Source organism: Pan paniscus, chromosome 15 (assembly GCF_029289425.2).
Source record: "Pan paniscus chromosome 15, NHGRI_mPanPan1-v2.0_pri, whole genome shotgun sequence".
Classification (NCBI taxonomy): Eukaryota; Metazoa; Chordata; class Mammalia; order Primates; family Hominidae; genus Pan; species Pan paniscus.
In genome coordinates this window covers 13,737,892-13,809,980 of record NC_073264.2, presented here as the reverse complement: position 1 = coordinate 13,809,980, position 72,089 = coordinate 13,737,892, and the positions used below count along the sequence as shown (strand labels likewise).

The following is a 72,089-nucleotide window of genomic DNA, read 5'->3' as shown; positions in this document are numbered from 1 at the left end:
TAATGCTCAAAATTCTCTTGGGCCCGAGGAAGGGGCTGGTTTTGTTTTTATACCGTGGTCTAAATAGGGGAGGGGGGAGTTTAGCTGAAACAAGTTTTACAGAAGCAGAGCTGGCAAATAGTTAAAAAATTAATTGGTTACAACAGCAGTTACAAAACAAATAAACAGTTCCAGGTGCAGGGGCTTAAACTATCACAAAGAGAGAAATGCAGGGGTTTTGCATGACATTCACCGAGTGCATACCCAGGAGCAGCTGGTGCAACTTGCCTCAATATCTTATCAGTAAGTGCATTCCTGGACCTGCTTTGAGTCAGTTTACACTAGTTATGCAATTAAGGGTGGGAGGTAAAGGGGGCTGCATGCGAAGAAAGAAACTAAAATGGAGTCTGTCCGGCTCTCTCTCCACTAGGAGAGAGTCACTCAGGTTAAAACAAGGTAGGGTATCACAGGACCATGTACAATTCTTCAAACTGCAGCTTCAACTCTCTTTCTTATTGCTCTCTTAAGACAGTATATTTAGATCAGAGTAAATGAAAGTAATGTTATTAGGAGATAAGATTAAAATTGATCCCATTTGTAAAAAGGGAAGTAGATTATTTGTGAACTGTAACACTTTTTTTTAGTGAAGAATCACCTTAAAACTTGGAACCTGGATACAAGATAATTCCTTCATTCTGTAAAAGTTTAGTAGCAAACTATATGCCAGGACTGTGCTAGGTACTAGGGATAGATGGTTGAATATATAGTATAAGATGCCTTGGAGTGTCAGATAGTTTCATATAAATGGCTCATGCAGTATATAGACAGTGTGGTAAAAAGAGACTACTGAGATGCACAGAGGACAGACAATAAAGTGTCTTTGAATGGTAGATAAGTGTGTTTAGACTTTTCACCCAGGGCTGTTGAAGTTTTTGAAGGTCAGTGGTCTCAGAGTTTTGGTGTTTTCAAGCCCTGCTAAGCACTTTGTTTCTAGCTGATGATTGGCCACCATTACTGATCATCTATTGGCTCTTTCTGATTCAGCAATCCCACCACTGAGTATTTATGCAAAGGAAAAGAAATCAATGTATCAGAAAGATAACTGTACTTGTGTATTTGTTGCAACACTATTCACAGTAGCACAGACATAAAATCAAACTAAATGCCCATCAACAAATGATTGGAGAAAGAAAATGTAGAAAATATACACAATGAAATACTATTCAGGCATAAAAAACAATAGAATCATAACTTTTGAAGACACATGGATGGAACTGGAGGCCATTGTTGTAAGTGAAGCAAGCCAGACACAGAGTAAACATCGTATTTTAGCACTCATAAGCGGGTGCTAAAAGATGTGTAGATATTGACGTAGAGAGTGGAATGATAATGGAGACTCAGCAGGGTGAGGGGATGGAAGGGGTGAATAGTGAGAAATTACTTAATGGGTACAATGTGCATTATTCTGGTGATGGATACCAAAAGCCCTGACTTCACCACTATGCCATCCATGCTTACAGCAAAATTGCACTTGGAACCCATAAATTTATACAAAAAAAGTCTTAGACCTCTCTCTCTTCTCTCATAAGCCTCAGAGCTCAATGATCCCCTTGGATCTCCTCAGCCTGCTGAGTTGTGATTTTCCTACCTAAGGTGATTTTGGGCAGAGACAAGGGAGTGTTTCAGGAAGATGTTCTCAGGCACACGCTTCTAAAGAAACATTGGAGACTCTTCTACTGGCCTTTATCTAGTCACTGCTTTAAGCAAGGAATAAAACATCTGTGGCTAAAATTTGTAAAACTGTGTTTCCCACCCACCCTTCAGACCTGACAGAAGAGTTTTTAGGATTTTAAGGGAATAGCTTTTTCCTGACCCAAAAGGGCACAGTAGTGCAAAGGCCAATGTCACGTAGGTACCGTTTCCCTATCTGTAAAATAACTTTCAGATACGATTCCTACACCTGGAATCAGTACAGTGTTTTGACTGAGGTATTAGAAAAACTTATGAGTTCATTATCATTTGAACATATGACTAATGTGAAATTTAGGCAGAATTTTATTTGAAAGGATTATTTATGTAATTTTTGATTAAATGATTTATATTGCAGTTATTTCAAACAATAAAAATCAGGTCATTGTGTTGTACGCTAGAAATACTTACAATAACACATGGTCTTGATTATCTCACATGATGAATTGAAGATTAAAGCAAAATAATTTATCTTAGGGAATTCTGTGACAGTTTCTCTTTCTCTTTGCTTTAATAATGACTTCAAACTCTTGTACATATATGGAGAACTCCTGACTAAAGATTTTTTTTTTGTCTATTGTGCTATGTTTCTGTAACTTTTTAAGATCCAGAGGAATGTACAATTAGTCTCAGTTGGCCAACTAAATGTTATGGAGTCAGCTTCTGCATTATGTGCTGAGCATTGAAGGAATGGTGGAGACAAGGCTGCTACCCTCACGGAGTCTGCTGAGAAAACCTGATGGAGTGTGGCAGGGAACATGCTGGGAGCATCCCAGGATGCCAAAAGTGCACACGGATGGAACACCTGCCTTAGAACAGGGGAGGGTCAGACAAGGAGAAGTGTCAGGAAAAACAAGGAAAGTTTAAAATGCAGGAATAGAAACACACTTGAGAAATCCATGGGGAATGAAAAGAGAATGGCTGAGCAGCAGCAGATTGCCAAAAAGGAAATCAAGAAGGAGCAGCCAAAGAGGTTGATGGAGAACCAGGAGAAAGAAGGTGACACTGAAGCCAAGGGAAGGAAAGTGTTTCAACATTTCTGGGAAACAATGACATGCTCTGTCTTAACCTTGCTGTTTTATGAGTCATATAGCCACATTCCCGGTTCTGAGAAGTCCAGCACTAAAGATGTTTCTTTTAATTTGCTTAACCCAACATTTGCCAGAATAATCTGGGCTCAGTGTGAGTGTGTGTGCGTGTGTGTGTCTGTGTGTTCTACTAATATCTCACTGAGGCTAGTGCTGTACACAACATAAATTTTAAAACACTGGTTTTATCCATCTTTTTGTTCAGCTGCAGCAACATTTACAAAGGTCAACTTTGATCATGTGTCTTCATTACTAAAGGAAACAAAACAAACTAATGAATAAAGCCCACCTGGCAGTTGCTCCTCACTACCTGTACGTCGGAGCCCACCTGGCTTGGCCTGGGTGCCCTGTGCTGACCTGGCCGTGCTGTCTTCTGCCTGCTGCTTTGCCTCCCCTTTCCTCCTGGAGAAGGTAGAGATGCTCTGAGCTTTGGCCTGTCTGGAACATGTGTCCTTCCCCTCATGTGGCCCATGTTTTCCTGAGTCCACTTTAATCTCGTTTAAGGGTATAGAACTTTCCTTAAAGCTTTTGGTCAGGTCTCACTCTCTATGCTGTTTTCCTGCCCCTTCTACAATGTACATACTTTACTGATACATTAATTATGCTATACCAGCCCAGGTTTTTACTTCTATATCATTTTATATCATCATCATTTTTCTTAGAGCTTAGTTCATTTATTTATTCAGTCTTTCCAAAATATAATTGTATGTCATATAATTTCATATTTATTTTCATTGGTGTTTATGTATCTTTTCTGTAAAAATGGAGGCTTTCTAAATAGATCTTCATTAATGTTGAAATAACAAGGTTTCATGTCTTGGTCTCAGCCAAAAGGAGTTCCCCACATTACCAGGAGGGAAATAAACACTTGCATTGTTGCATTAGATATTCTTACAGAGAAACAGAACCATGTGTAATGGAAAATTGCTAACTTTGCCTCAGGGAGACCAGGTTGATTCACTGAGAAAGTCTGAATTGGTTTAGAAAGTATAGTTCTGAGTTTTCTAGAAGGACAAAAGTTAGAGTAGGGCATAAGAAGTAATGCCCATATCAAAAAATTAGAAATATCTCAAATTAACCACCTAACATCACAACTGAAAGAATTAGAGAAGCAAGAAGAACTCAACCACAAAGCTTATAGAAGACAAGAAATAACTAAAATCAGAGCTGAATTGAAGGAAATTGAGACATGAAAAACTGTACAAAAGATCACTTAATCAAGGTTTTTTGAAAAAATTAATAAGATAGGGCACTAGCTAGACTAATAAAGAAGAAAAGAGAGAAGATTCAAATAAACAAAATTAGTAATGATGAAGGGAATGTTACCACTGACCCCAGAGAAATAAAAATAACAACCAGCAACTACTACGAGCACCTCTATACACACAAACTAGAAACCCTAGAAGAGATTAATAAATTCCTGGACACATATACTCTCTCAAGACTGAACCAGGAAGAAATTCAGTCTCTGAGCAGACCAATTATGAGCTCAAAAAATTGAATCCATAATAAATAGCCTATCAACCCCCCCCAAAAAAACCCAGGACCTGATAGATTAATAAATTTTAACAGATGTACAAAGAAGAGCCAGCACCAGTCCTACTGAAACTATTTCAAGAAATAGAGGAGGAGGGACTCTTCCCCAACTTGTTCTACGAGGCCAGAATCATTCTGATACCAAAGTCTGGCAGTGACACAACAAAAGAAGAAAACTTCAGGCCAGTATCCTTGATGAACATCCATTCAATAATCCACAACAAAATACTTGCAAACTGAATCTAGCAACACATCAAAAGTCTAATTCACCATAGTGAAGTAAGCTTCTTCCCTGGATTGGAAGGTTGGTCCATCATGGGCAAATCAATAAAACGTGATTCGTAACATAAATTAAACTAAAGATAAGAACCACGTGATTGTCTCAACAGATGCAGAAAAGGCTTTCAGTAAAATTCAACAAAGCTTCATGTTAAAAATTCGCAATAAATGAGGTATCAAAGGAACATACCTCAAAATAATAAAGGCCACCTATGACAAACTCACAACCAACATTATACTAAATGGGCAAAATCTGGAAGCATCCTCCTTGAAACCCGCACAAGACAAGGATGCCCTCTCTCACCACTCCTATTTAACATAGTATTAGAAGTCCTTTCTGGAGCAATCTGACAAGAGAAAGAAATAAAGTGTATTTAAATAGAAAGAGAAGTCCAACTACCTCTGTTTGCAGACAACATAATTCTCTATCTAAACCCTATAGTTGTGACCCAAAAACTCCTTAAGCTGATAAACAACTTCCACAAAGTTTCAGGACACAAAATCAATGTACGAAATTTGCTAGCATTCCTATACACCAAGAAGAACCAAACTAACAGCCAAATCAGAGAGGCAATTTTATTCACAATTTCCACGAAAAGAATAAAGTACATACGAATACAGCTAAGCAGGGAGGTGAAAAATCTCTACAATGAAAATTACAAAACACTGCTCAAAGAAGTCAGAGAAGACACAGATAAATGAAAAATCATTCCATGTTAATGGAGAGAAAGAATTAATATCATTTAAATGGTTGTACTGCTCAAGGCTATTCCTATTAAACTACCAATGACATGCTTCATGGAAGTAGAAAAAAGCTATTCAAAAATTCATATAGAACTAAGAAAGAACCTAAGTAGCCAAGGCAATCCTAAGCAAAAAGAACAAAGCTTGAGGCATCACATTACCCGACTTCAAACTATACTACAGCCCTATAGTAACCAAAACAGCAAGGTACCAGTGCAAAAACAGACACATACACCAGTGGAACAGAATAGAGAGGTTAGAATTAAGACCACATACCTACAACTATCTAATCTTTGACTAAGCTGGCAAAAACAAGCAATGGGGAAAAGATTCCCTATTCAATAAATGGTGCTGGGATAACTGGCTAGCGATATGCAGAAGATTGAAGTTGGACTTCTTCCTTATACCATACACAAAAATCACTGAAGATGGATTAAATACTTAAATGTAAAACCCAAAACTATAAAAGCCCTGGAAGACAATATAGACAGTACCATCCTGGACATAGAAAGAGGCAAAGATTTCATGATAAAGACATCAAAAACAACTATTGACAAGTGGGATCTAATTAAACTTAAAAGCTTCTGCTCAGCAAAAGAAATTATCAAGAGAGTGAACAGACAACATATAGAATGAGGAAAAAATATTTACAAACTATGTATCTGACAAAGATCTAATATTCAATATAAGGAACTTGAATTTACAAGAGAAAAACAAAAAAACCTATTAAAAAGTGGCCAAAGCCCTGACTTCTGAATGGCACTTCTAGACCCAGCCAGGGACTGAGGGATCTCACTGCCTTAAAGGAAAGAACACAGGTCTGTCTGGCTTTGCCAACTGCTAATTGTAGAGGCCAAAGGCCTTGAGTGAACATAGGCAGTCGTCAGAAAGTGCATGCAGCAGGACTTGAGCAAGACCCATGCTGTGCTAGCTTCAGGTCTGATCCAGAGCATCATAGTGGTGGTGGCCAGGGGTGCTTGTGTCTTTCTTCTCCCAGCTTTAGGTGGCTTAGAACAGAGAGAAAGACTCTGTATCTTTGAGAGAAAATAAGGGTAGGGAAAAAGTCTCTGGCTAGTAATCCAGAAAATTCTCCTGGATCTTGTTGAAGGCTGTCAGGGTGGTACTTCTGTGAGTCTGGAAGAATTACAGCATTATTGGGTATAAGGTGCCCCATAAAGCAGATATGGCTTAGATCACAACACCCAACTCTTTTCAAATATGTGAAAGCCTTCCTAAGAAAGACAGCTACAAATAAACCCAGACAATGAAGACTACAATAAATACTCACCTTTTCTCTCTTTAAATTTTATTTTTTAAACCTCTCATATGGTGCTGCATGCCCAAGATTTTAATGTCCAGACATCGAAGAACATCTACTAGCATCAACACCATCCAGGAAAACATGACCTCACCAAGTGAACTAAATAAGGCACTGGGGACAAATCCTGGAGAAAAAGAGATATGTGATGTTTCAGACAGAGAATTCAAAATAGCTGTATTTAAAAAAAAAAAGCTGAAAGAAATTTAAGATAACAAAGTAAAGAAATTCCAAATTTTATCAGCTAAACTCAACAAAGAGTTTGAAATAGTTACAGCAAATTAAGCAGAAATTCTGAGTGTAAAATGCAATTGGCATGCTGAAGAATGCATTAGAGCCATGTAATAGCAGAATGGATCAAGCAGAAGAAATAGTGAGCTTGAAGACAGGCTCTTTGAAAATACATATAAGAGACAAAAGAAAAAGAATAAAAACAACAAATCATGCCGACAGGATCTAGAAAATAGCCTCACAAAGACAGATCTAAGAGTTATTGGTTTTAAAGAAGATGTAGAGAAAGAGGCAGGGGTAGAAAAATTTATTGAAAGGGATAATAACAGAGAACTTTCCAAACCTAGAGGAAGATACCCATATCCATCTGCAAAAATGTTATAGAACATTAAGCAGATTTAACCCAAAAAAGACTACTTCAAAGCATTCAATAGTCTTCCAAAAGTCAAAGATAAAGAAAAGTTCTTAAGGAAGAAAGAGAAAAGAAACAAATAACATACTGGGGAGCTCCAACACCTCTGGCAGCAGACTTTACAGTGGAAACTCTACTGGCCAGGAGAGAGAAGCAATAAATATTTAAAGTACTAAAGGAAAGAAACGTTTACCTTAGAATAGAATATACAGTGAAAATGTTCTTCAAATAAAAAGAAGAAATACTGACTTTTTCAGACAAACAAAAGCTGAAGTATTTTATGAATACCATACCTGTCCTAAAGGAATGCTAAAGGGAGTACTTCAATCAGGAAGAAAAGGACATTAATGAGTAACAAATGATCACCTAAAGGTAAAAAAAAAAATCCTCATTGCTAATAGGATACAAAACAAAACAGAATATTATAACACTATAGCTGTGTGGTGTGCAAACTACTCTTATTCAAAGTAGGAATACTAAAGAATATCCAATCAAAAGTAATAGCTACAACAACATTTCAAGACATAGCACAATAAAATATAAATAGAAACAACAAAAAGTTAAAAAGTTAAGGGATGAGCACGACCAGTCCTGAGCCGGCAGATGTGGTGGAAGCCCCGGAGCTCGGGAGCTCGCGGAAGGACTGGAGCGTGGGCGGAAAGGAGGCCGCCCCGAGAGCTGGAAGCCTGCGCAGGGGACAGAGGCCTCCGGCACCCCCCAGCAACAGCAGGGCGGTGCCACATTAGTCCTGCGCCAGGCCTGGCCGCCGGTGACGGCGGGACTCTCTGGGAGGCCGGCGGTCCTCGGGTGTAGAGGGAGACAGCTGCCCGGGGGCACGGGCGAGCGCCTCTGGGGGTCCCGGATCCGAGACCCGCGGCCCCGGGGTGGCGGTGACGCCTGGAGTCGTGCGGGCGTGGCTGGGCCGGGCTCTTGGGGCAGCCAGGCGCGGTTACTGGCGTCTAGGCCACACCACCCTGAATGCGCCGGCTCGCCTCTGATCTGCTGAAGCTAAGCAGGGTCGGGACTGATTAGTACTTGGATGGGATTCCGCCTGGTAATAGCGGGTACCGTAGGCTTTTGGCTTCCCGCTCCCTCCCTCTTTCCCCTTTTTGTCTCCGTGCTTCCCAACCGCCCCCCTCCAACCGCCTCTGCTCCCCCCCCCACCGCCTCTGCTCCCCCTTGGCCGACCCCGCGCCCCAGCCGAAGCCCAGGACCTCCTCCTGAAGATCCGCCACTGCAGCACCACCAGGCAGCAGCATCCCACCTCTTCCGACTCGCGGCAGACCCACCCAACCCGGGCGGGAGGGGACCGACCCTGAGGGCGCAGGCGCGGGTTCCCTGAGGTCCCGGGTGTCTTCACGATCCCCGGACTCCCAGGCAATTGTATTCACTCATTCAGCGTCACGCAACCGTCCAAGCTGGTGGAAGGGGCGAGCAGGGGCAGCGGGTGCCACAGACCCCAGCCAAGATCTCCGCTCCAGAACCCGAGGGCTGCTTTCCCCAGAGGAAGGACATTTTCTTCGCCAGCCACGAGGAAATCCGTCCCTGTGCACCCTGTTTCCCAGTGCCACCGACTTCGTGTAAACTCCAGTCTGGAGGACAGGAGAGAGACCCAGGCCTCGCCCCGTGGACACGCTGGGCGCCACGGCTCCCGCCAGACACGCGAGCACACTCTACAAATCTCTGGGCCCACCGCGCCAAGGAGACAGAAAGAAGCAAACAAAGGAAGGACCTTATGAAACGCACCCCCAAAGCAACCAACCAATCCAAGAAAAAAAAACACGTCTCAGGGCTCCATTGGTTTTCCTGGGTGGGGGGCCCTGACCCCCTGTTCTAGCCCGGCCCAAGCACCCTCCACCCCACCCCGGCCTGCTGAAAGGTGCCCTGTCTACCTGAGCAGAGCCTCCCTCTCCAAGGCTCTGTCACTGTCGCTCCACAACTCCCTCACCCTCTCCCTTTCTCTGCTTCCCCCTCCACCTCGCGCTCTACTGTGGCGCTCTCTCTTCCCCCCTCTCTCTCTCCTCCCCCCTTTTCTGTCTCTCTCTATCGCTGTCTCTCTCTCTCCCTCTGGTTCTATTTCTCCATCGCTGTCTCCCTTGCTCTCCTTCTGTAGCAGGAGGAGCTGCAGACAAAACCCCTCAGACACGGAGTTGTAGAAAGAAGGGCTTTATTCAGCTGGGAGCATGGGCAGACTCACATCTCCAAAAACCGAGCTCTCCGAGTGAGCAATTCCTGTCCCTCTTAAGGGCTTACAACTCTAAGGGGGTCCGCGTGAGGAGGTTGTGATGGATTGAGGAAGCAAAGGGTACGTGACTGGGGGCTGCATGCACAGGTAATTAGATCAGAACAAAACAGGACAGGGATTTTCACAGTGCTTTTCTGTGAAAATAGATAACATAACCGAGTAGGTCAGGGGTCGATCTTTAACTACCAGGCCCGGGGTGTGGCGCGGGGCTGTCTGCCTGTGGATTTCATTTCTGCCTTTTAGATTTTACTTCTTCTTTCTTTGGAGGCAGAAATTGGGCATAACACAATATGAGGGGTGGTCTCCCTTCAAGCGCTCTGTGTCTGTGTCTTTGTGTGTCTGTGTGTGTGTGCCCGGGTGTGGTGTGTGTGTGTGTCTGCGTGCATGTACCCGTGTGCATCCGTGTGTGTGTCAGGGTGGGTTTGCTCGTGGTAGTGGTGGGGTGTGTCTGGGTGTCCGTCAGCCCCTTTTTCCCGGGATGAGGCTGCCGGGGCTCTAGTGCCAGGGCGGGGCAAAGCAGAGACTTCCTGCCCCTTTGTCCATGGCGGGTCCTCGTCAGAACAAGCGTCGATGGTGTGAGCATTGTGAGAAAAAGGGCCTGTGGGGCTGGGCCGGCTGTTTGCCCCTGGGCAGCCCTGGTGGCTCTGGGTGTGTGGGGCAAGAGGGGGCCTTGCAGGAGGGGCGGCGAGGAATCCAAAATAATTTTTCCGCAGCAAGGCGGAGGACCGGAGGGGACCCCAGGACCGTGGGCCCTGGGCCCTGACGCCTCGGAGCACACCCCGTCCTGAGCGGGCCCCAGGTGTTGGAAGCTCGGGAGCTCGAGAGCCTGGGGAAGGCCTGGAGTCTCAGCGAGAGGGTGGCCGCCTGGAGAGTCCAGAGCCCTGGCAGTGGATCGAGGCCTCTGGCGCCTGGGCTGTCTCGCGCATGATCTGGCCGCCAGCGACATCGGGACGCTCTGGGAGGTCGGTGGAAAGCTGGAAAGCGCAGCGCGGCGACTGGTGGTGCTTGGACGTAGAGGGGGAGAGCAGCCCGGCCACAGGCAAGCGGCTTCGGGGTGCCTGATCCCAGCCTCGCGGTCCCCGGGTTGGTGGTGATGCCTGGAATCAGGCGGGCTTAGCTGGACTGGGCTTTTGGGCCAGCCAGGCGCCACTGCCATTGTCTACGGCCACACCACCCGGAAAACGAGAGAGACCCAAGCCGCGGCCCATGGGCACGCTCAGCGCCACTGCTCCTGCCACAGTGAGGGGCGCACTCTACAACTTTCAGGGCCCACAGCACCAAGAGGACAGGGAGGAACCAACAAAGGAATGACGCTACGAAAAGCACCCCCAAAGCAACCAACAAATCCAAGTAAAAACACGTCTCAGGGCTCTGTTGGTTTTCCCGCGTGGGCGGCCCTGCCCCCCTGTTCCAACCCAGCCCAGGCACCCTCCACCCTACCCTGGCCAAAGGGTCCCCTGTCTACCAGATAGAGCCTACCTCTCCAAGGCTCTGTTGCTCTCCCTCTCTAGCTCCCTCATCCTTTCCCTTTCTCTACTTCCCTCTCCACCTTGCTCTCTCTCTCAATCTCCCCGGTTCCTCTCTGTCTCTCTCTCCATCGCTGTTTCTCTCCTTCTGTTTCTATCTCTCCATCCCTCCATCCCTCTGTCCCTTGCTCTCCTTCAAGCTGTCTGTGTCTTTGTGTGTCTGTGTGTGTGCTTGTGTTCCCGCGCGTGCGCCCGTGTGTGTCTGTGTGTTTGGGAGTGGGTTTGCTACTGATTGTGGTGGGGTGTGTCTGGATGTCCATCAGTACCTTTGTCCCAGGATCAGGCTGCCAACTCTATTGCCAGCGCCTGGGTGTCACAGTTGCCGTGATAGTCTCACACACGCAGGTATGTTCATCTCGTTCATTTTCACGTAGACAACGAGAGCGAAACCACAGAGAAAAGAAACATCCCGTGCATCACGGCCTGACGATGGATTCCTGTTTCCTGCAAAATAGGGAGTCTCCAATATAGCCTGTTTGAAAACTGGAAAGGAGAGCACCGACACGATGCTGGTCTTCCACGCATTCCTGGAAGTTTCTGGGGCCCCACAGAGCTCGGGAAACAAACAGTCAACATGGTCACGCTTTCGGGGGGCAGAAACTTGAGCAACAGGCACCTTTACAGAGGGCAAAGAAACGTGGAATCCAGAATCACGCTTCAGTTGGCCTGGGTGTGACTCCTGTGTGGATGGGACTATCCGCCTCGAGCTCTGTTGCAGGGCTCAACGTGGGGATATGTCATCTGTGAACCATGTGGATGAAAAACAGACAACCACCTGAGTCTCGGCTCATTGCTCTCTGGGGAATTCGCTCATTCCTTCGGAAACAGAATTGGTCTGAATTGCTCCGGGATGAAGTAACCCAGGCTGGAGATCCAGAGGGCCGCTGAGCGCCCCGCCGGCCAAAGGGGCTGTGGGCCCAGCACTCAGCCCGTACTGGGCACCCAATATTTTCCCAGAGTTCTGGGTCTTGTTGGTTCCGGAGGCAGAAGACCGTTTTTCTCTCTGCCTTCCGTTGTCTGTTTCTTGCTCCTTTTGTCCCTCGGTCCATCCTTCCCTCTGTTCTTCCCTCCCTCCCCCGGTTTTTTCCTCCCTTTCTCCCTCCCTCTTTCTCTCCCTTCCGGGGTCCCTCCTTCCACCCATCCTTGCCTAGCTCCATCCTTCCATCTCACTCTGTCTCCGTTCCTGTCCTCATCTCTGCCTGCCTTCCCTCTTGCCTGGAAAGGGCAGCACCCTGGTTTGCGCGAGGTCTCCGGTCTTTATTTAGTTGCAAGGCGCTCCATGGTGCTGGCGAGGAGGCTGGCGGGACCCGGGTTGGCAAGTGATGGTGAGCGAAGAGGCGGAGGAGTCGAGACGCAGAAAGGAGAACTGGCCTGGTATCTGGCCCGGCCCAGTGTTTCACGGACTGTGGTCTCCGCCAACCCGACTGAAGAACGCGGGGGGAAAAGGGATGAGAGCTCCGCCTGGGCTAGTTAGCAAACCTAGGCTGCTGCCTGGAAACCCGCGCATGCGCAGTAGACAGCCCACCTCCCTGTACCTGGACCGGCCCTGGGATCCCCGGGATGCTCAGGAATTCTTTCTTGTCATTGTTGACAGCCCTCCTCTGTGTGGAGTCTCTCGCTGGACCTGGAACTCAGGGATCCTAGGCAGGTCAGCTGGAAGGGAAGACACACCTCTCCATACCAAGCCTGACGTTCACCGTGAAAGAGAGGCTGCCGCCCTGCCCCCACCCCGCCCCAAACCCGCCCCAACCTGCTCCTCCAGCAGAGCCCTGTGTTCTTCCTGGCTGAGGAGTGGTTCCAGCAAAGCAGGCTCTTCCACGTCCTTCAGCTCCCCCAGTGGCGCCGGATCTAGGAAAGGTTGTGCCTTTTGCTGAAACTCTGGGGTTGACAGGAGCTCATCTAACAGGCTGGAGGTGAGTGCAGACGAGAGCCCCGGCTCCTGGAGCGGTTGAGAGGTGCCTGGTTGGCTGGCATCTGTGCTTGACGCGGAGGCCTCCGGGGTCGCGAGCTCCGGAGGTGAAGGTGTCCCGTCTTCGGGTTCCCATGCCGCCCTGGCGACCTGGGGCTCCAGCCCCACCACGGACTCCGGTGGGACGTGGGTGGCGCAAGCACACCTTGCCCCTGTGACTCAGCTTGAGGGGCCCCAAGCTGTCCCATTGAGCACGCACCCAGCAGGCCGTCGCACTGCGGGTTCTGGTCTTCCTGTCATTTGTTGGGGTTCGGAGGCCACCAGGGAGTCTGAGGATGGGAGAGCCCCAGTTTCGGAGGAGCCAGGGCAGCGAACACAAAGCCCCGCATGCCCGGGCAGGTTGGGAGAGTCCTTCTGCCTGCGCAGCCTGGCTGGGCTGGAGCAGGGGGATGGCCCTTGCTGCCTGGCTCATGGAAGCCCCCTGTGGGAGAGCCCCAGGAGCGCAGGGCATGTGGGGTGCGGGAAGCGCCGTTCCCCATGCCCCGGTGTAGGTGAACTCGATAGAGGAGGGAGGAGGGTGACACCCACCAGGGGTGCTAATTAGTAACCACAGTGGCCTCAAAGAACTCAAATGAAAGGAAGACTTGCACGTCTCTCACTGTAAGTCCAGAGCTAGAAATGATTAAGCTTAGTGAAGATGTAGAATTTTCATAGCTAGAGAGAAGTCAACGCTTGGCTTCAAAACTTCAAAGGATGGGCTGAGTCTCTTTGAGGACCACTGCAGCTGGTGACTTCAAGTTACAGCCAGTGCTCATTGACCACTCTGAAAATCTCAGGGCCCTTAAGAATTGTGCAAAATCTATTCTTTCTGTGCTCTAGAAATGGAACATCACTGTCTGGGTGACAGCACATCTGTTAATAGCATGGTTTACTGAATATTTTAATCCCACTATTGAGACCTACTGCTCAGAAAAAAAAAAAAACCCGATTCCTTTAAAAAGATTGTTGCTTGGCCAGGCATAGTGGCTCATACCTGTAATCCCTGCACTTTGGGAGGCCGAGGATCACCTGAGGTCAGGAGTTCAAGACCAGCCTGGCCAAAATGATGAAACCCCATCTCTAATAAAAATACAAAAAAAATAGCCGAGCACGGTGGTAGTACCTGTAATTTCAGCTACTCGGGAGGCTGAGGCAGAAGAATGGCTTGAACCCTGGAGGCGGAGGTTGCAGTGAGCCGAGACCACACCACTGCACTCCAGCCTGGGCAACAAGAGCGAAACTACGTCAAAAAAAAAATAAAGAAAGAAAAAGAAAAAATAAAATTAAAGAAAAGGAAAAAGGAAAAAAAAGATTGCTGCCTATTGACAATTCACCTAGCTACCCAGAAGCTTAGATGGAGATGTACTTGGAAATTAATGTTATTTTCATGGCTGCTAGTACAATATTTACCTTCAGCCTGTGGATCGAGTGGTTTTGACTTTCAAGTGTTTTTATTAATTAATAAATGCATTTTGTAAAGGTATAGCTGTCATAGATAGTGATTTCTTTGATGAATCTGGATAAACTGAATTGAAAACCTTTTGGAAAGGATTCACCATTAATCCTTTCATGATATTTGAACCTCCTCCCATGAATCACAAATGTCCTTAATAGCAATCCTTACATGCCATTAAGGACATTTGTGATTGATGGGAGGAGGTTGAAATATTAACATTAACAGGAGTTTGGAAGAAGTTGATTCCAGCCCTTATGGATGACTTTGAGGGCTCAGGATGTCAGTGGAGGAAGTCCCTGCAGATGTGGTAGACATCACAAGACAACTAGAATTAGAATTAGGGCCTTAAGGTGAGATGAAATTGCTATAAACTCATGATGAAATTTGAACAAATAGGGAGTTGCTTCTTATGGACGAGCAAAGAAAATATTTTCTTGAGATGGAATATAATCCAGGTGGAGATGCTAGCAACATTGTTGAAATGACAACAAAGGATTTAGAATATTCCATAAACCTAGTTGATAAAGCAGCAGCGGGGTTTGAGAGGGTTTACTCCAATTTTGAAAGAAGTTCTACTGTTGATAAAATGCTGTCAAACAGCATCACATGCTACAGGGAAATCTTTTGTGAAAGGAACAAACTTCATTGTTTTAAAAAATTGACACAGGCAACCAACCTTCAGCAGCCCCCACACTGATTAGCCAGCAGTCATCAATATAGAGGCAAGACCCTCACCAGCAAAAAGATTATGACTTGGTAAGGCTCAGATATTCATTAGCATTTTTTAGCACTGATGTATTTTAACTTAAGGTATGTACACAGTTTTTTAGACATGCTATTAATTACTAATTAATAATTATTAAATACTCATTACACTACAATATAGTTTAAGCATAACTTTTATAAGCACTGGGAAATAAAATGTTTATGCAACTAACTTGATTGTAACATTTGCCTTATTGAAGTGGTCTGGAACAAAACCCACACTATCTCTGAGGTGTGCTTGTAGGTTTTTGTTTGTAACATTTGCCTTATTGCAGTTGTCTGGAACCAAACCCACAATATCTCTGAGTATGCTTCTAGGTTTTTGGTTTTTCTTTGTTTTGAGATGGGGTTTCACTCTGTCGCCTAGGCCAGAGTGCAGTGGCATGATCATAGCTCACTGCAGCCTCAAACTGCTGGGTCAAGTGATTTTTCTACCACAGCCTCCTGAGTAGCTGGGACTACAGGCATGCAGCACTATGCCTGGCTATTTTTTTTTATATATTTTTTTTCGTAGAGACGGGATCTCACTATGTTGCCCACCTGGTCTTGAACTCTGGGGCTCAAGCAATCCAGCCACTTCAGCCTCCCAAAATGCAGCCATTACAGGCTTGAGCAACGGCACCCAGCTTGTCTGCAGTTCTTAAAACAAAAATGGCCAGTGTGGTGTCTGACGCCTGTAATCCCAGCACTTTGGGAGGCCAAGGCAGGTGAATCACAAGGTCAGGAGTTTGAGACCAGCCTGGCCAAGATGGTGAACGCAGTCTCTACTAAAAATACAAAAATTAGCCAGGCGCAGTGGCGGGCACCTGTAGTACCAGCTACTCGGGAGGCTGAGGCAGGAGACTCGCTTGAACCCGGGAGGTGGAGGTTGCAGTAAGCCGAGATCGTGCCACTGCACTCCTGCCTTGCAACAGAGCAAGACTCCATCCAAAAAAAAAAAAAAACAAAAAACAAAAAAAAAAACAACGTAATTTCAAAGATTAAAAGTTAAGATAGATTTTTACAAATGTATATATCTACCATTATAGTATCATACAGAATGGTTTTACTGCCGTGAAGATTCTCTGTGCTCTGTGTATCTATCTCTTCCTTCCCCGTGGTCCATGGCAACCACTGATCTTTCTACTGTTCCCATAGTTTCACCGTTTCCAGAACGTCATATAATTGGAATCGAACAGTACATAGACTTTTCGGATTGGCTTCTTCTTTTAGCAATATGCATTTAAGTTTCCTCCATGTATTTTTTTGTGGCTTGATAGTTCATCTCCTGTTAGCAGTGAATAATATCCCGTTGTCTTTATACTTTTGTGAAGACTCAGAACGTACAACGTGAAGAGTAAACGTGAATGTGCCCTGTAAGCTTTGAGTGATAATGAAGGGTCAAGGTAGGTTCCTGGTTGTCACAGGTGTGCTCCTGTGAGGCAGGAAGCTGTAGTGGGGAGGCTGTGTGTGGGGAAAGGGACATATGGGAAGTCTGTACTCGCTGCTCCATTTAGCTGTGAACCTGCACTTCTCTAAAAAATAAAATTAGTTAAAATTAAAAGCAAAAAATTAGAAAAATTAAAACATTACAATGTGTCATATAGTTTTCAAATCACAAGACCGAAAAAGACATAATAAAATAAACTATAGAAAACAACAAGGATAGGAATAAAACATCAGTGATAAAAGGTAGAAGACAGAAACGTGGAGCCAAACACATTAATTTATTTTAATCATTAGTTATACTCATTTATACTAATTTGTATTGATTTAACATATTAATTCTGACTGAATGGCATTAAAGGAGGTCTGAGGAATTTGCATGTCACATTCTGGATGAGAGGACTCAATAATATTAACTCTTTAGTTTGTTGTAAATCATTTAAAAATACGCTCAAATTCCAATAAAAATTCCAAGAAAAATATTTTCGAAAATCCATATATTGAACACACACATACAATGAGAGCCATTATTATAAAATTTACTGTATGATATTTAAGATTATTATCACTATTCAAAATTAAACAAATTTGAAATGGCACAAAAATAAACACATTAATGAAAGAGAATTAAAAACACAGAAATTGAGTGTAATTTTATCTAGTAACAGGGTAACATTTTAAACCCACAAAACAGAGCGATTGTTCCATTTGTGATATTAAAATATTGGGTAATGATTTGAGAATATAAAATGATAGAATTGAATCATTGTCCCACACCTTACATAAAAGTTAATTCCAGCATTAAATGTAAAAAAAAAAAAAAAAAAAAAAAAGAGAGAGAGGAAAAAGAAAATTAAATGTGTGTGTGTTTTATGACCTTGAGAATGAATGTCTTCTAAAATCAAAATTTCAAACAGAAACCATATAAAAAGGAATAAACCTAACTTACCTAAAATGTAAATTCTTAAACATTTCAACACCAGGTAAAAAGCACAAAACAAACTGGGGAAACTTTTACAGCAATTATGTTACATGAAAGTTAAAATCCTTATGACATATACAATGTATAAAACAGTATGATTACTGCTATTATTAATAGCATTATGATTACCTGGTCTTCCCACACACCAGTCCTCTTCAGGTTCCCTGTGGTGAAGCAGAGCCCTCCCTCTCTGGCCACAGTGAGGGATCCAGCAGGAACCTGTGCCTAAACCCACAGAGGGTGTGAGCCAAGCCAGGTCATCACATTCCCTCCTGCGAAATGACGCAGATACCCACTCACGACAGAAATCTGGTCCCTCTCTGGAAAAGTTGTGTAATAATTATTGCAGAAACTTGTTTCTTATTTTCCCAGACACATGGAGAAAGCTGGTCTGGAAGACTGATGTCCACATGCTAAGAGAAGCAGTCACTTATAACACACACACTGCACACACCACACCACGTGCACACGCACACACACCCCACACACAGACACCACACAAACAGCACACACACCATGTGCACACACACCATGTGCACACACACCATGTGCACAAGCACACACACCCCACAGAAACCAAACAGCACACACACCATGTGCACATGCACACACACCCCCACACCCACTGCACACACCACACACACCACACCTACAGCACACACACCATGTGCACATGGATACATCCCATACAGACACCACACAAACTGCACACACTACACACACACCACATCTACAGCACACACACCATGTGCACATGCATACAACCCATACAGACACCACACACACTGCACACACACCATGTGCACACACACTACACATAGACACCACACACACTGCACACACCACACTATGTGCACACACCCCTCACACACCACACACACTGCACACACACCATGTGCACACACACACCAGACACCACACACACTGCACACACACCATATGCACATGCACACACTGCACACACACAACACACTGCACATACACCATGTGCACACACACCCCACACACATACACCACACACAGTACACACACCATGTGCACATGCACACACCCCACACAGACACCACTGCACACACACCATGTGCATATGCACACCCCAGACATCACACACACTACACACTCCATGTGCACACATGCACCCCAGACACCACACACACTGCACACACACACCATGTGCACACACACACCCCATACACCACACACACACCACACACGCCATGTGCACATGCACACCCTAGACACCACACACTGCACACAGCAGACACCACACTACACACACGCCATGTGCACACGCACACACCCACATACACACACACACTGCACACACGTCATGTGCACACGCACAACACCCCACATGCAGAAGCCACACACTGCACACACCATGTACGCACACACACACACCATGCACGTGCACACACACACCCCAGACACCACACTGCACACACAACCAAGACACCACACGCACTGCACACACACCCCACACACACTGCACACACACCATTTGCACACGTACACACACACCACACACTGCACACACACCATGTACACATGCACACACCCCACACAGACACCACCCACACACTGGCACCACCCACACTGCACACAGCACACCATGTATACACACACACTGCACACACACCATGTACACATGCACACACACCATGTACACATGCACACACACCCTGCACACAGACACCACTCATTGCACACACCACAGCATGTGCACACTCACACACACCCTAGACATCACAGACACCACACACTGCACACACATGTATACACGCACACACCACACACACACACCATGTGCACTTGCACACACACCCCAGACACCCCAGACACCACACTGCACCCACACCATGTATACATGCACACACCCCACACACTGTACACACACCATGTGCACACATGCACACCTCTGACACCACACACACTGCATACACACCATGTGCACACACACACCCCCACAGACATCACACACACCACACAGTATGTGCACATGTGCACACACCCCCACACCACACACATGAATCTACTACACATACACCACACACATACAGCACCACACACATCACACACCCCATACATACTCCCCACACACACCACACACCCCACACATACTCCCCACACACTGCACACATACATACAGCGCCACACACATAGAGCAAACACATACCTCACATACATACACCACACCACACACACATTCTACAAACACATCAAGCACACATCAAACACTACACACACTGCGCACACACAGCACCATACACACACAAAACACACACATCACATACACCACACACATATCACATGCATACCACACCATAGTACACATAAACACCAAACACACATACACCACGAACACAGCACATATACACACCAGGCACCACCCACATACTACACACAGTATACACACATAACACCCACAATACACTCCACACACACATATACATACCCCATGTACCTACTACACACACAGACCACACACACATATCATGCATACACCTGCACACACCTCACAGAATACATACAATCCTCACTTTTAGAAATTAATTTGGCTTTTAAGGAGCCTGGATAGTAAAATATTTTATTGGCGTTTGAGTGTGCCAAGAAAATGCGTATAAATACACATGCATAACTATGAGGGCACAAGCAGCACTTTCGAAATCACAACATTAGATTAAACCGTGTAAATTTTTTATTGTTTTTAAAGAGGCAACTCTTTCTCATTTTACTAGAAACTATTTACCAGAGTAAACTAATGAGATTCTTCCTGAGGTCAAAAGACTTTCTGGAAAAACTTCTCCTTGATGAAATTGCACTTAAAACATCATTTCCATCGTGAAGTATTTCTTTAAGATGTTCTTTGTCCTTTTCCTGTCATGTGGAATCGTCAATTCAAATTTTAAAAGTGACTTTGAGATGTTTTTCATCCATTATTTTAAAAATGTTGAAGGGCTTTTTAATTCTGCCTTCAACAGAGATCGACACACTCTGATTATGATGTAAAACTGAACACGTTACCCTGACAGGCTTTCTCTTCTGCAGTGCCGCTACCATCATTATTAATAATGATTGAATGCTTTTACTCCATGCACAATCTATATTCCCTGCTTTATAAAGAATAGAAATCTAATTCTCACTATGAAGGCAGATAAAAGTAATCCCTTCAATCTACAGATGACTGAATCATTTACCAAAGCACACAGACTTTAAATAGAATTTATCAAATGTGTCTATATTTCTATGCATAATTCATATAAAGAACATGTAGTTTAAATCATTGCACATTTTATGCTTTTAATCATTTGTGATGGTCATTAGTATTTTTATCACATTTCCCCAAAGGTAGGCTAATTACTATTATTATTTTCAGCTAGAAATATAAAATGTATTTTCTATTTTTGATGACTTTGAAACATAACCCTTGGAATATAATATCTGTGTATAATATCTGTGGAAAGCATGAAATTAATATTCAAACAGTATGCATTTTTTCCAGAATGAAAATTTCCTCTACAATAACATTCATCCTTTTTTCCTGGTGGACACATAAAAGTCAACATTTCTAACATTGCTGGACGTTATTTACATTAAACTTGCCTCAGCTTCAGGTGTTGCAGAAACTGGGCAAGAGGCCACAAGGTACACAATACACACACACACAAAAAACTTGTATTACTATACTTACCTAAGTGTCTAAAGAGGTGGATAAATATATTAGATTGCTCCAGAACAAGGATTTTTATGGGGCCTATTGGAAAGTATGACTGCAGTTTGAGTGAGATGCCTGTAAGAGATTCAATTTGGCCACTATTTATTGAGTATCCAATTTTAAAAGTACTGACAGAAGGCTCATGAGATAGAAATTTTCACCTAAGTCTATTGGAAATGTGCTACTAGATGCCGTAGTAAAGAGTGGTGTAGTTGTAAAACACATCTGATATCTAAACCTTTGTTTGTTTGTTTTTTACCTGAAATCCTTATGGGGGTGATTGTGTATGTCAATTTGAATCTTTCCAACAACAAGATAAATAAATAAATAGCCAGCCTACCTCGATAAATTAGTTCACCTTTTCGGCAGTGCTTCTCCTCCTTTGACAGCCACAAGATTCACCCGGGGATCTCCTTAAAATGCAAAACCATAGACCACACTTTGACTAGCTTGGATAAGGGGCCAGAGCATTGAAATGAGTGTGTAGGTGACTGTGCTAAGATTCTGCTGCTCATTTGGGCACTGGCTCACCATATAAACAAAGCTTAGGACCTCTAGTCCTTGCTGGAAAAGAAATACACATACATAGGATGTGACTACGGATATGGAATATCTGTTGTGTTCTGGACATTGTGCTAGACAACAGAGATAAGAAGTCAAACAATCCCTTGTCTCTATCTGAAAAGAGCTTCCTACACAGTGGCTTCTGAGGTCTTTGAAACTAGATTCACTTTCAGATTTGATTATTTTATGATTTGATATTTTCGTTGAACTCCATGATATAATAAAGTTTTCCAGAACCTGCTATAACAATTGACTTTTCTTTCAGCATTATGAAGCCACTGGGGCATATAAGTAGTTCATTTATGTTTGTATTTAACCAGACAGGAATAAGTTGAGCTACTTTTCTGGCCATCTTCGTTTAGAGCTGTTTTTTTTTAGTTATTTTTGTTTGTTTGTTTTTGAAATGGGTCTCACTCTGTCACCTAGGCTGAAATGCAGTGGCGTGATCAGAGCTCACTACAGCCTCTACCTTCTAGGCTCAAGCAATCCTCTCACCTCAGCCTCCTGAAAAGCCGTGACCACAGGCTCATACCACCATACCCAGCTAATTAAAAATATATTTTTTTGTACAGACAGGGTTTTTCCATGTTTCCTAGACTTGTCTCCAACTCCTGAGCTCAAGCAATCTGCCTGCCTCAGCCTCCTAAACTGTAGAGCTGTGTTTTTAGTCTTTTTTGAGCTGTTTTACGATGCAGTTTTGAATTGATAAGTTTGGATTCATTCTGATATTTGCAGATTTAACATCCTACTTCACAAGATGCTCACAGCCTTGATCCATTACAGCCGCTGCCTCATCCATCTCTGCTCATAGCCTTGATCCATTACAGTAGCCACCTTGTCCATCTCTGCTCATAGCCTAAACTAATAGAAGCCAACATGAGTCCAGAACACACATTTTATAAGAGCATAAGAAATTTAAAAATAGCAAAGTATATCATGAAGTTTTTAATAGATACGCGTGGCTAAAATTTATTCTTAATCAATATATTCTATAAGCTGGGAGAAAATATTAAACACATGAAAAGTAAGGAACTTGGGCTGGACGCGGTGACTCACGCCTGTAATCCCAGCACTTTGGGAGGTTGAGGTGGGCGGATCACAAAGTCAAGAGATCAAGACCATCCTGGCTAACACGGTGAAACCCCATCTCTACTAAAAATACAAAAAATTAGCCAGGCATGGTGGCGGGCGCCTGTAGTCCCAGCTACTCGGGAGGCTGAGGCAGGAGAATGCTGTCAACCTGGGAGGCAGAGCTTGCAGTGAACCAAGATCGCACCAGTGCACTCCAGCCTGGGCGACAGAGCAAGACTGTCTCAAAAAAAAAAAAAAAAAAAGAAAGAAAAGTAAGGAACTTTTATCATTAATATATAACTAATATGACGAGAATGTGATTTATGTTTTTATCTTTACAAGATTTAGGAACATTTAGTGCAAAGAGGAAGAATTTATAATCATAGGGAGCATGTATGATACTGGAGGGAGCCTTTTGACAAGGGGGAAATGGCATCACGAGATATGCTACGGTCATAGCTATGTGGGAGCACAGCTAGCTATGATCTCCTTCATCAAACCCACTGGGCAGTGTTCAGTTACCAACCTTGAGATAGAGCTCACCCACCCAGGACAGAAGAGAATATATACACTGCAGTCAGAAGCCACTGAGTAGGAAGCTTCTTTCAGATAGAGGCAAGGGATATTTGACTTTTTATCTCTAGTGTCTAGTACAATGTCCAGAACACAACAGATATTCCATATGCACAGTCACATCCTTTGTATCTGTATTTCTTTTCCAGCAGGGACTGGAGGTCCTAAGCTTCATTAATGTGGTGAGCCAGTGCCCACATGAAGAATAGCATCTTAGCACTGTCACCAGGACATCCATTTAAATGCTCCTATCTTAGCTAGTCAAAGTGTGGTCTATGAGTTTGCATTTTAATAAGATCCACGGGTGAATCTTGTGCATGTTACAGAGGAAGCATTGTCCTACATCATATGTGACAGGCTCTCATACTCACCATCATCACGGGAATCTTGTACATGTTACAGGGAAGCACTGTCCTACATCATATGTGAAAGGCTCATAGTCACCATCATCATGGAAATCTTGCGCATGTTACAGGGAAGCACTGTCCTACATCGTATGTGACAGGCTTTCATAGTCATCGTCATCACGGGAATCTTGCACATGTTACAGGGAAGCACTGGGGTCCTACATCATATGTGATAGGCTCTCATAGTCACCATCACCATGGGAAGCTCCATTTAGAGCATTTTAACTATATGGGCTCTGAAATCAGATGACTTAGGTTTAGACTTCCTTCTACTTCTTCCTAAGCAGAGAACTCTGGGGTGAAAACTTTACGAGGCCCAGTTTTATCATGTCCAAATTGGAGGTATAGGGAAATTGTAGCATTTTGCATGGAATATTGTTTTAAGTATAAAATGAAATAGTACATAGGAAGCTTCTGCCATACCTTAACTGCACAATAAATATTAGTTAATATTAACTTATTTACTCCTAAGAAGAGGTCTATAAATTTGTACACAATTTTTTTTTGTGGCTACTCAAATTTTCATAATTAATCTAGATTTAAAATCAAGGAATATTCTTACTTGTAGTTGGCAATCAATATGACATGCCAAAATTATATGTAAGTATTTTATTGTTGGTGGGAATATAAGAAATTTACCATCAAAAGAGAGACGATAATCTATGCTTGCAGACTCCAGAAAGCTGTCTCTCACATAAGAATTTGCAATTTCTGGGGGAAAAGAAAAAGTTGATTGTACAAATAAAGATTATTATGGAGTCTTCTCTATGGCAACATCAAAAATGAAAGCTGATTCTCATCTTCCTAACAATCTGCAAAGACGAGTGAAACACAACCTACTGAGCATCAAGTTAAAGAAGGAGAGAATTTGAGTGGCACAGGAGGAAATCATGTCACCGCTAGCGAAATCAATATGACCAGTGCTCCTCTGCCCTCCTCCAAGGCTAAGGATGGGTTAAATATCAGTGGCTGACCTCAGGTAATGGAAGGAGCAAAAAAGCTATAAAAATGCATGCATTACATAATTAAGAGGGTGGGAAGGGATTTTTTTAAAAAGGCAATTCCTACTTGGGTTCCTTCCTGTTCACCCCATTGGTGAAGAAGCTAGTCTTGCCCTAGAATTCTGGGAATGGCTGCAGACAAAACAAACACTGAGAAGAGGAAATTCCCAGTAATTTACTCATCACACATACTCAGCCCAGCGGGGGATGACACTGCATTTATGCAGGTCTACCCAGGGTTGCACTTCGGAACAGAGGGTGTGGGAGGCAGGCTTGGTAGAAATCAGAGGGTGGGGTAACGGCTGGTTCCTTCAGGGATGTGCTTGACTAATTCAGAGTTTTGCAGTCTGGTGGGGGCATGAAAGCCATTAGGCTGAGGACATGGTGGGGTGCTGCATGAAATTTTAGGTGTCACAATAAAATTGACACGATGCTTTAACATCAGACATTAATTTTCATGATGACTAATATTTTGAGAGGCTGAGAGAAAGCTGCTAAGACATTGTAATAAGTGCTTAGGGACATGAGAGATTAGGAAGGCCACAGTTATGAGTAATGTAATGCGGAAGCCGATGCAAATCTACTGCCCCCATTTATTTAGCAGGAGGCAGGAAAAGTAATCTGGGGTCTCTGGCAGCACAAGTGTGTTCATAAATATTTGGGTGATGTCATGCATTCCCCATGCATTGGTTTAGAGATCTGGGGTCTCTGGCAGCACAAGAGTGTTCATAAATATTTGGGTGATGTCATGCATTCCCCATGCATTGGTTTAGAGATCTGGGGTCTCTGGCAGCACAAGAGTGTTCATAAATATTTGGGTGATGTCATGCATCCCCCATGCATTGGTTTTCATGTCTCCAGTGAGTTGTTGGGCAAGTCTGATATTACTGATCCACACACAGCAGGCAGCTTCCTGCACGGAGCTACCTCCACCCTTTGGACAGTCCAGGACTGAATGGTTGTCAAAAATGTGAACTCCTTGATGTCCAGTAAAGGCAACTGAGGGAACTGTGTAGCATTGGTGTAAAAAGTCCACTTTCCTATGAAGTATTAACTTAAGAGTAATCAAAGCCTGTGGCAACAGTGGAACCCAGCAGGGCATCCACTCGCTGCTTTGTAACTTAAATAGGAATTCTTTGAGGAGCTCAGTCTATCTCTCAACTAAAGCAGCTGCCTGCAGCCTATAGGGGCGGTGGAAGCCCTACTGGACACTTTCACAAGCCTAGCACTGTGTTTTCTGATGAAATGTTGTCTTGGCCACCATCAGTAGTGTCTGGAACTCTGCAGGGGATAAGGAGTGTCCCTGTGAGATCCGTACTGTGTCCTTGGTTAAAAAAAACGGCATCTGTTACCTTGATTGTATTCTGAGTATCCATGAGGCAAGAAGTTTCTTTAATTCAATGGGGAGGGAAGGTGGACAATCCTTGGCAATTGCCAAAAATTTGTAAAAATGTACAAATGGGGCTAATTGTTGGCCCAGCATCAGTGCTGAGATGACCACTTCAAGTTTGGCCAGTTGTGCTGAGGCTTGGGTGTCATCCTTTATCAGGGACATCCTAGCTAATGGAGGGAAGGCAGCAGCATCCCACTGAGCTCCATCACATCAGATGATGGCATCCATTCAGAAGGTGGATGAACTTCACTGCTGGTCACTCAGTCGATCCCAAGGGGCCTCGGAGACGGGTGACTTCCAGCAACACAGCCTGAGGATGAAGGAGGCCAGTGTTTCCTGCAGATGAGAATGGCAGGGGGTCCAGATTTGACTCCATTCTGAGGCAAGGAAGTCTCTGCAGCTGTGCCAACGCTGTGGGGTGCTGCTTCCCAAGGCCTGATGGCCAGATGGGCATGAAGGCTCGTGGACATGGATGCAGAGCCCTCTGTTTCCAGAGGGTCCAGTATGTGGTCAGCAATCACTGCCCTGATGCTGTACAGAGCAGGGTCAAAAGGGGTAGGTTTATCTTTTACATCAGAAGCCCATGGACTACTATGGCCACCATATGCAACCCAGATACTTCAGGAGGCATGGGAACAGGTTGCTAAAGCATCCACATTGTGTTCTCTGAAGGAATTCATAGGAGCACCTGTTAATTTAAATTCGGACAGATTCCACACTTGTTGGAGGAGGCTTCATTCAAGGTGGGTCAGTTTGCCAATGACAGCATCAGTGGGATTAAGTAAGATTTGTAAATAAGAAATATGTTGTCACCTGAACCCCAAGTAAAGAAATAAAGGGCTGGGCACAGTGGCTCACACCTGTAATCCCAGAACTTTGGGAGGCTGAGGCAAGAGGATCGCTTCAGCCCAGGAGTTTGAGATCAGCCTGGGTAACATAGTGAGACCTTTTCTCTACAAAAAAATAAACAAAATTAGCTGAGTGTCATGGCACACACCTGCAGTCCTAGCTACTTGGAAGGCCGAGATGGGAGAACTGCTTGAGCTCAGGAGGTCGAGGCTGCAGTGAGCTGAAACCGTGCCACTTCATACCAGCCTGGGTAACAGAGCAAGACTGTGCCTCCAAAAAACAAAACACAAATTAAAGAATATTAGGCTTGTATTAACATTGTGGACGCTGAGAGGATGAATAACTATTTTTTGAAAGTCTCAGGAATAGGGCAGCCCCATATTTACCAAGGAATTTTCAGGAATTGAAGCAAAGTGGCAGGGCCTTGCACTACTGTGTTGGGAAACATCCATTCCCTTTGTGTAAGCCTCCTTGTATCTGTGTGTCCTTAGTGGGTAAAGCGAATTTTCTCTGAGAATGATGTCATCAGTATAATGTCACACCTGTGCTCCTGTAGACAGGTGGTTGCAGTGAGATCTTGTCTGTGAAGATTGCATGCAATGACAAGGCTGCCGAGGCACTCCGTGGGTCACCTGGTCCCTTCAGAGATGAAGGCAGGCTATGACTGAGACTCTGTTAAAATAGGCACAAAAAGAACATGGTAGCCAAATCTGTAACAACAAAATATTTATCAGTTGCATGAATATATATAGGTTTATTGTAAGGAATTGGCTCATGTGGTTATGGAGGCTAAGAAGTCCCAAGACCTTCAGTCAGCAAGCTGGAGAACCAGGACTGCCAATGTTGGAGTTCCAGTCCAAGCCTAAAGTCCTGAGAACCAGGAAAGCTGATGACATAAGTTACAGTCCACGTCTGACTTCAAAGGCGAGAGAAGATCTACGTCTCAGCTCTGAAATCAAAGAGAGTGAATTCTCTCTCCCTCTACCCTTGTGTTTTATTTGGGTTTTAGTGGACTGGATGAGGCCCACTCACACTGGGGAGGGCAACTACTTTACTAAGTCTACATATTCAAATGTTCATCTCATCAAGAAACACCCTCACAGACACATCCAGAGTGTTTAACCAAATATCTAGGCAACCCAACTTGGCAAATAAAATTAACCATCATAAGGCGAAAGATGTATACAATCTGAAGAGAAACCAGGGATGCAGGATGGTTAAACATCTGCAAGTCAATAAATGTGATACACAATATAAACAGAATTTTTAAAAAAATCACATGATCATCTCAATACATGCAGAAAAAGGATTTGACAAAATCCAGCATCCCTTTATGCCTAAAACCCTCAGCAAAATTGACATAGAAAAAGCATTTGACAAAATCCAGAATCCCTTTATGATTAAAACCCTCAGCAAAATCAACATCAAAGGGACATACCTTAAGGTAATAAAAGCCATATATGACAAACACACAGCCAACATTATATGGAATGGGGAAAAGTTGAAACACTCCCCCTGAGAACTGGAAGAAGACAATGATGCCAACTTTCACCACTTCTATTCAACACAGTACTAGAAGTCCTCACCAGAGCAATCAGATAAGAGAAATAAAGTGCATCCAAATCGGTAAAGAGGAAGTTGAACTGTCACTCTTTGCTGATGACATGATCATGTACCCAGAAAAGCCTAAAGACTCATCCCAAAAGCTACTAGAACTGGTAAATGAATTCAGCAAAGTTTCGGGATAAAAAATTAATGTACACAAGTCAGTGGCTCTGCTATACAGTAATAGTGAACAAGCTGAGAATTAAATAAAAAACTCACCCCCTTTTACAATAGCTGCAATAAAAACCTTAGGAATATTATAATTCCTATAATTATAATAGTATATTCCTATAATTGTCAATTGCATGCAATCTTTGCAGACAAAATCTTAATTATATCTGGAATACTTAACCAAAGAGACAAAAGACCTCTACAAGGAAAACTACAAAACACTGCTGATAGAAATCATAGATACAAACAAATGGAAACATACCCCATGCTCAAGGATGGGTAAAATCAATATTGTGAAAATACCATACTGCCAAAAGCAATCTACAAACTCAATGCAATCCCCATTAAAGTACCAACATCAGTCTTCACAGAACTACAAAAATTCACATGGAACTAAAAAAGACATAGAAGGGACATACCTTAAGGTAGTAAAAGCCTAGAACCAAAAAAGAGTCTGTATAGCCAAAACAAGACCAAGCAAAAAGAACAAATCTAGAAGCCGACTTCAAACTATACTAGAAGGCCATAGTCACCAAAACAACATGGTACTGATATAAAAATAGCCATATAGATCAATGGAACATAATAGAGAACCCAGAAATAAAGCTAAATACTTACAGTCATCTAATCTTCAACAAAACAAACAAAAACATAAAGCAGAGAAAGAATAGCATTTAACAAATGGTGCTGAGATAAATGGAAAGCCACACATAGAAGAATGGAAGTGGATGCTCATTTCTCACCCTATTCAAAAATCAACTCAAGATGGATCAAGGACTTAAATCTAATACCTGAAACCATAAAAATTCTAGAAGACGACATTGGAAAAACTCTTCTAGACACTGGCTTAGGCAAAGAGATCATGACCAATAACCCAAAAAGCAAATGCAACTAAAACAAAGATAAATAGATGAGACTTAATTAAACTAAAAGGCTTCTGCACAGTAACAGAAATAATCAGCATAGTAAACAGGTAACCTACAGAGTGGGAGAAAATCTTTGCAATCTGTACTTCTGATTAAAGGACTAATACCCAGAATCTGCAAGGAACCCAAACAAACCAGCAAGAAAAACATCCCATCAAAAAGTGGGCTAAGGACATGAACAGACAATTCTCAAAAGAAGATAAGCAACTGGCCAACAAACACATGAAAAAATGCTCAACATAACTAATTATCAGGGAAATGCAAATCAAAACCACAATACAATATGATACCCCTTCACTCCTGCAAGAATGGTCATAATCAAAAAATCAAAAACTATAGATATTGGCATGGATGTGGTAAAAAGGGAACACTTTTGCACTTTTTGGAGGGAATGTAAGCTAGTACAACAGCTATGGAAAACAGTGAGGAGATTTCCAAAGAAGTAAAAGCAGATCTATCATTTGATCCAGTAATTCCACTCCTGGGTACCACTCAGAGGAAAATAAGTCATTATATGAAAAAGATACTTGCACACGTATGTTTATAGCAGCACAATATGCAATTAGAAGAATTTGAAACCAGCCTAAATGCCCATCAATCAGTAAGTGGAGAAAGAAAATGTGGTATAAATATTTACCACATGGATTACTACTCAGCCATAAGATAGAATGAAATAATGCATTCACAGCAACCTGGATGAAACTGGACACCATTATTCTAAGTGAAGCAACTTAGGAATGGAAAACCAAACATTGTATGTTCTTATTCATAAGTGAGAGCTAAGCTATGAGGATGCAAACGCATAAGAATGATACAATGGTCTTCGTGGACTCAGGGAAAGGCTGGGAGTGGTGGAGTGGGTGTGGTGAGGGATACAACACTACACATTGGGTACAGTGTACACTGCTTGGGTGATGGGTGCACCACAAATCTCAGAAATCGCCACTAAAGAACATATTCCTGTAAGCAAACACCACCTGTTTCCCAAAAACCTATTGAAATAAAAAAAAAAACACCATTATATTCCCCAAAAACCTATTGAAATAAAAAAAAATTAACCACAATATTAGGCATTGGGTACGAGGGCCTTAATGGATGGGAGCACTGCAGTCACATTACAGTAATCCACTGTGAAATGCCATTTATTATTTGCAGGTTTAAGAACAGGCCAAATTCTACTGCTAAACATTGAAGCAATGAGGATTATCACCCCTTCACTAATTAATTAGGTCTTATATAATAAGTTTTATTTATTTGAAGTCATGTTGTAATTTATGTTGGACCATATTTCCTAATTTATCAAGATGGGGAGGCTAGGTACGATAGCTCACACCTGTAATCCCAGCACTTTGGGAGGCCGAGGCAGGAGGATTGCTTGAGGCCCGAAGTTAGAGACCAGCCTAGGCAACATAGCAAGACTTCACTTTTTTAATTGGCTGTGTTGGTGCATGCCTGTAATCCCAGCTACTTGTAAGGCTAAAATGGAAGGACTGCTTGAGCCCAGGAGTTCAAGGCAGCAGTGAGCTATGATTGTGCCACTGCACTTCATTCAGCCTGGGTAATGGAGCAAGACCCCATCTCTAAAAAAAATGAAAAATTAAAAATAAATCAAATTAAAAAAAACAGGAGAGGGAGTTCTGTAAGGTTACATTTGGTGAAGTCAATGCGTAAGTGCAAATGATTTAATATCAATTTGTTTCTCATTAGGTCAGAGCATCCATGTCCCCTATGGACAAAGACTTCTATGACTACGGGAAATTTAGTCAAGGTAACAAATGTGAGGCATAAATATGTGTCCTCTATTCTATATGCAGTTACTCTGCTAGGATTAGGGGATGCAATGTTTAAATTTAGTGAAATCTCAGGTATAAACAAAGTTTGAGCTCCAGTATTAAGTTTGTGAAAGTATGCCAATTGGCAGATTTCAGCAGATGTTAAAATTGATTCGAATATGTGCTAGAGAGTTACAAATACCAATCAGCACCCTTTTATCTTTGGACTGTATAAGTTGTTTTAGAAAATAGAACATTTTCAATTAGGTCAGATGATAGACTTCCGTTTTAATTTAAATTTTGTTTTTGTGCGTATCCAAGTTCCTTCCCTTCCTTCCTTCCCTCCATCCCTCCTTCCTTCCACCTTTCCTTCCTTCCTTCCCTCTTTCCTTCCTTTTCTTCCTTCCCTCCTTCCTTCCCTCTCTTCCTTCCCTCTCTCCTTCCTTCTTTCCTTCCTTCCTTCCTGCCCTCCTTCCCTCTCTCCTTCTTTCCTTCATTCCTTCCCTCTCTCGTTCCTTCCATCCCTATCTCCCTCCCTCCCTACTTCCTTCCTTCCTCTCTCCTTCCTTCCCTCCTTTCTTCCCTCTCTCCTTCCTTCCCTTTCTCCTTCCTTCCCTCTCCCTCATTTTTTTGCCACTGGATATTGGGAAGGTTGTTCTCTTTCCCGCTCATATTTATAATTTCTTTCTTTGAAACAGCCCCAAATCAGTATCTTCAGAGTTAAGGTCCTCCTTGTGAGCAGATTGTGTGGTTTAAGAACCCTAGACTTAAGTCAGGTTTGGATTTCTCCCTTCTCTGTGCCTTAGGGGTACCGCATGTGTCTTTTCCTATAACCCTGAGAATTAGATCTTTGTTGCGGCAGAACCATAAGTCACAGAGCGATGCAGCACAACCAGCCCACAATTCAGGGGTCAGTGGATTGAAATCATCTTCTGCTACGGCCCCATCTGGTTCTTCCAGGACTTCCCTCACCCATTTTTTTCCTTTTACGGTGTTGAAACTTTAGTGGTATACACATTGCCTCATAATCAGTCAAAACTCCCCTTATCCCACATCATGGATTAAAGAGAACATTGCCAGGAGCCCTTCACTGTCTGGAAGGACTTTATTTGATAGGTCCTTTTTCCATGGTTTAGAATAAAAGAGCTAATAACTAGAAATATCTCCCTCATAATAGGCTCTACAGCAAATTCTACTTTAAAGGCTGTTGTTCGTGTCTTTAACTGTGGCTGCCCTTAATGTTTTGATCATCCACAGACAATTGTTGTCTCATTTTGGTCCTCTTTAAATGATGGTTTTATAATCAGCTATAAAATTTAACAGATGCCCTTAAATGCAGGATTCTGATTAATAACGCTGGAGATTGTGACATTAGAATAGAGGGAAAACTTTCAAATTGAAGAGTGAATGGTGTTTGGTCTACTTTGGACTGTATTTTTATAAATATGTTATTAGTATGTGTTCCAACATTATTGGAAACTTCTATAGAAATGTAATCCCCAGTTTCGGAGATGGGGCCTGCTGGGAGGTGGCTGGTCCATGGGAGCAGTTTCCAGTGGTTCCCAGTGTCAGAGACGGGGCCTGCTGGAAGGTGGCTGGTCCATGGGAGCAGCCTCCAGTGGTTCCCACTCTCAGAGATGGGGCCTGCTGGGAGGTGGCTGGTCCATGGGAGCAGTTTCTAATGGTTAAGCATAATCCCTCTAGCGCTGCTCTTGTGATAGAGTTCTCATGAGATCTTGTTGTTTAAAGTGTGTAGGACCTTCCCCCTCTCTCTCTTCCTCCTGCTCTTGCTTTCCCTTCCACCATGATTGTTAAGTTTCCTGAGGCCTCCCCAGAAGCTGAGCAGATGTCAGCATCATGCTTGCTGTACAGGCTGCGGAACAGTACTCTTGTTTTCTTTTTATTTTTTTAAATTATATTTTAAGTTCCAGGATACATGTGCAGGACATGCAGGTTTGTTACGTAGGTAAACGTGCATTATGATGATTTGCTGTACCTATCAACCCACCGCCTAGGTGCCTAGGTATTAAGCCCCACATGCGTTAGCTATTTATCCTGATGCTTTCCCTCCCCATCCCCACTGACAGGCCCCAGTGTGTGTTGTTCCCCTTCCTGTGTCCAGGTGTTCTCATTATTCAGCTCCCACTCATGAGTGAGAACATGTGGTGTTTGGTCTTCTGTTCCTGTATTAGTTTGCTGAAGGTGATGGTTTCCAGATTCATTCATGTCCCTGCAAAAGACATGATCTCATTCCTTTTTATGGCTGCATAGTATTCCATGGCGTGTATGTACCACATTTTCTTTATCCAGTCTATCATTGATGGGCATTTGGATTGATTCCATGTTTTTGCAAATGGGAATAGTGCTGCTATAAACATATGCGTGCATGCATCTTTATAATAGAATGATTTATAGTCCTTTGGATATATATCCAGTAATGGGATTTCTGGGTCAAATGGTATTTCTGGTTCTAGATCCTTGCAGAATCACCAAACTGTCTTCCACAATGATTGAACTAATTAACATTCTTACCAAGAGTGTAAAAGTGTTTATTTCTCCACAGCCTTGCCAGCATCTGTTGTTTCTTGACTTCTTTTTTTTTTATATTATACTTTAAGCTTTAGAGTACATGTGCACAACGTGCAGGTTTGTTACATATGTATACATGTGCCATGCTGGTGTCCTGCACCCATTAACTCGTCATTTAGCATCAGGTATATCTCCTAATGCTATCCCTCCTCACTCCCGCCACCACACAACAGTCCCCAGTGTGTGATGTTTCCCTTCCTGTGTCCATGTGTTCTCATTGTTGAATTCCCACCTATGAGTGAGAACATGCAGTGTTTGGTTTTTTGTCCTTGTGATAGTTTGCTGAGAATGATGGTTTCCAGTTTCATCCATGTCCCTACAAAGGACATGAACTCTTCATTTTTTATCCTGCATAGTATTCCATGGTGTATATGTGCCACATTTTCTTAATCCAGTCTATCATTGTTGGACGTTTGGGTTGGTTCCAAGTCTTTGCTATTGTGAATAACGCCACAATAAACATACATGTGCATGTGTCTTTATAGCAGCATGATTTATAGGCCTTTGGGTATACACCCAGTAATGGGATGGCTGGGTCAAATGGTATTTCTAGTTCTAGATCCCTGAGTAATCACCACACTGACTTCCACAATGGTTGAGCTAGTTCACAGTCCCACCAACAGTGTAAAAGTGTTCCTATTTCTCCACATCCTCTCCAGCACCTGTTGTTTCCTGACTTTTCAATGATTGCCATTTTAACGGGTGTGAGATGATATCTCATTGTGGTTTTGATTTGCATTTCTCTGATGGCCAGTGATGATGAGCATTTTTTCATGTGTTTTTTGGCTGCATAAATGTCTTCTTTTGAGAAATGTCTGTTCATTTTCTTTGCCCACTTTTTGATGGGGTTGTTTGTCTTTTTTTTTTTTTTTGTCAATTTGTTTGAGTTCATTGTAGATTCTGGATATTAGCCCTTTGTCAAATGAGTAGGTTGTGAAAATTTTCTCCCATTCTGCAGGTTGCCTGTTCATTCTGATGGTAGTTTCTTTTGCTGTGCAGAAGCTCTTTAGTTTAATTAGATCCCATTTCTCAATTTTGGCTTTTGTTGCCATTGCTTTTGGAGTTTTAGACATGAAGTCCTTGCCCATGCCTATGTCCTGAATGGTATTGCCTAGGTTTTCTTCTAGGGTTTTTATGGTTTTAGGTCTAACATGTAAGTCTTTAATCCGTCTTGAATTAATTTTTGTATAAGGTGTAAGGAAGGGATCCAGTTTCAGCTTTCTACATATGGCTAGCTAGTTTTCCCAGCACCATTTATTAAGTAGGGAATCCTTTCCCCATTGCTTGTTTTTGTCAGCTTTGTCAAAGATCAGATAGTTGTAGATATGAGGCATTTTTTCTTAGGGCTCTGTTCTGTTCCATTGATCAATATATCTGTTTTGGTACCAGTACCATGCTGTTTTGGTTACTGTAGCCTTGTAGTATAGTTTGAAGTCAGGTAGCGTGATGCCTCCGGCTTTGTTCTTTTGGGTTAGGATTGACTTGGTGATGCGGGCTCTTTTTTGGTTCCATATGAACTTTAGTTTTTTTCCAATTTTGTGAAGAAAGTCATTGTTATCTTGATGGGGATGGCATTGAATCTGTAAATTACCTTGGGCAGTATGGCCATTTTCACGATATTGATTCTTCCTACCCATGAGCATGGAATGTTCTTCCATTTGTTTGTATCCTCTTTTATTTCACTGAGCAATGGTTTGCAGTTCTCCTTGAAGAGGTCCTTCACCTCCCTTGTATGTTGGATTCCTAGGTATTTTATTCTCTTTGAAGCAATTTTGAATGGGAGTTCCCTCATGATTTGGCTCTCTGTTTGTCTGTTATTGGTGTATAAGAACGTTTGTGATTTTTGTACATTGATTTTGTATCCTGAGACTTTGCTGAAGTTGCTTATCAGCTTAAGGAGATTTTGGGCTGAGACAATGGGGTTTTCTAGATATACAATCATGTCATCTGCAAACAGGGATAATTTGACTTCCTCTTTTCCTAATTGAATACCCTTTATTCCCTTCTCCTGCCTGATTGCCCTGGCCAGAACTTCCAACACTATGTTGAATATGAGTGGTGAGAGAGGGCATCCCAGTCTTGTGCCAGTTTTCACAGGGAAAGCTTCCAGTTTTTGTCCATTCAGTATGATATTTGCTGTGGGTTTGCCATAGATAGCTCTTATTATTATGAGATATGTCCCATCAATACCTAATTTATTGAGTTTTTAGCATGAAGTGTTGTTGAATTTTGTCAAAGGCCTTTTCTGCATCTATTGAGATAATCATGTGGTTTTTGTCTTTGGTTTTGTTTTTATGCTGGATTACATTTATTGATTTGCGTATGTTGAACCAGTCTTGCATCTCAGGGATGAAGCCCACTTGATCATGGTGGATAAGCTTTTTGATGTGCTGCTGGATTTGGTTTGCCAGTATTTTATTGAGGAGTTTTGCATCAATGTTCATCAAGGATATTGGTCTAAAATTCTCTTTTTTGGTTGTGTCTCTGCCAGGCTTTGCTATCAGGATGATGCTGGCCCCATAAGATGAGTTAGGGAGGATTCTCTCTTTTTCTATTGATTGCAGTAGTTTCAGAAGGAATGGTACCATCTCCTCCTTGTACCTCTGATAGAATTTGGCTGTGAATCCATCTGGTCCTGGACTTTTTTTGGATGGTAAGCTATTGATTACTGCCACAATTTCAGAGCCTGTTATTGTTCTATTCAGAGATTCAACTTCTTTCTTGTTTAGTCTTGGGAGGATGTATGTGTTGAGGAATTTATCCATTTCTTCCAGATTTTCTAGTTTATTTGCGTAGAGGTGTTTGTAGTATTCTCTGATGGCAGTTTGTATTTCTGTAGGATTGGTGGTGATATCCCCTTTATCATTTTTTATTGCACCTATTTGATTCTTCTCTCTTTTCTTCTTTATTAGTCTTGCTAGCGGTCTATCGATTTTGTTGATGTTTTCAAAAAACCAGCTCCTGGATTCATTAATTTTTTGAAGGGTTTTTTTGTGTCTCTATTTCCTTCAGTTCTTCTCTATTTTAGTTATTTCTTGCCTTCTGCTAGCTTTTGAATGTGTTTCCTCTTGCTTTTCTAGTTCTTTTAATTGTGATGTTAGGGTGCCAATTTTGGATCTTTCTTGCTTTCTCTTGTGGACATTTAGTGCTATAAATTCCCCTCTACACACGGCTTTGAATGTGTCCCAGAGATTCTGTTATGTTGTGTATTTGTTTTTTTTAAGGCAGAGTCTTGGTCTGTTGCCCAGGCTGGAGTACAGTGGCTCGATCTCAGTTCACTGCAACCTCCAACTCCCAGGTTCAAGCAATTCTCCTGCCTCAGCCTCCTGATTAGCTGGGAGTACAGGTGCCTGCCACCACACCCAGCTAATTTTTGTATTTTTAGTAGAGATGAGGTTTCACCATGTTGGCCAGGCTTGTCTCAAACTCCTGACTTCAAGTGATCCACCCGCCTCAGCCTCCCAAAGTGCTGGGATTACAGGTGTGAGCCACCGTGCCCTGCCTGTTTCTTGTATTTGATGATGAAAATCTGTTATTGACAGTAAGAGGATGGGGGCTCAGCTTAACAACAGGGTGTTAGAAAAGCAGCAGTGATATTTTGGTTCTCAAAACAATTTGATGTCTTATTCCTTTTTTTGAACATAGGTTTTGCTAAAAAAGGCCAGCCATTTTGAAACTTGATTTTATTGTCGTGTTCTCATTTTGAAATTCATATTTTTGTCTGTATGAATTGGCAGCTGTATGTGGGAAATTTCAGTTTTGCATATTTTCAGATTATTTTCATTTTTACATCAGAGATTTTGAACAGATGCTATACAAAAGTATTCATTTATTTATTCAACAAAATTTAGTTCTGGTTATTTTGCAAGCACTTAGTGAACTTCATGGTGTACGTGCCTCAGATACTTTTGTGAATGTAATGGCAATATCAAAAACTTTGCCCTTATGCACCTTATAAACCTTTAATTTCAAGGCATGTTGATGAGTGAGCATCTGCTATAACATAATTTCATTGTCATTTAATTAACCATTATTTGGGTATACCTTATATTAAAGCTGATTATTAAAAACTGGAAGACATTTAACACATCTTCATCTTGTCTTTTTCCTTAACATATATAGATCAAGGGAGTCACTGAGAATCAATTTTAGGGATAGTTACAAAATCTTAACTTTGCAACTATAACTTTGTCCTCAATGTAATAACTGGAAAAAATAATTTACGTTTCAAAGGCTTTACTCTTTGTATTTTTTTGAAAAGGAGCCTTCACCGAGATTCTTTAAAAATTCTTGCTCTGTCCTACAGTAGAGACTAATGGACTCATGGATATGGTCCTGTAATGGATCTGTACCACCTCAGTTCTCTGATTGTCGCCCTCCTGTGGTGAAAATTAAAGCTTATTTTCATTTCATGTCTAGGATGTAGTATGTTCTTGTTGGGAGAAAATGATGTTTCTTGAGAAATAAGTGCCTTCAGTATCACTGTGTGTCACTTAATAAATATGACTAATATCTACTTTTACCAATTGCTGCAATTTGATCCTTAAACAGCCATCTTTAAATTATACTTTTTCTTTGGTTAAATAAATTATAATAGACATTAATTATTTTACATTATTTTCTTATGTGGACAGCCATTCTTAGAACTAAAACTTTCAGATGTTTATATTACAAGTACAATTATTATTTATTATTATTAATGTCAGTGGCCAAATGTAATCAACTCTCTTCCTTTTACTTCCTTTTTTGAATCAAACTGTTACACTTATACAAGCAAGAGCAACTATTCTATATCTCGATCACTGCAGTGCCTAGAAGATACAACAGCATAATTTACAAATCCAAATTTCCAGGAAGTCTCTGCACATACCTCTAGTACAAAAGATGCTTCAGAGACTAGAGGGTCAGAGGGCAAAGAGAGGAAATATTCAACTCCCAGTTCAGGTCAAAAGGGAAGAAAACCTGGTATTGAAAGAAATCCAAGAATGACTGTGTCTGCCACTCGCTCCTTTCTGTAAAGTATTCATGGTGTTTTACTTAAAATATTTGCTCTTATGATGGTCAATAATATTAACAGTTAGGCTTTGTAAAATAATTTATGCTTTACTTATAATTAATGGATCATTCTAAGTTATTATATGTTTAGTTGCTATAGTAAGATGATGTGAAAGATTTGTTACCTGTTAAATGTTTCTGGGATCTTTATTATGATCTGTGCTTCCAAAGTTGAGCTGTAATTTTATTGTTTATACAAATGTAGAATAAAGCTTAAGTATGGGGAGAAAAATAAAAGCTAGAGTTTTCCTTTCAGCTATAGAACAGTCACTTATTTCTATAAATGTTCTTTATGTAGCTTTCCTAGTTCCATATTTAAAAAGATAAATATGGGGATCTACACAGGTCTCATTAAATAATAGTTCTTGATTAATAATGAATTTATTATAAAGCTTGAAGTTTAAACTAGAATTTTGCTCAGCCTACATATCTTTTATGGTCAGGCTGCTATAATTATGTAATACCCAGTTAAATTTCAATTTCAGATAAACAAGGAATAATATTTTAGTATAAGCATGTCCCAAATATTGCATGGGATATACTTACACTGAAAAAAGTATTTGTTTATCTGAAATTTCAAATTAACTGGGCATGTGATATTTTCTGTGGCAACCTGTTTTACAGAGAACAGAGTAAGTCAGCTGAATTTTAGAATACTTAACCCTAACCTGGTGTTCTAACTCTTTCCTTTTTGTAATTATTATTATTATTTGGAGTCAGGGTCATGCTCCATCACCCAGGCTGGAGTGCAGTGGCACAATCACAGTGCCCTGCAGCCTTGAGCTTCTGGGCCCAAGTGATTCTGTCACCTCTGCTTTTGCCTCCCAAGTAGCTAGTACCACAGGTACGTGGGCCCAGCTAATTTTTTTTTTTCTCATAGAGACAGGGTCTCAGGCTGGTCTGGAACTCCTGGGCTCAAGCAATCCTCCCACCTCTACCTTCACTTCCCAAATAGCTGAGACCACAGGCACATGCCACCACCATAACCAGCTTATTTTTTATCAGGTTGGTGCAAGAGTAATTGCGGGTTTTGCCATTGAAAGTAATGGCAAAACCCGCAATTACTTTTTACATCACCCTATTAATTTTTTGTGAAGACAGGGTCTTGCCCTGTTGTCTAGGCTGGTTTCCAGCTCCTGGGCTCGAGTGACCCTCTTGCCTTGGCCTCTAAAAGTTCTGGGATTACCGATGGGAGCCACTGCACCAAGCTACTTTGTATAATTTTTAACATAAACAAATATTTTGAGAAATAGAAATGTTAAAACCATTGGAGGAAAAATTATTGTAAAGTATACAATAGAAAAAAAAATCAAACAAAATACAACAAACAAAAAATTATCAAAATTTTCAGAGGAACAAAACAAAATCTAGTTTTACAATCTTCAGAATTCAATCCCATTATATCAAACATATAAAGAAACATATTCAAAGAAAAAGGCAATCAATAGAGACTGACATCAAGATGACCCAGATGTTGGAATTAGTGTGGATTTTTAAAGTAGTTATTGTAATTCTTACTGAAATCAAAACCCAAAAAACCCTTAAAATAAATCAATAGGAAATCACAGCAGAGAAGAAGAAACTACAATAATAACAAAGGCTCAAGTGGAAATTCTAGAAGTGAGAAAGTTTTCAAAATTAAAAAATAATAATCAGTTGTGTTCAGGAGCAGCTTGGAGGTGGTAAAGAGTCAATGAACCTTAAAATACAACTGAAATGATTCAATCTGAAAAATGTGAGCAGTCATAGGTTGGGGTGAGGGAGCTTTTCCTTTGGTTAGTACTTTTAGGTAATCTTGGTTTTGATAAGGTTGCTACACTGATCCGTCAGGGGCATGCTAAGCCAGAGTTTATCTTGGTTTCAGTAGTGCTTTAAATAAAACTCATGATATCCTTGTGTACAAGATGGAAGAAGAGTGGACCAGATGACAATATTTAGATGCAGTCATTCTTAACCTCTGTTGCTCTCCCAGTGGTCTAGCTGGGGTTTGTATAAAGTGGAATGGGAGGAATAGGGAAGGAGCCCCCACCTACCCTCTCCCCTTGTCCACTTGTCCTCCACTAGTGGATAAAGTCCACAGGAACAGGCAAGTTATTTTAAATCTGTAACTTCTGTTGTCAAGATCTGTAATCAGTTCTGCTCGCTGGACTGGGGACAGGAACCAAGGGAACATGAGGGTGAACGGGTTGACATGGAGTCCAGGAACACACTGTGCCTACAGGCAGAATGTTGTTCCAGGAAAGCCAGTCAGCAGGCAGATGGTCTCAGATACCAAGCTAGTGTTGGGAAGCAAGATTCAGTCTCTTGAAGGTGGTGTTCCTCATTCTGTGGTTTGTATCAATTGCTTCAGAATGACCTGGAGTACTTGTTAAAATGCAAAGTTTGAGCCCAATCCTAGACCTCCTAAGCCTGCATCTCTACGGATGGGTCTCAGTAGTTGATATTGGAAATGTGCATGTCCCTAGGAGATGCTTATGCATATAGATTTGAACTGTTGTGTTTTAGGGTTAGGGAGCTGGCAAAAGCAAGGAATAGACCAAGCCCTTGGGTGGGAAGGCTCCATAACCTTGGCACTGTTAGCATTCTGAGCGGAACAGGATTCTGCCACATGCTTCTCAACATCCCTAGCCTCTACTCTCTAACACCGTATTCCAGTTGTGAAAACAAAAATGTCCCATGGGAGGCAAAATAGTCACCAGTTGGGAACTGGAACCACTGCTTTGTGGGATCAGAGTGGTTACTTTGTTCCCAATCCAAGGATCAGAACACACGATGAGAGAAAGTCCAGCTATTGGAACTGGAGTGCCAAGTTGGAGCTAGACCTACAACAAAAGCTCCAAAAGCTCCTTTACAGAGCTGATCCCATGCCTCAGCTACCTAGCTTGTACAGATGCCATGTAACTCTAGATTTGGTGACAGAAGGAATTTAAAGGCTAGAACTAGATAGGGTCTTTCAGGTTAGGCCAGCACACAATGTGGAATTTTGACATCATCCAGATGCTTGAACCAACCTCAGTCCTGAGGCAGAATTTCCTGTGGCATCTGATACACAGCCTGGATTTGGAGCACTCACTGGGATTAGAGGCCACGGGAATATTGTGTTTAGGAACTCTGAAAGAGACAGGCTTCAACAAAGCAGACCTAAGCAACACGTAGCATCTGAACTTCTTTATCAGCTTCCATTCCAGCCCATGAGGACAAAAGCATCACATACATATCCACTGTGGCAAACCTGTCCTCAGTAGGGAGTTTCCCCAGTACTACTCTCCTCTCTGTTCTGAGCCTACTTGCTCCTTTGTAATGTTTCCACTTTCTGTCCCACTCCCTAATAGATGATTTGTCCTCTTTGTCCAGCCCCCTAGTTCTGATATTTGGATTGTCTGTGATCTGGGTAGTACTTAGGAGGTAGAATCAAAGCCTTGTTGATTGGATTGGGAGTTTCTAACTTCCTATTAAAGGCACTGATTAAGCATCTATTGTATAAAGTAAAGTAAGATTATGATCCAGTAAGAAAGATTCCACAAGTAGAGCAGGAAGAATTGGTTTCTAGTACACTTCATGCTTCAGGACTGGAAATCCAGAAAAAAATTCTGTGGTACGTTAAGTGTTTACTGTAAGTTTCATTTCCATGTGAAAAACTGTAGTTAGCTAAAAAGTACATCCATGAAGAATCCTGATTAAACTTGTTTAATCCTGGTTAAACTAGCTACTAGCTAAACAATAAGTTCACAACAACTCAATAACTCTGTAAAAGCATTTCCTCTGAATATTTTATTTAGAAAAAAACACAAAAAGATAAGGCAGAAACAAAAATCCCAGTCATTTGCAGTATCTGTCGGCTTTCAATTTGGTTCTCTTGTTTAAATAAAGAAAAATAGTAAAATTAATCTATGTAAAACATGTCATGTATATTCAACTGCTACTAAATATAAAAAGCTTTAAAACTGCGTGTTCAATTTTGGTTAGTGTATTACCACAACACTTATATTAATTATGTATACTTTTAAATTTGGTTTCTATAAAAAATGGATTCTAATCTTATAAAAGTTATTTCCTAATATTCAATAAATGTTGCCTAAGGGCTTTTTCATTCCAAATAGCAATTTTAATTATTCCAGAATTTAAGGGTGCTCTAAATTTCCATTTAACAGGGTGAGAATGCTGTATTATTACAAGTGAAAAAAGTTACAGGACATAGAGCTTATTCCGTTTTAGACTCCACAACCTGATTATATTTTATATCCTCTTCTTGATTTCTTACAACTAGATACATATTCATTTGCTCAGCTGGAAAAAATTCTTAACATTATTTACTGACTTTAGGTATGAACTCTACCAGCTAGTTAACAGGAAATATGTAATTAAACATTGCCTTCATCAAGTAATGTAAAAAAAGGGTAAGAGTAACTTTCCAACATAGGACTTGAATGAGCAGCTGGTGATTATCAAAATCTGGCACTTAATTGATTTATACTTGTACCCTCACAGCTAAACGTCTCTACCTGTTTTTCTATGTTGTAAATCTAGGACATCACTTATCTACATAGGAAGAGTAATAAATATTAATAATGTGCTATGATAAACATCCTGCACTCTTCCAAATCTTACAATAAAACTGCTTCAATTTCACTTGTTTAGCTTTTATACTCAGTTTTTTAGTTGATCTATGCTTATTTTAAGGAACCTGAACTACTCTAACAGAATCCACATAATTTTTATATTAGTCAAACTGCTTCTTTCTAACTCTGGTTCTAAAAGTTATAAAAAGATAATGATAAATTTATCAAGTAGATACAGTCAAACCTGAATTTCTTAAAGTATATACTTAGAATTGGTTATAATTTTTAGATATTCTTTCTTGACAGTCTTTTCCCAAACTCATGATGTCCTCTCTAGGTAATATTACCACACTCATAAATTAGAAATAAAGACAAAAATTTGAAAACTACAGTAATTTAAGAGAACGTAGGTTTTCTATATGCCATTTCTATTGGCTACTGAAAATAGTGGAAATAAGTAAATAGCTACCTGTCCAGAAGCGTCTCATGCAAAAATCCATCTTTCTGAGCCTTTTTAAGAATTTTACTGTCTTCTTTACTTATTTTAAGTTTGTGGTCTTGGAAGCTCTGAAATTTCTTTCTGCAAAGAAAATGTCTTCATTGAAAAATACCTCAAACTCTGATTATACATATTTACTATTAAATTTATAAATACTGTTAATTTCTTTTTCACTTATTAAAAAAGTTTAATTGTAGGCCAGGCGCAGTGGCTCATGCCTGCAATCCCAGCACTTTGGGAGGCCAAGGCAGGCAGATCACTCGAGGTCAGGAGTTCGAGAACAGCCTGGTCAACATGGTGAAACCCCGTCTCTACTAAAAATACAAAAATTAGCAGAGTGTAGCGGTGCGTGCCTGTAGTCCCAGCTACTCGGGAGGCTGAGGCAGTAGAATCACATGAACCTGGGAGGCGGAGGTTGTGATGAGCCGAGATCGTGGAACTGCACTCCAGTCTGGGGGACAGAGCGAGACTCCGTCTTGGGGGAGAAAAAAAAAGTCTAATTATATTTTTTAAATAAGCTGGAGCTTTTGAACAACAAAGATGATCTTCGTGACCTCTCAAGAGGAGGGCCACTCATTGACTGGGTAGCAGAAGGCCCCACTTCTATTAGGGCATGCTGTCTGGAGTCCCATGTCCTGGTCATAGCACAGCCTTTGACAGGCATTACGCCCATTCTATGAATGAATAGAGAGATTGACTAACCTGAGTGACTAGCTTTGGGAGCTGGTAGGATGATTAGGAAAACTGAACCCTCAAGAAAAGAAAAGCATTTAGCTCAGTGCTCTGTCCCAGAGGCTACATTGTGTTGCCTCTTCTTGACCATCAGTTTTCATTTTTTCAGACAGGGTCTTGCTCTGTCACCCAGGCTGGAATGCTGTGGTGATCAGAGCTCACTGCAGCCTTGAACTCCTGGGCTCAAACAATCCTCCTGTCTCAGCCTCCCGGGTAGCTGGGCCTACAGGCGTGCCTCACCATCCCCAGCTAATTAGGTAATTTATTTTGAAAGCACTTTGAGAAGCACTTCACTGTCAAATCTGTAGGTCTAAAAGGAAAAGCATACATACACATAACTGATTTCACCTTGTTTTACATTTCATTTGTCTTCTTCTGGAATGTCATCTTTTTTCTTGGTTTCTCTTTCAGCACAGGATCTAATCTAGATATTTGAAAAGAGAATCCAATGGGTTATATGTTTATCTTCCATCTTCCCCACTTTACGTATCACATAAGAACATTCGAGATGATTTCTTATGCAGAAGAAAAAATTAACTGAGCAACTATATTCAGAAAAAGACAGGTTCTGGCTATGTGTTTTTACTTCATATATATAATCTATATGAGTAAGTGCTATCACATGCTTCCTCCAGAGCCCTTGTGTCAGAAACACTACAGACAAAATTATTTCAGAAACATTTTACACATCAGATCCTGTTAGGCAGTAAAGCAATCATTAACTAATTTAATTTTGTCCTCCAAGTCAATACACTAGGATCAAATTATCCCTAGTAGACAAGTGTTCATTTGATCAGATTGAAAGCTTAATAGCTATTTTAGATTGCACAGACTATTACCAAAGTATTAAAACGTTTAACATTACACAACTTGTTTTTAATTAATTGGAACCCACCTATTTTACTAGCTTCTTATATCCTCCTAAGTTTGGATAGATGCTTACTATCACATGTCATAAGTTAATTGATCTGCATTCAACAATTAGGATCGCCCACAGAACAGGCAATTGGCAATGGTAAGGACTCATGTCTCCTAAGGGATCTCTGTGGCCAGAGTCCAGTTCCAGGGCTGCTTAGAAAGTGATGACAAATAACATGTTTGTGCCAATGACATCTTTGTGACAGTTTTGATTAGAGGGGTCCCAGACCTGAAAACATTCCCTGCTAGGGCCTGTAGCACAATGCTACCTTTAGTAAGAGGGATCTGTGTTCTGGTAGATAAGGCAAGGTCATAAAGGTGAAGGGCTGACAGAGATTAGGAGGGCCTGCAATTAAATGGTACGAAAAGAGTCCTAAATAATCACTGTTCAGAGCTTCCAAGTACTTGACTAACCAAAGAGATCCAGAAAACTTTGTATTTCATCTGAAAATTGCTTTAAATAGTGAAAAACTCAATCTTTGTGTAAGTATCATTGTATCTTTGTATAAGTGCAAAGCACTGCACATATATTTGCAATTGTTGCCTTCAATAACACTTTTGTGATGATATCCAAATGAAAAATAATTTAAACATGATACAATAAAATATAAATAAATACAATTAAATGTAAGTCACAAACCAATCTGCATTTCCTCAGTGACCTGTTTCCTGAGAAGCAATGTGCTATGAAACACTGAGACTGGCCTCTGGAGTCAGCTGGGCCTGGTTACACATCCTCTCTTACCACACCTTGAATTCACTGTGATTTCCATGAACTGACTGACAAAAACCACGAGGATGTAAGGAGGTTCAGAGGCTGTCTTACTGTCTGTAAGGCTGAGCTCACATCCACCTCACAGGAGCATTATGGAAATTCAAGTCTACAACGCATGTGCCGGATGCATGCAACGAAAAAATATAACACTTCACTTCTTTAACTGTAAGAAAATTCCTACATTTTAGATTGAAATTGTTTGAGCTTTAGATTTGAAATTATCTGAAATCAAGACTATTCTAAAAAGAAAATCAAACATATGACCGGAAATCTAACATGAAGCACATACAGAGAATTGATAGATGCTTTTAAATTACACTGGTAGTAGAGAAAAATGTAACATAAATTTTTATGCTCTGATTATAAGAACGAAGGGCATTTTAGAAAAGGCATTTGCCCCCTCTCTGAGAGCCTTCCACTCTGGCCCCCACAATGCCTGACAGAGCAAATCTGGGTCAGACTGGATGCAACCTATGATTCCCAACAGAGACAAAGCAGATTCAGGATGCTCAGTACTGCGATGGAATGCCAAGACACAGAAAAACCATGTGTCAAGAAGGGGGGAATTATTCTTTAGACACATCCTGGTATATGTTTATCATTAAAGATCAGTGGCTTTTGTGAGTCTAAAAAATTAAGCCTTAAATGTTTTCATCAAATTCCAGTTAACTACCTGATTTATCTAGATTATATTAACAGTATTATTTAGAATTTCACCTTGATATGAAGATGTCTGTGTAACTTTTACAATGATGTAAAACAAAGAGTACGATTAGGGAGGGCACAGGCCACTGGTGCAATGCATAACGCGTCTGACTACAGATGAGGGAATTTAGCCTGGAATAAGGAATTTTTATTTCCAGCTTAGTGATGCACACAAATTTTAAAAATAAAATAAAAATCATGTTTTATGTGATTCATGTTTCTCCTAATGCAAAGAAGATGGGTACTATTAATAAAAATATTTTTAAAATGTAAGGGCTAAGGCCCCAGAAGTTCTGCTATGATTTTTTACGTTTCATAGAGTGATTATCATCACAGAAGCTCAAGCATTACATAAATACAAACGTGTATACCCCGACCTGGTAATTCTGCTTCTGGAAATTTATCTTCAGGTCCACCCGCACATCTACAAATTGATGCATATTCAATGTTATGTACTGCAGCAGTGTTTATAAGAGCAAAAGACTGGAAACAGCCTAAATTTCCATCTACAAAAGACTAAATAAATAAAGGTACATCCCTAAAATGGAATATTATGTGGCTGTTAAAAAAGAGAGAGAGAGAAAGAGAGGAGAAGCAAGAAAAAGAGAAAACTTTCTACATTCAAACTAATAGTAGAAAACTCTCCAAGATACAATTTTAAGGAAAAAAATATCAAAGTCGAGAAGACTATAGAGGAGACTGCCTTTAGTGTAAGACAGTTGAAAATTATAAATATATTCATATGTTTATAAAGAAATTTTAGGAGGCTATAAAAAAACAAAACAAAGGGAAAGAGGAACAGGAGCTGGGACACAGGTGAGTAAGATGCATAGCAGGCATATGTCTTCATCTTCGTATGCTTTTATTTAAAAATGTTGGACCACATGTACATGTTATCTATTTTAAAAATTAGATTTTAAAATACAAGCAAGAAAACAAGGAAATGAAAGCATAAAAAGAGCATGTGGAACTACCAGAAAAAGATACTAATCCATGGAGATAATGGCAAGGTAGCTCCTAGATACACTGATTTCTCTACCACATTGTATAAACAAGCCATCAACTATGGGATTTATAATTAAAAATGAGTCTATTTGAAATACCACATTATAAAAAGCTATTAAGTAAATCTTTAAAGTGACAGTAAATGATGACTTAACATTTTAAAGAGATACAGTCACATCGCATGTGTGAATGCAGTCATCTGTATAAAATGTCATCATTACCTTGATCATTTCTTCTTCTGCTGTTTTACTTTTTGCTTCTATGTCCCCTGCTTCATTGCATCTAATAAAGCAGCTATTTGAGGCCAACAAAGCCATTTTCCCCTAAGTGCAACAAAATAACGAAATAGCCATGAGGATACTTCTTGTAGAAGAAACATTAAGTGTTTAGACTGAATTAATTTTTCCTCCCTGATTTAAAAATCAGAGAAAAAAACTTAGAGAAAAACCTGAAAAATATAATACAAGAACATATAGAAAAGGAAATCAAAATCACCTTTCATTTTGCTATTCGAAGATTACCACAATAAATATTTGTAGTGTATCTTCCTAGTAGGACTAAATTCTAATTACATGAGGTAGGATTGCTTCCTTTCTAAAAGATCTAATGAAGATAAAACTGATTTAGTTCTGTTTGAAAAATTAACTTTAAAGACAAGAACATAATTATGAATGCATACTTTATTCAAATATTAGCATTTTAAGTAAAATTTATTTTCTTCACAATTAGAAAACATGAAAAGGCATATACAATGCCTTTGGTGTTTTGAATTTAAGAATCAATGTCTGAGGGACTTTTGTGTGTGAAAATAAATATTCATATACATTTTCATTTGTTTAATGTTTGATGTATTACACTGCTTTCTATTAAACAAAACTTTAAAAATTGATTTTCTTGTGTATCTAAATCTGGGTTATAAATTTGGTTAGCTTAACTCCCGTAACAAATATATTGTTTATTTATAACTTGTATTTGGTTGATTCTTTTGGAAAACTTGGAATACAATAACATTTAGACAAAATATTTATAAATACAATGATTACAAAATATGTTAACCTTATATCACATCCAGTTAAAAACGTGCTGATAACATGGATTTAATTTCTTAGTTAAGTCACAAGAGCTGGGTGGTCTCTCATCTCGATGGCTCCCGGTGAGCCCTGGAACATGGCGGTGTGGTCCAAGGTGATTTAAACCTGTGCCACAGATTATTCAGCTGAGTCCTTTTTGCAATAGAGTTTTAAGACCCTCTTTCATTTAAATTTAAATTTTTGAAACTTAGTGTCCTTCCTAAAAATAAAATGAAATGAACTTTCCTAAAGTATGGTATTATTAGTACTATCTAAGTCATCATCCTGGCCTTATGAAATATTGGCATTTTCTACTGGTGTAACTTTTATTAGAAGCATCTCATCATAACTAGTAGGATCATCTCAAAGGGGTTGCAACACATTAGCAGGTAATGAAATAAATGTAGTGTTTCCTGAACAGTACTGGGTGGGTGGGGGGGAAAAAGAATACACACAGACACACAGAGGAAGGGGTAAAAGAGAATAAGAAATATCAAGATGCATAACACATGGATAAGTAAGTATTGTTAAGTACAACTCTTGCTTCAGTTACACATATGTGTGTGCTGGGCTGCATTGTAAAAATGCATTTCTCAATGGATTGGGTCAAAATAGTTTTCAAGTCACTGACTTATGATTTTATCCTAGGGGATGAGGAAATTAGTGTAAGTGATTACCTCTTTCTGGTGGGATGTTTGTTTAATCTGTCATTTTAGAAAACACTGCTGAGTTCCTATTTTCAGTTCATTATTGTATACTACCAAAGCTGCTACTCAAAGGCTGAGCTTATCTTCTATTTGCTTGTTCTGCGTGGTGCCCATTGGTCCTTACTGTTTTTGATACAGTTATCTACTTTTTAAAGACAGTTTAGCACTCACATATTTTTGTTCAATATTTACTTCTCACATAGAAAAAGGAAATTATGTATTCTGTATCAACAAAGATTTAACAAAACATCCATATACTACAACTGTCTACTTACTAAAATTAAGAATTAGTATATTATCTTTTTTCTTCTTATATTAAACTATCTTTTCATACACTATTTTAAGCTTATGAACTGAAAATCTTTTAGAGATAATTTACTTCAATGAACTCTAATTATTTAGATTTTATACGCAAATTGTCACAACTTGGTCTTAGCTAGCTCCACTGTTTGCTTACAGTCTGTAATGTTTCTGAAAGCATCCATGATTTCTGCTACAAAGAAGATACTTAGGAACTATTCTGTTTTCCTACTCTGTGACCTAAAATTGACTGGTTCTTCAATGGAAATGAGATATATATCTAGGCACTAAGGGTATACAGAAATAATTGTGGGCAAAAGTACTAATGCTATTTTTGTTGCACTACATTTTGAAATCTCTTTAAGGCTCTATGTTCTGATTTATTCCAATTTAATGTATTATACTATTGCATCCTACTTTTTCTTTTTAAATATATTATGATTGACTGTTACAGACTTTCTGTTAAACTGACAGGAAGTTTTTATAAACAATAACAGCACTTACATTTTGAAAGACTGGTTCCCATTGTTCTCTTGGTCCAATTGCATCTGAACGCCCAACAACAAGTTCATCTGAATTTATACCAAGATATTTTCCATAGCCAGATTTCAGGGCAATTCTGTACATTAATAAGATAGATAAAAGTTAAAAACTGAGAGAAAATTAATTATAGGACATCAAAACAGGACATGTGTATGTGGGTGTGTACATATCTAAAATTTCAGACTGGACATATTCCAAGTGTTCAAAAGATGCATGTGGCTGAGTGGTGACTCACTCCTGTAATCTCTGTGCTTTGGGAAGGCAATGGGAGGATTGCTTGAGGCAAGAAGTTCAAGATCAGCCTGGACAACTTAGTGAGACCCCATCTCTACAAAAAATTTAAAAAGTTAGCTGGGCATGGTGGTGTGAGCATGTAATACCAGCTACTTGGGAGGCTGATGCAGGAGGAGTGCTTGAGCCCAGAAATTTGAGGTTATAGTGAGCTATGATCACACCACTGCCCTCCAGCCTGGGTGACAGAGTGAGAATCTGTGCCTTCAAAAAAAAGAAAAAAAAAAAAGCTACATGTGACTAGTTGTTGCCATATTGGACAGTGAAGTTTTAAATTTAGTTTTATATCTTGCTTTTTTAATATAAACATTGTACCTTATATATTACATAACAAATACTTTCAAAATTCATCATTCTTTAATTATACCTCTTTAGTTATAAACTTCAATAATAAATTCTAAAACTTTATGTCATCAAACTGTTTTCCAGAAAATGCTGCTTCCATTTACATTCTTACCTCAAATTAACAGAGTATGTTTTGTATCATGGATTTTTTGTTTAAACATTATGACTCTAAAAAATACTTGAAAACCTGATATGGAAAAAAACAGTATCCTATTAATTTGCATTTTAGTAGCTAACTAGAATAACAATTGTTTTTGTTTTCCTTTCCTTTTTAGTTTTTAGATTATCTGGTAATGTCCCTTGTCCATTTTTCTATTCAGATCTGATTGTTTGCAATTTTCCTACTGGGGTCTTCAGTGCTATGAATTCTATACAAGATACATGTGAAGATTAAGAACTCACTGCCTACTAAGATTGTTGCAAATATTTTCCTCATTTGTCCGTTAATTTTCTTTATAATCCTTTTTTGTTTATAATTGTAAAGCAGTTTAAAACTATTTAATTTTTTCTTCCTCTGCTTTTCTTCTTTGTCTTTCACCCTACTTATCAGATTTTCAAAGAAAGTATAGAAATAATCATCTTAATGTGATTTTTTAAAATTATGATTTCTTTTACCTTACCAACAATCTCCTCGGATGCCAGAATTGACTTCTACTCCTTTATATGTTAATGATTATATAACAGAAATCATTATCATGTTGATGTAACCAATTACTAAAATATGTAAATTCACTTTCAGTATCTTTTACCCAAAGAATCATTTTATACTTCTGCACAAGGTGAGAATAAAAAAGGTTACTTTATAAAATGACTGTAAAAATAGTGAGTAAAAATATTCTTTTGGTCGTTATGATGCTGTAACATTCTCTGCTGGTTTCAACGATATTCCTTTTTTTAGTCTTCCTGTTTCTCTTTAGACTTCCAAACAGTGAGTTTAAATATCATAGCAACAGTGAACCAGGTTTTGTACTATTTGATTTATTTTTTAATCTATCTTATTTGGTGTGTGAAGTTATTAATCTTCATTTTTTAACTTACATATCTTTTTTCCAGCCTAGCATTATATATTGATAGGAAATCCATTAAAAGTAGATCACAAAATCTACTTCTCAAAAAAGCTATTTCATTTTTTATATCAAAATTACCGTGGGCTTAAGACAGATACTAAAATTTTTAATGAATACAATTAAATTTTTAAAATAACTGGTTACTAATTATATTACAACATAAGCTCACCTGGAATCAGATAATTTGACAGCTGTAAACTGCTCTGGAGGACTAAGGCCCTCATCAACTATTGGAGAAAAAACATTTGAAAATAAATTTGACATTTGCTATAAATATAAAGACATTATTTTGCTTTAAAAAATGTGGCTATTTTCTTCTGCAATTAAATGTAAGAATATTCAGATATACTGATGTCACTGTAATACTGTATCTTTGGAATCAAGATCTATTTTACCTTCTTTTAACTACAGTGCTAATTTTATACACTGAGTAAGACAGGGTGATATAATGCTTATTTAACAACTTTCGAGATAGCTTCTCTTTATGTTTTAAAATACAGTCATAAATAAGCACTTATTTAAAAAAGCTAAATGCTTTAATTTATTCAATGGATGGCCTTGCTGACCAAATGATACTGCTTTTTATCTTCTAATTATTTCGTATCTCATTAGTGCTTCCTCTAATGGGCTAAAGAAAATGAAGAAACTTCAAATTGTTAAATGCACCCAGGTTAGTTCTGGTAATAGGTCTGAATGAAAAAGAAATTCACACGTTTGACTCAAATAGGTTTTCTTTTTTCTTTCCACTTACTATTTTAATTATTCATATTGTTTTGATTTCCAAAGATACTCTTCTGGAACTATACGGAATGTTTTCAAATGCTTATATTAGAAAAAGGGACTTGCCAATGGCTGGTAAATAATAAGGAATTAAAAAAAAATGGAAAAGTCAAATGCAATGGTTCCATTCCTTTGGAAAACGTTTGAGACTAGTTAGAGTTTGGCCTAAGTGAATGAATATCCTAAAATCTACACTTGTGTCAGGATCTTCCCTTCCAGACACAAATCTTGTTTGTGTGGAGCTCCCAGGGTAAAAAGACCATTGTCGAGTGCATGTATATAGGTTCCCTCATCCATTTCAATGGCTATGGTTCCTGAAATTTCACCAAAGTTTGTTACTGTCCACCAGATTCCTAAAAAATAAAATTGATATTTCAACTTTATATCTTAGTTTTGACACAGAGTTCTTTGTTAACTTAGTTTTAAAAACTTTTTATTTGGCAGTCGTAAGAAATAATATGAAGATCTCACATATCCTTTACTTGCTTTGTCTCAATGATGACATGTTGCATAAGTATCATACACTTTTAGAATCAGGAAACTGACACTGATATAATCCATGAAGCTTATTCAGATTTCACCAGTTTTACATGTACTTGTTTGCATGTATGTGCACAGATTCATGTGACTACCAGCACAGTCAGGATTAGGTTTTTAAAATACACAATAGCAACATACAGCCAGGCATGGGGGTGCATGCCTGTAATCCCAGCTACTCGGGGAGCTGTGAAAGGGGATCACTTGAGCCCAGGAGTTCAAGGTTATAGTGAGCTATGATCACACCACTGTACTCTAGCCTGAGTGACAGAGCAAGGTCCTGTCTCAAAAAAAGACCAAAACAAAACAAAAGGCAACATGTGAAGGTACAAAGTGATATATGGAGAACGGTCTCTCTCATGATAGACCTCAGCCATCTATTCATGCCTGCTTTCCAGAGGCAATGCCTATGATAATGCTTCTTAAAAATGCCTCTACAGGAAGACTTTCTAGCATAGTAATTTTTTTTTTTTTTTTTTTTGTTTTAGACGGAGTCTCGCTCTGTCGCCCAGGCTGGAGTGCAGTGACGCAATCTTGGCTCACTGCGACCTCCGCCTCCTGGGTTCAAACAATTCTTTGCCTCAGCTTCCCAAGTAGCTGGGGTTACAAGAGCCTGCCACCATGCCCGAAAAATTTTTTTTGTGTTTTTAGTTAGAGACAGGGTTTCACCACATTGGCCAGGCTGATCTTGAACACCTGACCTCATGATCCACCCGCCTCTGCCTCCCAAAGTGCTGGGATTACAGGTGTGAGCCACCGCACCCGGCCAGTAGTCTTAACTATGATTTTAGATTGAAAGCAAAATGAGCAGAATCTATGTCTATGTATACTAATTTCCAATTTGCCAATAGAAATGTTAGACTCTAGCAACAATTATTTTAGCAGTTGTTATAAAAGTTTATATCTTAATGTTAAAAAATATCCTCAAACCTCCTCCTAAATTGTACTTTAACTTGAGTAGAAATGAGTCGATCATTAACTGGATATGACATATTAAGGAATTCTTGTTAATTTTACAAGGTCTGATAATGACATAGTATAATATATAAAAGTAAAGAACAAAACATGTGATGAGAGAAAGACATACCACGTTAAGAAATGTACATTTATGTACTTATGGATAAAATGATGTAATATCTGTGATTTTACTTAAAATTTTATAGGAAAAAATGTGTGTGGGGGTGTGCATGTAAATGAAACGAGATTGGCAAAATATTGATAATTAATGCTAGGGCCTGGACACATGGGGGACTCATTATATTCTTCTACGTATGGATTAGTTGGGATATTTCCATAATAAAAAGGTTTTAAAGATTCAGTTAATTCCACTGCACAAAATTTTCTATTCAACTAAACATTTCATGCTTTTCATAATCAATTTTAAAATATATAAAATTTTAGCTAAAATGAAGTTGGACCCTTATCTAACACCAAATACAAAAAGTAACCTAAAATAGACCAAAGACCTAAATGTAAGAGCTAAAGTTAGAAAACTTTTAGAAGGAAATGGGAAAAGCTTCACGATAATGAATTTGGCAATGATTTTGTATATAGAACATCAAAGGCACAGGCAACAAAAGAAAACACAGACAAACTGGACTTCATCAGAATTAAAAACTTTTGTGCATCAAGAACCACTGTCAACAAGAGTAAAAGGCAACCCAGAGAACGGAGAAAATATTTGTAAGCTACATACATTGTAAGGAATTAATATCCAGACTATACAGAGAACTCCAAAAAGACAAATACCACAATTCAAAACTGGGCAAAGGATATACACGGGCGTTGCTCCAAAGATGATATACAAATGGCCAATAAGCACTCGAAAAGATGCTCAACATCACTAGTCACTAGGGAAATATAAATCAAAACCATAATGCAATACCACTTCACACCCATTAGAATGCTATTATCAAAACAAACAAAAAACAGAAACCAAGAAAACCAGAAAAACAAATGTTGGGCAGGATGTGGAGAAACTGAAACCCTCTGCAATGCTGGTGGGAAGGTAAAATGGTGCATGTATTTAAATGCCACTGAAGTGTACACTTAAAAATAGAAAAACTGGCAAATTCTATATTCTGTATATTTTACCTCCACACACACACGAAACCAATGGAGAAAAAGAAAATTAATCAAAATTAAAATTTCAGCTAAAGATGATTAGAAAGCAATAAAACTAATGACAATTTAGATGATTGAGTTATAGCTACAATTGTTTTCAGGAAAAGAAATAATGCTTTATTCAGAATCATTATGAACAGTGTTATGATTAGCAAGTCTTTCTTATAAATGCAATAGTTAATAATTTTAAATTAGTTTTATTTTGTATGTTCTATGCCACATTCACCAAGTACACTTAATATTAAATAAAATCATTTAAATACAATATCTCATTAATGTTTTGCAAATGAAGAAGAAATTTCTGGCAGACAAGCTCCTCAAAATTTTCACACTCTGTCCAAGTAGGGAAATGATACAATAACATTACTTATAATATTGTCAACTGAAAAAGAAATTACATTGAGCAGATGCCAGTATTTCTTCTCAATGAGATTTCAAATAATAAGAAAGCTAAACACAGTATCATCAAGAATTAAATGTGAGCATTCTGCCTACTTTCTGCAAGTGGCCTACATTCAACATTTGGAGGTATGCTTATACGTTTAACGACTAAAGTAACATAACATAATACTTAACGGTGCCACTCGGGGGTTTTAGCTGTGAAAAAGCAGTGGATCCTAAGAACAGTGGGCACTGAAGTTGCCTGTCTCTGCGTCAGGTGACAGCTCAAGCTGTGTATATGCTGCAGACGCCCGAGCTGAATTTAAGAGAATCCGCTCTAAAACATTACTTGCTATTTAGACACATGCTTAAAGTTATTTCCTTTTAAACCTTAGGCAGATGATGAAATATTCCCGCTGTGTTGTCTCACAATGCATAACAAAGCTTTTCACATATTTTCACATAGTTGAGAATGTTTCCATATGTCTGGCATGCCTGTAATCCAGCACTTTGAGAGGTGGAAGCAGGAGAATCACTTAAGCCCAGGAGTTCAAAATCAGCCTAGGCAACAAAAGGAGACCCCCATCTCTACAAAAAAATTAATAAATTAGCTGGGTATGGTGGTATAAGCCTGTGGTCCCAGCTACTCGGGAGTCCGAGGTGAGAGAATTGCTTGAGCCTTGAGCCTACGAGTTCGAGGGTGCACTGAGCCATGATCATGTCACTGCACTCCAGCCTGAGCAACAAAGCAAGAGCCTGTCTCAAAAAACAAAAAACAAAAAACAGAAAACAAAAAACAAACAAAAAAAATGGCCCAATGCACCAGTGTCATGGCTGAGAAGATACTACCAGGGCACCCTCATTATAGCATCAAGGCTGTGAGACAGCTCCCATCACCTTCTGACTAACCCAGTGCTTCTGTGCTAAGGGCCCCCTTAAATCTCTACCTTCATTATGTTCTTGGCACAAAGGAATGATATATCTTAGATTTGGAAATGGAATTTTCTTCCCCAATCTTACTGTAGTCTAAGTACCCTTCACAGACCTTCTATTAACCCATAGTTTACTTAGCTTTAGTTCCTGGGTAAATCAAATCTGTGTTTTGCAAACTACGATGTTGTAAGTTCAATTGCTTCTGAATCTAGCAGAGCTCAGTGAAACCCTTTGCTTACAGACATGCTCATTTTTATTAATGTCACACATGGTATTCTCCATGTGAAAGACAGAATTTCTTTCATCCTATTTACCAATCCCTTCAGATCCTTGTGAGGAACCAACAGAACAGCTTTAAAAAATTAAAAGGGTTTTTTTCTTTCTCTTCACAAATAGGCACATGCTTATATATACGGCAAGTTTAGAATATCCACAATGCAAAAGAAGGTGGAAGGACAAAGAGAAAAAGACGCAGAAGGACTTCCTCTTCCAGCCAAGATGGACTTGCCCTCCCACCATGACCAACGAGAAAACTGAAACTGGATAGAATATTTGAGAAAACTGTTTTCGGGGATTGGAACACAGGCAGAACAGGACTGTGATATTTGAGAACAGGAAAACACAGGAGGCAAATCTCACACACACTTCTGTTTTCTGCCCAATGGCAGTTTCTTGACCACACAGAGAGAGGCAGAGACCTCCAAAAATGAGGCAATGTCACTGTCACTGAGCTGAGAGTCTTGCAGTACTAACATGTTTGGAGTTTATAGAATAAGGTACTGGAGAAGAGGGAACTACATACAGGTGAGGCCTCAAAAGAGAATGCAAAAGTTCTCTACAGGTCTGGGGCCAAGGGCTGGGGGGAGTGCATACAGCAGGCAGGCTCCACAAGGCCTCTGCAGAGTGGCTGGCACTTCTGAGGGCTGACTGGAGATGCCAGAGATCACACAAATTTGGGACATAGCAGAGTGGAGAGAACTCATCAAGTATACATAGAACATGTGGCTGAGGCCCATGAGGATGAACCTTTCCTAGAGTAAGAGTCACTGTCTAAGTCTACAGGCAAAAACCTAATAAATAAGCACAAACTAACAAAGGCCCAGGCTTGACAGGAGAAAAAGGGTGGCCAAATAATATAACTAGGCATCAAGACATTTAACAGAAATAAAGGTTAAAATGTTATGAAAATGAAAGACTGAATTTATAAGGAAGACTTAACAATCCTAAGTGTGTACACATGACAGCTTCAAAATACTTTAAGCAAAAACTGCTCAAGTAGACAGATCTAGAATTACAGCTGGCGATTTTAACATAACTCTCAATACATTGTAGGATGAGTAAAAAATCAGTAAGGACACAGAAGATGTGCATAGTCACAAGCTCCACCAGTTGATCTAACTGACATCTAAAGAACACTGAACCACCGGGCGCCACGGCTCATGCCCGTAATCCCAGCACTTTGAGAGGCCGAGGCGGGCAGATCGCCTGAGGTCAGGAGTTTGAGACCAGCTTGGCCAACGTGGTGAAACCCTGCCTCTATTAAAAATATAAAAAAAATTAGCCAGGCATGGTGGCAGGTGCCTGTAATTCCAGCTCCTCCAGAGGCTGAGGCAGGAGAATCACTTGAACCTGGGAGGCAGAGGCTGCAGTGAGCCGAGATCGCACCACTGCACTCCAGCCTGCTGGGCAACAGAGCGAGACTTCATCTCCAAAAAAAAAAACCAAAAACAAAAACAAAAAATCCCTGAACCAACATCTGCAGAATACACATTCTTTTCAAGTGTACATGGAAATTCACTAAGAAAGTATGTTCTCCAACTATACTATAAATGAATTAGAAATCAGCAACAATAACATACCTATAATATCTCTATGTAGTATAAATTAAAAAACAATACACTTTTAAATAACTCAAGCATCCATGAAAAGAAAAATCACAAGGAAAACTAGATGATATTTTGAATGGAATGAAAATGAAAGCAAAATGTGTTGACTACAACTAAAACTAACGTGGAATGAAGAGATCTAACTCTCTTCTTAAGAAGCAATAAAACAAGAGCAAAGTAAACTGAAAATAAGTTAAAGGGAGGAAAAAAAAGACTGAAAATAAATGAAATAAAAAATGAAAAAAAGAGAAAATAAGTAATACTGAAACAGGCTTGTCCAACCTGAGGGCTGCATGTGGCCCAGGCCAGGTTTGAATGCAGCCCAATACAAATTCATAAACTTTCTTGAAACATTATGAGATGTTTTTTCCTTTTTTTTTTTTTTTTTTGGCTCATCAGCTTATCTTTAGTGTATTCTACGTGTGGCCCAAGACAATTCTCCTTCCACTGTGGCCCAGGGAACCTAAAAGATTGAATACCCCTGTACTAAAAGATCATTAATGATCTAAAATAAGTGATCTTATAAAGAATTGATAAACCTCCAGCTAGACTGACTGATCCAGGAAAAAATAGAAAAAATACAAATTACCAATATGAAGAGACTGCAATACAGATTAGATTCTACGGATATTAAAAGGATATTAAAGGAATATTCTGAAAAATTTTATGCCAATAAATCCAACAACTTGGATAAAATGAAATTTTCCTAAAAGACACAAATTACCAAAACTGACAACAGAAAAATCTGAAAATATCTCTTAAAAAATCTTAAAAAATCTTAGTTCTCCCACAAAAAACTAAAACCAAACCAAACAAAACCAGATGACTTCACTGGTAAATCCTATCGAACATGTAAAGAAGAAATCATACCGATCTTACACAGCTATTTCCAAAAACAGGGAAGGAGACAGCACTTCCCATCTAATTTTATGACACCCAATATCACCTTGACACTAAAATCAAATAAAGACATTACAAGAAAAGGATACAAAAGTCCAATATCTCCCATCAACACCAATATAGAAATCTTAAAAAAAAAAAAAAAACCTGGAAATCAACTCTAGCAATATCCCAAAGGACAACGCACCACAACCAAGTGGGGTTTATCTCAGGGATGTAAAGTTAGTTTAAAAGTTGAAAATGAAACCAATGTTATTCATTGGCAGAATGAAGAAAGTTGTATAATCATCTCAACAGATACAGAAAGAGACATTTGACAGCATTAAACATCGTTATGATAAAAACTGCAAGAAACAAAGTTTAAAAGGAATGTCCTCATTTTGATAAAGGTTTTCTCTGCAGATCCTACAGACATACCATATGGTGGACCACTGAAAGCTTTCTGCCTAAGCTTGCAAACAATTCAATTATGCCCATTCTCGTGACTTCTGTTCAACACTATGGAAGTCCTGGACAGTATAATAAACTAATAAAAAGCAAGACAAGACAAAAGGATTAGAAAGAAAGAAGTAAAACGATAGTCACAGGAAACATAATTGCAAATTTCTTAGTTTTCTATATAAACAAACCACTAGAAGTAATAAGTGAAACAGACTTATCAGACTACAAAGTCACTATACAAAAATCAATTGCATATCTACATACTGACAGCAAACAACTGGAAAATCAAATTCAAAAGTTCTACTGACAGTAGTGTAAAATTATAAAATACTTAAGAATAAATTTTTAAACAGGCATGCAAGACTGCTACATTGAAAAATATGAAATATTGAGGCCCAATATTAAGATGTTGATTATCCCCCAAATGATGTGGACTCAATACAATTCTCCGAGAAAATCCAACAGGCTTCACTGTAGAAATTAATAAACTAATAGTAAGTACAAAGTTGGAGGACACACACTACCTGATCTCAAGACTTCATGAAATTATAGCAGTCAAGATAAATATATCAAAAGAAAAACAGACAATCGATAGAACAGAGTCCAGAAATAGACCAATACACAGAAAGTTAATTGACTTTTTATGAAGATACGAAACTGGATTAATGGAAAAAGGAAACACCAGTGGTGCTGGCACAAATGGCTATCAAGATGTTAAAAAAAAAAAAAAAAAGTAAATCTTGAAACCAAACTCACACCATGCCAAAAATTAATTTGAGATTAATGACAGATTTAATGTAAAAACTAAAACTATGATGCCTCTAAAAGACAATGTAGAATATTTTCCTGACTTTGGGGTAAGCAAAGATGTCTTAGATCAAAGAGATAAGGCAGTAACCATAAAAGAAAAAAAATAAACTAAGCTTTATAAACATTAAAAGCTTCTGACCATCCTGGCTAAAATGGTGAAACCCTATCGTTACTAAAAACACAAAAAATTAGCTGGGCGTGGTGGCAGGTGCCTGTAGTCCCAGCTACTTGGGAGGCTAAGGCAGGAGAACGGCGTGAACCTGGGAGGTGGAGCTTGCAGTGAACCGATATCGCGCCACTGACCTCCAGCCTGGGTGACAGAACGAGACTCCATCTCAAAAAAAAAAAAAAAAAAAAAAAAAAAAAAAAAAAAAAAAAAAAAAAGAAAAAGCTGTCCATCCAAAAACCATTAAGAAACTGAAAAGGTAAAACTCAGACTGCGAGAAAAGACTGATAACACCATCAACTCTTGGCAAGGATGTAACTGGAGAACTAATTAATTCTTGGTGGGAGGATAAAATAGCACAACCACTTTAGAAAATTTTTGGCAGTTTCTTATATAGTTAAACATTCACCTATCCTTTGACACAGCAATTCCACATCTACATATCTACCCTAGATATTTACCCTAATTTTAGAATTGTTGATTTGCCATTTCAAAAGCAATGATTCTTCCAGAACATTAGCTTTACACCATTCCATATTTTATATATTTTGTAAGCTAACATAATTTATGAAGATTCAAAATGCAACTTGCCAAGTTTTAAAAGAGAAAAAATAGTATGGAAACAGCTAAACGGAAAACAGGCTGGTTAAGTGTGTTTGGGTCAGTTTATTTCTAGTATCATTTACAGGCTACCCTGATATTGTAATTAAAATTTTCATTCATTTCAGAGTTCACAAAATAATGATTTTCCCTGTGAGGATACTTCGTTTAAGAGACAACTGACTTCTACAACAAAAATGCATACATGTTCAAAGAAAATATCTTGTAAAATATATTTGGTTGAATAATATTTACATTAAGCCTTTAAAATTATGTATCAGAATCTGCGGCTATTAAGCAGTCTAATGGTGCCTATTAAGTCAGAGAGTTGTAATTCTTCTCTCCTGTGCTCTGTTCTGATAATGAAGTAAAGGGATCAGTAGCATATACTGTGCTAAAGAATAAATGGAATTTGCAACTGTAGGTAATATTTAAGCACTTTAAGACAAATATGAATACATCATAAATTTCTAACTAGGAAAATATTTTCAATGAGATCTCAAGAAATGTTAACTTTTTTCAGAATAAAGCACTGAAAACTGACTCACCAACATATCAAGCTGGGTTTCTTCATCTTCTTCTCTTTTTCTCTTCTTTTCTTTGCTCTTTTTCTTCTTACTACAGGACATAATTTATATAGATGAGTTTAAGTATATTGATTTGTGTGATAAATATCGTTAAGATTGAAACTTGGAAGTCTTTTAAGTTGTTTCATTTATAAATTATTGATTTAGGAAGACTTACATTGCTATGCCCTCTTAAATACAGTACTGAGAATTTGCTTCAGGCTTTGTACATATTATGTTAAAGTTCAAAGCAGATTGTAGAGCCACACTGCCAGATTTTAAATCCTGATTCTGTCACTTCTTAGCTCTGCAATTTTTGGAAAAGGTACTGAATCTCTCTGTGAGTCAGTTTCCCCACTTAAAAATTAGGATAACAACTCTTAAGGCTATTGTGGGGATTAAGAGGTAATATGTATCTTCACACATTGCTGGTGGAAATGTAAAATGGTGCAGCATCTACAGTGAACAGTTTGGGGTTCCTCAAAAAGTTAAAGAGTTACCATATGACCCAGCAATTTTACTCCTAAGTATGTGTACCCAAGGGAAATGAAAACATACACCCACAAAAATACTTACATAAGAATATTCACACTCGCATTAGTCACAATAGTCAAAAAGGGGAAACAATCTAAATGTTCATCAACTGATGAATGGATGAACAAAATATTACATCCATACAATGGATTACACTACGCAGCCATAAAAAGGAACAAGTGCTACAACAATTATGGACCTCAAGAATGTTATAAGTGAAAGAAGCCAGATACAAAAGGCCAGATGTTGCATGATTTCTTAGGAAATATTCAGAATAGGCAATTTCACATAGATAGCAGACTAGTGGTTGCCAAGGACTAGGAGAGGGGGAAGATCGGATGTGACTGCTTTAATGGGTAGGAAGAGATTTCATTCTGAGATGATGAAAATGCTGAGCAACTAGACAGTGGTGAACCTCTTGAATATATACTAAAAACCACTGACAGTACAAAAGGGTGAATTTTATAATTATGAATTACATCGCAATAAAAAAATGAAAACCCAAGAGCGATTTGAAAAAAGTTAATGTGCAAAGTGCCTACAACAATTTCTGGGCAGACTGAAAGTGCTATATAAGCATTAATTATGATTATTACGATAATCTTAAGACACTCTTGTCTGCATTTTCATCATAAAGTTTTCAGAAGATAACTCACCACTTCTCACAGGAAATTCACAGAGTAAAAATCTCACATTCATTCAGGATGTACCTGCCATTTATTCTGGCATCTTCATGAGGCCAGACTCCTCGAGAGGGTTCTCAAGGGCAGTGGCTTCAGCTCACTCCTTGATACTTTCTTTCCATCTCGCCTAACAATATCAAAACCTCTGTTTATCACAGAGGCCAGGAGGAGATGCTCAATATTTGTATGTACAGTCAACCTCAGGCAAATCTGCCAGTTAAAAAAGAAGCGGGGATATGAATGCACAGGTATTTTTCTCCTAAAGAGCTAATAAATTACCACTACAACCTCCTCCTCATATTTGGCTCAATTTATTTACTGTATGTATGTTCTCTCATTTAATCCTCACAGTCTTCTAAAGGTATAAAAAATGGTCTGAAAGTATAAATGTGTAAACGGAGGTTCAAAGATACTTGATCTCTTAATGAGTAAATGGAAGTTCAGACATATTGACCAATTTGCCACAAATTACAAAATTAGTAAATGACAGAGTGCAGGTTCCAACCCATATCCCTATCAAAGCCCATATACACCTCAACCACTGTGTGATTCATCCTGGTTTCACTCTACATATTAGCTTAGAAAAAAATTAATAATTTTTCCAGGAAGAGACAATAGAGAAAAGAATAATCCCTAATAAAGGAAGTTATTATAATGAACTACAAGATCAGACTAACACAGACCCACCAGGCAGAGGCCTGGAGAGATGCCTCAGGGGACCCAAACTCGTGGGTACGGGGCCACGGGTCACCCGCCCTTCTATCCTGTTTCCAGGGTCGTCCGCGCGGGAGGCTGCCCCTCTCTGCACAGGCGCCAGGAACCGCGGTCCGGCCTCCGTCCAGCCCAGACAGGGTCAGAGCGAAGCCTGGGAGGCCACGAAGCCGGCTCTCCGCACCACGGCTTCCACCGGATTCGCGGGGGTGGAGTGCGTCCGAAAAGGACTGAGGAGGCTCCCGCCGGAGCTGCAGGACCCAGCTCTTCACCTCGGTTCCCTTGAGCACAAGCTTGGTAGACTTCACATAAGAGAACTAGGCCATGGCTCCGGGAGACTTCTGCGCGGAGAGGCTGAAGCTGGCTCAGGAAGAGTATGTGACCTGGAGCAGCACCAGGGCGAGGAGGAACAGAAGTGGAAGCGAAGTAAACACTCCCTGACAGCGTACGTCTGTCCAGAACCCGCCTCCGTCTTCACCCAAACGCTGAATGACTGAGATTTCCACTTCCGGGTTTCTGCCGGGGAGCTATGGCGGCTGCAGAGGGCCGAAAGGTGTCCGCACGCATCTGCTCCCTGGCGCCCTCTCCAGGAGCCCCTGAGGATTCGTGCCTCCCAGAGGTGGGGAAAGCCCGCCCGAGGCGCAGGTGCTGACGGTGGCGGGGCTGTCGGGCGCGCTGTGGAACCGCCTCCCGCTAGAGCTGCGGGCTGGCCAAAGTCCCCGTGGGGGCGGGAAGCGGCTCAGGCTGCCCTCCCTGGCCTGCGGTGGCGCGTCTGGAAGCGCGGGCCACTCGTGCGCGGGTCACTCGGGGCTGTGCCTCGCGCGACTGTGTGTGCAGGAAACAAGCAGGAAATACCCTAAAATGGAATGAAGCGCCATCTTGAGGGCCGCGGACGTCGCGAGTGCTGTGGGAATGTGGGCCGAGGTGGAGAGTTATGGTGGCGCGTGTTACAGGCTCAGGAGTCAGGAAGAAGCCTAATCGTGGAGGCGGCATCTGAGGAGGGTCTTGAACGCTGGGCAGGCTTTTGCCTGATAGAGAAGGAGGAAGCTAGTCCTGTCTGATGGAGGAAACAGGGCAGAGGCGTGGAGGGAGCCGTGCAGCGCTGGTGTGAGGAGCCGCGAGCAGGCCAGGCCTGTAAAGCAGAGTGGTGGGAACCAGGATAGAGAAGGCAAGTCGGGGTCCTGTGGTCGCTGAAGAATTTGAATGAAATCAGTAAACAGGTGAGAGGGATCCATCGCAAGAGCATGGGATGAAACGAGGAGTAGTCCACGGTGATTCCTCTGCAGCGGTGGGTATTATTAATCGCGTATGTGACACCAAAACGGTGAGTATTATTGATAGCGTATGTGACACCAAAACCACCCCACTCAAGCTGTGGCTCTTTCCCTAAAGTAGAAAACAGAGACCAGTTGGGTTCCAAGCATCCACGAAGATCTTATTAAATTCGTGATCCCTGGTGGCACCATGGAGTCAGGATTGGCTCATCTCAAACCTGACTCAGAAACAAAACTATCTCAATGTGCGGAGATGAGCATCCTTACCCGCTATCATAACGTATTTTCTGGTGTTTTCACAGTGCTGCGCTTCCTAATCCCCATTCTAGGGCAATCCACATGCCATGATGCCCAGAGGCATTAACAAAGGAGACACACAGGGGCTCCTCACGTTGGCTTTCCATGGTTTTGATGAAAATCTCAGTTTCCTCATCTCATACAATGTGGTTCATAATAGTATCATTTAGGGTTGAAGAATTAAATGGTACAAATTATATAGTATGCTTATTATAACCTACATGGAAAATGCCTAGGATATGTTAGCTATGCCCATCACCAACATCGTTATATGATGGTAATAATCAGATAGTCAGGAAGGCCGACACCAAGAAAATGGATACATGCTCTGAGGGAATGAATGTGGAGAGATCAGAAGGTCAAGAACAAAGCCATACAACATGTCTGCAGTAAAGGGATAGAGAAAAGAAAGGCTATAAAAGAAGGAATGAAACAGAGTAAAATTATAAAATCAAAGCTAAGGAGAATTTCCAGAAAGGGTAATATCATTTAATATCATAGAAGTTTAGGAGCACAAGATGGAAAAAAGGCCTCTGGGTAACTGACATTGAGGCAGTCTTTAGGGCAGCTCCGTTTCCGATAGAGAAGTAGACACAAAGAGCTTGAAGCAGGGACTAGGTGAAGAAGTTGTTGGCTGGTCGCATGGGGAAATAAATAAGGATGGCATATGCCATATTTCTGGATTTCTTTCTTGCCCAGCCTCTATATATGCATAGAGTTTGGCAAAAACTTACAAAAAATAAAAATGAAACCAATTTCGTTTGTTGACTCAAATACAATGCTTTGTGTTAGAATCAAGATAAATTCATGCCTCTCCCTTCTATTGTCACCGTCAGTTTTGAAATTAAACATCAGCTTTTCTTCTTCATTAAAAATCATTTTCAACTCCTCCCAGGTGTTGGTGGTTTGGGGGAGTTACATAAGCAGTCAGGTCTTGATGAGTAGAGGAGGAGGGAACAAACACTTTCAGCAAAGGCAGAATTCTGAAATTCTGCTCGTATTTTTCTCCAGTAACTTTCCTATGTTTATGAGGTTATTCAGTCAAAATGATCGTAGTGAAATTTTTTTCAAGCTTGACTAATCGTAATCACTGTGGATGTTTGTTTAAAATGTGTATTCCCAGGCCTCTCACCTGCTGATTCTGATTCAGGAGATCACGGATGGGACTCAGAATACACGTGTTTGACAAGTACCACAAGTGTTTCTTATGGTCAGGCAAATTTGGGAATCTAACCAGAAATTTATGTTTTTATGACTGGCAGCTAGAAAAGATTCCTAGAGTCTTTGCTTTTTGAAAATAAAATATTTCTTTTTTAAAAGGAAAATTGTATGACTAGATACAACATTTATACATGTGGCACATGTACTATACTGTGTGCTTTTGTCATATTTACAGTTGAAGATGTGTAAGAACACTCTGAGAAAAATTATATATTAAATGCAAAGAGGGGTAAGTCAGGGTGGGGGAGAAATGGGAAGGTTGTGCTTATTGTTGCTAAAAGGTAGAAAAGCCAGAACGATAGCATCTAAGGTTGCAAATAGCACATTGTAAGTTGAGGGAACTTCGTAATCATGTCTGAAACCTTTGATATACTGAGTTGTAAACAGTGGCTTTGGACAAGATTTGAGGGAGAAACCAACTATGCTTTAAAGTGTTAATTTAAAAGGCTTTAATTAAAGGAAAGTCTTTATATTTACTTGAGCTAATTTAACTTCAGGACTTTAACAAATTACTAGCCCTTAACCTCTTAAAAATTGTCTTTCATTTCAAATGAAAGTTTAAGGTGGCCTTTATGTTCGATTGGTATACTTGTGCGAAGACTTAACAGCAAGGTACTGTACATTTCTAAATGTTTACTTCTTAATTTTGCTGGAAGAAATATACTACTCAATTGATTATTTTTAAAGCAAAGTAAAACAATTTATTTTGACAAGCGACACTGTATTTTCCCAGTTTTCTGGTGGCAAAGATTAGGCTTAACATCACTAATCATCAGAGAAATGCAGATCAAAACCAAAACGAGATACCATCCTACACCAGTCAGAATAGCTACTATTAAAAAATCAAAAAACAACAGATCTTGGGAGGCTGTGGAGAAAAGGGAACATTTACACATAATTGATGTGAATGTAAATTAGTTCAACCACTATTGAAAGCAGTTTGGAAATTTCTTAGAGAATTTAAAATAGAAATTCCTTTCAAGCCAACAATTCCATTACTGGTATATGACCCAAAGAAAGTCAGTTATTCTACCAAAAAGACATACGCACTTGCATGTTCATCGCAACACTATTCAGAATAGCAAAGATATGGAGTCAGCCTAGGTGCCCATCAACAGTGGATTGGATCAATAAAATGTGGTACATCCACATTAGTATTATTAGGCCATTCTTGCATTGCTATGAAGAAATACCTGAGACTCAGTAATTTATAAGGAAAAGAGATTTAATTGGCTCATAGCTCTGCAGGCTGTACAGGAAGCATGGTGACAGCATCTGCATGGCGCCTGTGGAGTCTCCAGGGAGCTTTTACTCATGATGGAAGGTCAAGAGGGAGTAGGTACATCACATGGCCAGAGCAGGAGCAAGAGAGAATGGGAGTGGGGGTAAGTACCACACACCCTTACACAACCAGATCTTGAAAGAATTCACTATCACAAGGACGGCATCAGGCCATGAGAGATCCACCCCCATGACCCAAACACCTCCTACCAGGCGCCACCTCCAACACTGAGGATTACATTTCACCATGAGATTTATAGGGGCCACCTTCCAAACCATTTCACACACCATGGAATACTATGCAGCCATAAAAATAACAAAATCATGTCCTTTCAAGCAACATGGATGCAGCTGAAGGCCTATCCTAAGTAAATTAATGCAGGAATACAAAACGAAATACCACATGATCTCACTTATAAGTGGGAGCTAAACACTGGGTACTCATGGACATAAAGATGGAAAGAATAAACACCAAGACTACTAGAGGGGAGAAGGAGGAAGGCAAGGTTTGACAAACTAACTATTGGGTAATATGCTCATGTATTAATCTGTTCTCACACTGCTATATAAAACTACCTGAGGCTGGGTAATTTATAAAGAAAAGAGGTTTAACTGACTCACAGTTCCACAGGCTGTACAGGAAGCATGACTGGGAGGCTTCAGGAAACTTATAATCATGGCAGAAGGTGAAGGGGGAAGCAAGGCACGTTCTACCATGGTGGCAGGAGAACAAATGAGCCAGGGGGGATGTGCCATATGTTGAAACCATCAGATCTCATGAGAACTCACTAACCATCTAAGAACAGTAAGGGGGAAATCTGCTCTCATGAGCTAATCACCTCCCACCAGGTCAGTCCCCCTACATTGGGAATTACAATTCAACATGAGATTTTTGTGGGGACACAGAGTCAAACCATACCAAATCAGCATCTGGATGATGGGATCATTCATACCCCAAAACTCAGCAATATGAGATATACCCATGTAACAAACTGGCACACGCACCCCTGAATGTAAAATAGAAGTTAAATTTATTTTCAAAATAAATTAATTAATGAATAAATAAATATGATTAAATGAAATTAAAATTTTGAATTAAAAACATTTGAGAGTGATTTCAGCTTGACAGTTATGTAAGTTATGTAAATTGAAACAGTGAATTCTGTAGGGTTCGGATCAATTGCACTATCTGTACTAAGTTGATGACCAGTTGTTTGGATGAAAAGAAAAGAGGAGAAACATATAGATCTAACAGGAAAATAATGGACCAGTTTTTATGATAGCAAAAAGAAGAATGGAGGAAACAGGACTGAGGTTATAGTGATTGATAGATATTAATAGACAACTAAGTCAAAAGCCACTGGTTGCAGAAAATATTGATTAATTTTGTTTTATTCCAGTCAGACAAAAAAATCCTATAACCTGCCTCTAGAGAAAACCCTTTTAGCCCTGTAATTATCTTTATTCCAGGCACCATTCCATTCATTAAGTAGTGTATAGGGTGATTAATAAGTGAATTATTCACAGAAGTAAGACAGAATTTTTGAGTATTTCAGGATATTAATAGTATAGTCAATGAACTAAAATAAAATTTGACTAGAGGTGTACACGATCACCATGAATGCCATGTTGGTCTCTTGTTAGATTTGGCAACCTAAAGTTGACAAATTTATTAATAATATAAACGTTCCTTGATGATTAATTTACATTTAGTAGACATGCTCTTTCTTCTTCCTTCCCTTTCTTATTCATTCATTCATTCATTCCTACAGAGCAGTGACTTTCATTCTAAGATTCCCAGAATCCTAAGGAATTCTTGAATGTCATCATAGGGAGCCAGGTGTGAGGATTCCCAAAAGTTGTATTTAATACTTGAAAAATCTCGAAAAGTTATATATTTACACCAGAAAAAGCTATACAAGTTTGAAGTTATATATATATAGTTGAATACTTTTTATTTCTATCCAGAACTAAGTCATTAGAGTTAATAATGTTGATTATTTCATACTGACCTAATGGTTAGCCTTTATATATCATTGATTACTTATTAGTAAAATAAGAACCCCCCCAAAATTACAAAATAAATATATTTTGTGGTTTTTTTCTTAAGGCTTTTGAAACATAAAATCAGAGGAGAGGATTAAAAGTAATCCTTGATTGTTAAAAAGGCAGGGAACTACTAACTTAGAAAATTGTATGAAAACAGCAAGATATATACATGGCCCTCAGACCAGCTGCCTGTTTTAATAAAGTTTTATTGGAGCACATCCATGGATCTACGGTGCTTTCCTGCTACAATGGTAGAGTTGAATGGTTGCTATAGAGACCGTATGGTTTGCAAAGCCTAAAATATTTATCATCTGGTCCTTTATAGCAAAAGTGAACCCAGTTTTAGAACATTCACTTTACAAATTAAGATACAGTGGATGCTGCCTTAACTGACCTCCACTTAACTGATTTACAATCAGCACTTTTTTGTACCCCTGTACAACTTATTGACTGATGTTCACTGCAAACTGAAAGCCTTTGAGCTACTTTTAATGCCTGTACATTTCTCCTTCCATCACAGAAATTGTATAGTTTCTAAGAGGAAGCTGTGTTCATTCCTAAATATGTTTACACCATTTGTTCTTGTTCTTGTAGTTATGCAATTTAATTAAATATGATGTTGAGAGGCTGAGACGGGCAGATCACTAGGTCAGGAGATCAAGACCATCCTGGCTAACTTGATGAAACTCCGTCTCTACTGAAAATACAAAAAATTAGCTGTGCGTGCTGGCGGGTGCCTGTACTCCCAGCTACTGGGGAGGCTGAGGCAGGAGAATGGCATGAACCCGGGAGGCGGAGCTTGCGGTGAGCAGAGATCGCACTACTGCACTCCAGCCTGGGTGACGGAGCGAGACTCCGTCTCAAAATAAATAAATAAATAAATATTACGTAAACTGAGAAAATGAGTATAACAAGAGTAGTATTGTTGTTTCTCTGAGAAATAAACTAAATGTGTTGGAAAAATGAGAAACTCAAACAGTTGCTGTCAGCTTAACTGTTGGCAAGACAACTAGAAACAAATGGGA

General features: G+C 40.0%; 1 protein-coding gene across 1 annotated transcript; it reads right to left on the bottom strand.

The window, feature by feature from the left end:
• Positions 1-19,836: 19,836 nt before the first annotated feature.
• Positions 19,837-54,029, bottom strand: LOC117978692 (protein FRG1B-like). Its single transcript, XM_055097414.2, is given in 7 exon segments — positions 19,837-27,928; positions 44,403-44,513; positions 45,497-45,588; positions 48,789-48,890; positions 51,149-51,263; positions 53,060-53,109; positions 53,892-54,029. Coding segments are annotated over 7 exon segments (573 nt in total). The 5' UTR covers positions 53,964-54,029; the 3' UTR covers positions 19,837-27,897.
• Positions 54,030-72,089: the final 18,060 nt, after the last annotated feature.